Source organism: Vombatus ursinus, unplaced genomic scaffold (genome assembly GCF_900497805.2).
Source record: "Vombatus ursinus unplaced genomic scaffold, bare-nosed wombat genome assembly UNPS02014159.1, whole genome shotgun sequence".
Taxonomy (NCBI): Eukaryota; Metazoa; Chordata; class Mammalia; order Diprotodontia; family Vombatidae; genus Vombatus; species Vombatus ursinus.
The window spans coordinates 834626-906714 of NW_020953937.1; the positions used below are offsets into that span (position 1 = coordinate 834626).

The 72089-nt window shown below is 41.4% G+C and overlaps 1 long non-coding RNA gene and 1 pseudogene across 1 annotated transcript; one reads left to right on the forward strand and one right to left on the reverse strand.

The window, feature by feature from the left end:
* The first annotated feature begins 17818 nt into the window (after positions 1 to 17818).
* LOC114040949 lies at positions 17819 to 19644 on the forward strand (annotated as a pseudogene).
* A 5513-nt stretch (positions 19645 to 25157) lies between these two features.
* Positions 25158 to 37253, reverse strand: LOC114040937. Its single transcript, XR_003568859.1, has 3 exons — positions 37219 to 37253; positions 28154 to 28248; positions 25158 to 26260 (listed from the first exon to the last, which is right to left on the reverse strand). It is a non-coding gene; the product is annotated as an uncharacterized LOC114040937 (long non-coding RNA).
* Between the last annotated feature and the right edge of the window lie 34836 nt (positions 37254 to 72089).

Sequence of the window (72089 nt, forward strand, 5' to 3'; positions counted from 1 at the left end):
AAGTGGATTTTGTTATTATTTTTTTAATTCAGTAAAAAAATTTTTTTGGGTAATTTAATTGGGCTGGCATTGAATATATAAATTAGTCTGGGTAAAATTGTCATTTTTATTATATTACCCCTGCCTACCCATGAACAATTAATATTTCTCTGATTATTTAAATTTTATTTTATTTATACAATTTTAAAAAATAATTTTGTTTATTTAGTGCCTGGGTTTGTTTTGGCAGGTGTATTCCCAGGTATTTTACACTGTTTAGTTGTTTTAAGTGAGTATATTTTTTACTATCTCTTCTTGTAGGGTTTTGTTTGTGGTATATAGGAATGCTGATGATTTATATGAATTTACTTTACATCCAGCTATTTTGCTGAAATTATTCATTGTTTCAACTTACTTTTTAGTTGATTCTTTGGAATTTTCCAAGTATATGATAATATTGCCTGCAAAAAGAGACAGTTTTATTACCTAATTTCCTATTCTGATTCCTTCTAATTCTTTTTCTTCTCTTAATGCTATTTCTAGGTTTTCCAATACAGTAATGAATTATATTGGTGAAAGGGGGCATCCTTGTTTCACATCTAATCTTACTGGGACTTCTTCCAATTTATTCCTGTAACAAATAATGCTTTCTGATAGTTTTAGATAAATGCTTTTCATCATTTTAAGGAAAAATTTATTTATACTATTACTTTCAAGAGTTTTTAATAAAAATAAGTGTTGACATTTGTCAAAAGCTTTTTCTGCATATATTGATATAATTGTGTGATTTTTTTTTTTTACTTTTATTATTGACTTAATTCATTGTGCTAATAGTTTTCCTTATGCTAAACCATCCCTGCATTCCTGGTACAAAACCCAGTTGACTATAATGTATAATCTTTGTAATCTATTGTAATCTTTGAGTTAGTGTTTTATTTAGGATTTTTCATCCATATTCATCAGTGAAATTGGTCTATAATTTTTTTTTCTGTTTTACTCTTCTTGGTTTAGGTATAAGTATTACATTTGTTTATAAAAGGAATTTGGTAGGATCCCTTCTTTACTTATTATTCCAAATAATTTGTTTAATATTGGAATTAGTCTATCTTTAAATGTTTGATAAAATTCACCTGTAAATCCATCTGGTGCTGGTGCTTTTCTCTCAGGAAGCTCATTTATAGCCTGTTCAATTTCTTTTTCTAAAATAGATTTATTTAGATATTCTATTTCCTTTTCTGCTAATCTAGGCAATTAGTATTGACAAATATTCTTCCATTTAACTTAAATTGTTAAATTTATTGACCTATAAGTGGGCAAAATAATTCCTTATAATTCCTTTAATTTCATCTTTGTTAGTAGTATATTCACTCTTCATTTTTGATACTAGTGATTTGATTTTATTCTCTCTTTTTTTAAATCAAATTAACCAATTGTTTATCTATTTTGTTTTTTCATGGAATCAACGGTTAATTTTATTTATTAATTCAATAGTCTTGTTTATTAATTCAATGGTACTCTTATTTTATCAAACTCACTTTTAACTTCTAAGATTTCCAATTTAGTGTTTAATTGGGGATTTTTAATTTGTTCTTTTTCTGGTTTTTTTAAATTGTGTACCCAATTCATTAGTCTGCTCTTTCTATATTTTATTGATGTAAGCATTCAGAGATATAAATTGTCCCCTAATAACTACTTTTGCTCTATCCCATAGGTTTTGATATGTTGTCTTAATATAATCATTCTCTTTAATGAAATTATTAATTGTTTCTATGATTTGTTGTCTAATCCACTCATTTTTTAAGATTAAGTTGTTTAGTCTACAATTAGTTTTTAATATGTTTCCTTGGTCCTTTATTAAACATATTTTTCATTGTATTATGATCTTAAAATGACACTTTTTATATTTCTGCTTTTCTACTTTTAACTATAAAATTTTTATGTATTAATATATGATCAATTTTTGTATAGGTACCGTGATCTGCTGAGAAAAAGATATTCCTTTCTATTTCCACACAATTCTCTCCAGATATCTATCATACCTAGTTTATCTAAAATTCTATTCATTTCCTTAACTTCTTTCTTATTGATTTTTTGGTTAGATTTATCAAGTTCTGAGAGGAAAAGATTAAAGTCCCTTACTATTATAGTACTACTGTTTATCTCCACTTCTAATTCATTTAACTTAAAAAAATTAGATGCCATAGTATTTGGTACACATACGTTCAACATTGATATTGCTTCATTGTCTATGGTACATTTCATCAAAATGTAATTACCTTGTTTATCTCTTTTAATTAAATCTACTTTAGCCATAGCTTTGTCTGAGATCATAATTGCTACCCTTGCCCTTTTTGCAACAGCCGAAGTATAATAAATTCTACTCCAACTTCCTATTTTAACTCTGAATTTATCTTTCATTTTTAAATGTGTTTCTTGTAATCAACATGGTTTTAGATTTTGATTTTTTAATCCGTTCTGCTGTCTCCATTTTATGTGTATATTCATTCCATTCACAGTCACAGTTATAATTACTATTTGTGAATTTCCAGGGGCAGCGAGGTGGTGCAGTGGATAAAGCACCGACCCTGGAGTCAGGATGGACCTGAGTTCAAATCCGGCCTCAGACACATAACACTCACTAGCTGTGTGGCCCTGGGCAAGTCGCTGAACCCCATTGCCTAGCCTCCCAAAAAAATCATCTAGTGAATTTCCCTCCGTTTTTTACTCACTATTTTTCTTCTCAGCCTCTCTTTTTACACTATCTCTATTACTTTATCTTCTGCCCTTACCATCTTATTCTTTATTCTATTTATTCTAAAATTCCCTCCCTTATTTATTCAGCACACCCTCCTAGTCTTAATCTATACCGCCTTTTAAAAGGCCCTCTCTCATTTTATCCCTCAGTTCTCTCACCTCTCTAGTAGGTCAAAAGACTTCTAAACATCTTCAGATGCACATGTCGTTTCCTCTTCAACTCGGATGAGAATAATGTTCCAATATTACCAGCTCTCCACCTCCACCTGCTTCCTCTGCATTGGTTTTTCCTTTCACAACCCATTCTTATAATTGCTCCTTTTTAACTTTTTCTACCCAATTTTGTTTCTGTTTTTAGAATCACGTAATCATACGTAACTCTGTCCCAACCTTTTTTTCAAACTAAATGATCACAGTTTTAAGAATATTATTACTAATAATAACTATTAATTACTAATATTAATAACATTTTCATATTTAATAAACAGTTTGACCTTAATAAGTGCCTTATACTTAGTCTGTAATGATCTCCTTATATTTCTTCTGGATCTTTTATATCAATTTTTTTTATTGAGTTCTGGTCTTTTTGTTACAAATACCAGAAAGTCTTTCAGTTCTTCAAATTCCATTTTTTTCCATTCAGGATGATACTCAACTTTGCTGGATAATTTATTCTTGGATGCAATCCCAGCTCCTTTCCTCTTCAAAATCTGATATTCCAAGACCTACAGGTTTTTAGTGTAGAAGCTACTCGGTCTTGTGAAATCCTGATTGCTTTTCTGCAGTGTTTAAATTGGTTTTTTTTTTCTTGTTGCTTACAATATTTTCTTTTTAGCCTGTGGATTTTGGAACTTGGCTATGACATTCCTGTAAGTTTTCTTCCTAGGATCTTTTTCAGATGGTGATCAGTGTATTCTTTCTATTTCTACTTTACCTTCTTATTCTAGAACTTCAGGGCAATTTTCCTTAATAATTTCCTGTAATATTGAACCCAGATTCTTTTTTTTTTTTTACCATAACTTTCAGGTAGTCTGATCATTCTTATGTTATCTCTCCTTGATCTGTTCTCCACATCAGTTGTTTTCCTAATGTGATGTTTCAGATTCTCTTCTGTTTTTTCTAGTTTTATTAAATCTTGGTATCTTATAATGTCATTCAATTCCACTCGCCCAAGTCTAGTTTTCAAGGAATTATTTTCTTCTTTAAGATTTTGTATCTCTTTTTCTAATTGGTTAACTTTTTTTTCATAATTTTTTGGATTGTTTGTATTTTTTTAACTTTTTCTTAATCTCTCTTATTTGATTTTTAAATTCATTTACAAGTTCTTCCAAGGTTTGTTTTTTTTGGGGGGGGGGGCTTGTGACCAATTGATGTTCTTTAGGCTAGGAGTGGCTTTTTTTTAAACCTCTCTATCTTCCTCTGAATGTGAACCCAGATCTTCTTTTACACTAATGTAGCTATCAATGGTCACGTTCTTTTTTCCTATGCTTACTCCTTTTTTTTTAATTTGACTTATTTTATTTTTAGTAGCTTATTATTATTATAATAAAGATTTAATCCCAAGTTGTAGGTAATGGTTCCCTAGACCTCAGGTCCTTTTCACTGTTGTTTTCTGAACTCTGTCCAGGGGCTCAACCTCAGGGACTCCTCTCTTCCCGCCCTAAGCCCCAGACATGCTGTCCTGACCATGTTTTTGCTTTCTGTGGTAACCACACTCACCCAGTATGTACTCGCTCCTTCTCACATACAGCAAAAGCCCAGGATCATACCAGGTCAGCACCATCGGCCTGACTTCCAGAAAGAGCAGGGGGTCCTTCAATCTTCCCTCACTCAATGTCTGCTACTCTTTAGATGAAAGTTTGTGAGGTGAAAGTTTGTGAGGCTTAGTCTGCTTCTCTTGGGGCCTCCAATTTGTTGATTCAATGAAGTTGGGGGGGGGAGGTTTATACTTCATTCAGACCAAACCTCAGTCCCTGGAGTATTCTCTGAGGTCCTCTCAAGATGCCTTAGGAGGACATCTGCTTTATCCCTCTATTTTTGCTGCTCTATGTTCATTTTGTGGCAATTTTCTGTCTGTAGGGGAAATCTGGAGAGCCTGGAAATTTCTAATCTACTCCACCATCTTTCCAGAATGCATGCAGGCCTCCTCTATCAGGTCATTGGCACTGATAAAATCCCAGCAAACCATTGGATAGGGCAAAGGATGTAGGTGGCAAAAACCACTTCTTTCCTGGGTCTTCAGTAACCACAGGAGGAGCGCTCAGGCTGACTTCTCCTTCTTTGTCTCTCTCCTTCGGTCCGTCTTCCTCCAGGTCACACCCGAGGCTCTGGCCTGGCCCTTCTTCTGTCCTTCCTCTAACCTACTTCACTTGGGAATCTCATCAGCCCCCATGGATGCCATTATCATCTCTCTGTTAATGATTGTCAAATCTACCTTTTCTGCCCCAATCTGTCTGCTATTCTCTCATCTCCAAATGTCTTTTAGATGCCAAATTGGATGTCTATTAAACATCTCAAAATTCACACATCCAAAACTGAACTCATTATCTTTTCCCCAAAGCCATCTCTTCTCTTTTAAAAAAATATTTTATTTTATTAAATATTTCACTTTTATATATATAAAAAATTTAACATTCCTTTTTTAAAATTTGGAGTTTCAGATTTTCACCCTCTCCCCCCAGAGAATGCAAGCAATATGATATCAATGATATCATGCAAAATATATTTCCATATTAGCCACATTGCAATAAAACACACACTCACACACACACACACACACACCAAAGAGAATAAAAAGTCTGCTTCTGTCTGTACTCAGAGCTCATCAGTTCTCTCTCTGGGGGTAGATAGCATTTTTTATCATGGGTCTTTGAGAATTGCCTTAGATCACTGTCTTGATCAGAGTAGCTAAGTCTTTCACAACTCTCCCTTCTTCTAAAGTTTTCTATTACTGTCCAGGGCAGCGCCATCCTCCCAGACCCTCAGGCTCGTAACCCAGATGTCCTGCTGGGCTTCTCAGTCACTCTTACCCCCCAGATCCAATCATGGACAAGGCTTTTCAATTTTCCCTTCCTAAAATTTCTCATGTGTATCCCACCCCTTTCTCTCCAATAACATTGCCTCCACCCTAGTGCCTCATCACCTCCAGCCTGGATTATTGCAATAACCTGCTGATTGTTCTCCCTGCCTCAAGTCTCTCTGCCCTCCAGTCCATCCTCCACTGAGCTGCCAAAGTAAGCTTCCTAAACCTCAGGTCTGACCATGCCATCTGCCTATGTCAACCTCACCTGATGAACTCCAATGGATCCCTATTGCCTCCAGGATCAAATAGTAGATCGTCAGGTGACCTGTCTGTCTCTATCTCTCGGTTTATTCTCTATCTCTCTATTTTTCCATTCCCCTCTCTCTGTCTCTTTCAGTTTCTGTCTCTCCCTGTCTCTGCTCAAAGCCCTTTCTAACTTGTGCCCCTTAATACCTTTCCAGTCTTCTTACACCTTACCCAGCCCTCTAATACCCTCAATTCAGTGACTCTGGCTTCCTTGTTGTCCCTCACACAAGAGGCTCTATCTCCCAATTCCAGGGATTTCCCCACATGCATGGAATGTTCTCTCTCCTCATCCTCACCTCCTGTCTTCCTTCAAGTCCCAGAAAAAATTTCTACCTTCTTCATGAGGGCTTTCTCCACCTCCCTTAATGCTAGTGCTTTCCCTCTGAGATGCTTTCCAATTTACCATTTGTACATAATTGTTTACGTGTTATCTCCCCCATTAAAATATGAGCTCCTTAAGAGGAAGGACTGTCATTGGCCTTTCTTTGTATTCGTAGTACTTAGCATAAGGGGCAGCTAGGTGGCGCAGTGTATAGAGCACTGGCCCTGAAATCAGGAGGACCTGAGTTCAAATGCGGCCTCAAACTAAACACTTGACACTTACTAGCCGTGTGACTCTGGGCAAGTCACTTAACCCCAATTGCCTAAAACAAAAAGTTTAAAAATTAAAAAAAAAAGAAATTACCTAGTACTTAACATACTGCCTGGCACATAGCAGGTGCTTAATAAATGTTTGTTAACTATCAGACTAAACTCACAATGTGGGATGGAAAAAGGCTAAAAAGGAATGATGCCCACTGTCACCAATATTCTCAATATTGTATTGGAAATCCTAGAAATATCAACAACAGAAGAAAAAGAAGTAGAAGGCACAAGAATAGGGAACGAGGTAATAAAATGATCTTTTTGCAGATAATATGATGATATACTTGGAAAATCCCAGATACTCAACTAAAAAGTGAGTTGAAACAATCAATAATTTTAACAAAGTAGTAAGATATAAAGTAAATCCACATAAAATCATAAGCATTCCTATATGGCACAAACAAAACTCTGCAAGGAGATAGCAGAAATTACCTCATTTAAAATAACTCTGGACAGTATAAAATACCTGGGGATACACCTGGAAGTACACCTGACAAACAAACCCAGGAACTATATAAGCAAAATTATTTTTAAAAATCCCTTTTTTGTACAAATAAAATCAGATTTAAATAATTGGAGAAATATTAATTGTTCCTGGGTAGGTAGAGACAAATGATAAAAATGACAATTTTACCCAAACTAATTTATATATTCAATACCTTCCAATTACATTACAAATCTTTTTTTACTGAAATAGAAAAAAATAATAAAGTTCACTCTAAAAAGCAAAAGGTCAAGAATATCAAAGGAAAAATAAAAAAATGTAAAGAAAGAATGTTCAGTAGTATCAGATCTTAAACTGTATTATAAGGCTGTAATTATCAAAACCATCTGGTACTGGCTGAGAAATAGAAAGGTAGATAAAATAGAATTGAGTAGATAAGCAACTAAAAGCAGCAAATAAAAATAATACCCTTATATTTGACAAGTGAAAAGACTTAAGATTTTGGAATAAGAATTCATTATTTGGTAAAAAAAAAAATTGTTGGAAAAACTAGAAAGCAGTAGGCAGAAACTGGGCATAGGCCAATATCTTATACCACTTACCAAGATAAGGTCAAAATGGCTACATGACCTAGATATAAAGAGAGATTTTACAAAAAAATTAGAAGAACATGAAACATATTACCTATCAGACTTATGGTCAGGTAACAAGTTATGAATAAGCAAGAAATAGAGGGTAATTTTAGGTGTAAAATGGATAATTTAGATCACATTAAATTTTAAAAGTTATTATACAACTAAAAAATGTAGCCAAGATTAAAAGGAAAGCAGAAAATTGGGGGGGAAATTGTATAGAAAGCTTATAAAGATCTCATATCTACAATACATAAAGAACATTGTCAAATGCATAAGTGTGTTGGTCATTCCCCAATTAATAAATGGTTAAAGAATATGAACAAACAGTTTTCCACTGAAGAAATCAAACTATTTATAGTCACATAAAATGATCTAAATAATTATTGATTAGAGAAGTGCAAATTAAAATAACCTTGAGATATCTTTTTACACGTACTAGATTGGCTAAAATGATAGAAGGGGAAAGTGGACAGGATGTACTTTCAGCCGTTTTGGAAAGCAATCTAAAATTATGCCCAAAGAGTTACAAAACTACCTATACTCTTTGACCCAGCACTACCACTACTTGGTCTATTTCCAAAGAGAATTAAGGCAAAAGGAAAAGAACCTCTATGTTCTAAAATGTTTATAGCAGCTCTCTTTGTGGTGGCAAAGAACTGGAAATTGAGGGGATGCCTATAAGTTGGGGAATAGCTGAATAGATTATGGTATGTGCTTGTGATGGAATACTACTGTGCTATAAGAAATGATGAGCTGAATGATTTTAGGAAAATATGGATAGACTTGCACAAAATAATGAAGAGTGAGTGCACATTTAGAGTGAGCAGAACCAAGAGAACATTGTATACAATAACAACAATATTGTTTTAAGAATGATTTTGAATGGATGTTATTTTGACTTTTACAAATATTAAAATTAACTCTAATGGACATATACAGAGAGATACTATCCACATCCAGAGAAAGAACTGATAAATAGAAGTATGGATAGCACAATTTTACCTCTCTCCCTCTTTCTCTCTCTTTCTGTATGTGTGTGTGTGTGTGTGTGTGTGTGTGTGTGTGTGTGTGTCTAATGGTAACCATCTCTAGGGCAAGGGAGGGTGAGGGGAAAAAAAAGAAAATAAAGAAATTTACATGGTAATTTGTTGCATATTTGAAAGGAACAGCAAGTTTGCATAGATTTGCATTTTCATAAGCAATCATCTTTTTTATTTTACATGTTATGGAAATGCTCCTTTTTCCACAAATTAAAAAGATTAAAAAGGAACGAGGGAGGAGGGAGCACCAGGGGTTTTCAGGGATGGGCATCCCAAGTTCTCCACTGTTCTTGGGGGGTGGGGGCAGAGGAAAGGAGCAAAGGGATCTGCTCACCCCTCTTACATCAGGCAAAGAATGGGTCATCTTCATCTTTCTGCCTGCCAATTGAGTGGGCTGGACTCAGCCATCTCACAGTCCCCCTCCTCCAAGCCCCCAGCTACTGAAGTGCCCTGGTTCTGTGACTCAGCCTTCCCCCCCTTCTTCCCCCTCTTGCTTCCATAAAAGCAAGTCTCCTGGCACCCATGATCCAGGAGCCATATCCTCTGAGGTGTAGAGGTGAGAGTTTGCTTCTGGCTGGCTGGGCCAGGGGAGGAAGGTGGGGTAAGAGGATTTCAGGTCTCTTTCTCTGGGGCTCACTCTGTCCAAACTGCTCTCTCTTCCTCGTTCACTGGATCTCTGTCTCTTTCGCTCAACCACCCTTGGGTTTGTCCCTCAACTTGTGAACCTCCAAAGCTCTTTGTTTCTGTGTCTTTGCCTGCGTCTCTCACCCTCTCTCTTTTCCCCTCCTCCTTTCCCCTTCCTCTGCTCCCTCTCCTCTCTGTCTCTCTTTTGTTGTCTCCCTCCCTCAGTTTCTCCTTTCCCCTCTCCTTCTTGGTTTCCCCTCTTCTCTCTCTGTCTGATTATCTTAGCCTATCTCTGTCTCTGTCCTTATCCCTTCCCCCACTTCCTTTTACCCCATCTCCCTCTACCTCATCCCATCTCTCTGTCTCTTCTGTCTCTCTCCCTGACTCTCTGCATCTCTCTCTCTGTCTCTGACTCTGTCTCCACTGCCCTTTGTCCACTCTCTGTCTGTCTCTTTTTCTCTGACTGTCTCTTCCCCCTGTGTCTCTGTCCCTGTTTTTCTCTGTCTCTGTCTGTCGCTCTCTATCTCTGCTTATCTCCGTCTTTCTGCCCGTCTCTCTCTTCCTACTCTTCATCATCCTCCCTCCCCCACTGCCTCTGTGTCTCTTCCTTGGTATCCAAGCCATTGGCTTTGGATTTCCCTTCCTCAGATGGCAACTCTAGCTCCGCCCATTGTTTTCCTCTTCATTCTCCTGAGCCTACCTTGGGTTCCAGAGGCTGCCCCAGGACACCGGGTAAGAGATGTCTAGCTCTGTCCTTGTCCTTGTCCATGGTGCTAGTCCTTGCCCCAGCCATTGCCTCTGCCCTGTCACTGTCCATGGTACTGTCCTTTCCCCACCCCTGACCTTCTTTTTGGTCCTGTCCTTTTTCTTCTTTTAGTTCTTACTCCTCCCTGATACCTCTTCTTTCCCAGTCCCTGCCCCCAGTCCTACACTTTCCCCCTCCATGTCTCTGCCCCTTCCCTAGCCCCTGCTCCTGACCTTGTCCCTGCCCTAGTCTTTACCCCTACCACTGCTCCTTGTCTCATGATGCTTGGATTCCAATAGTGGGTTGGGAGGTGGCAAATTTGGGATCTGATCCAGCCTGTCCTTGGCAGTGCTTTGCCAATTCCAGGGCCTCATTTTCTCTAATAGAATAATGGGTGTTAGGACAAAACCACATCGAAATCATTTCCCCCTCTAATCACTTATAATTTATAAGTTCTGGGGGACTGATGGTTGGGATGGGGTGGAGAAACTATCTAAGTTCCCCATTTGTGTCTCATTAGGGTGAGGCAAACTTGAGAGGAGGGGAGGAACTCAGACCCCTTCCTACATTACAGATGTGGAGGCCAGGGCCGAGGACTTGCCAGACACCTTCCCCCCTTGCTGTGCAGGGTTCTAATGGGCTCTTTGGGAGTCTGACTTTGTTTCCTTGTCTCTGTCTGGATCTAGATACGTGGAGGGTGGACACTAAACAGTGCTGGCTACTTGCTGGGCCCTGGTAGGTACCTTTTTCTGCAGTGGCCTTCTGGGGAGCCTCCTACTGCCTCCAAAGCCTGCCAATCCCTAGGTCCCTGCTATAATAAGTTTTCTTTTTTTTTAATTTATGGAATAAAACATGTATTTCCATAATATGGTACAATTAAAAATATGATTGTACATGAAACTGCAAATCTACTTTGCACTAGTTGCTACTCCTTTAAAATATACAACAAAATTATCATTTAAATTTCTCTTTTTTCTTCCCTCCCCACCACCCTAGAGATGATTACCATTAGACACTAAGAGATGTATATATGTAAAATTATTCTATGCATCTATTTATCATTTCTTTCTCTGGATGCAGATAATGTCTTTCTTCATATGTGCTTTAGAGTTAATTTGGGCACTTGTAATAGTCAAAATAACTTATTCATTCAAAGTCACACTTTTTTATTTTTATTTTATTTCATTTCTTTGTTTTTGGGTAACAAAGTCATTCTTAAAACAATATCGCTATTATAATATACAATATTCTCTTGGTTCTGCTCACTCCGCTCTTCATTATTTCATGCAAATGTTTTTTTCTCTTCATGATTTTCTAAGCTGATCAAGCTCATGATTTTTCATAGCACAGTAGAATTCCATCACAGTCATATATCAACTTGTTCAGGCATCCCCAATTCATTTCCCATTCTCATTCAAAGTTACAATTGCTATTTGTGAATTCCCCTCCATCTTATTTTTACTCACTATTTTCCTTCTCAGCCTCTTTTCACCTTATCCCTGTTACCTTATCTTCTCCCCTGACCATCTTATTCCTTATTTTAGCCTCCCTCTAAAAGTCCCTCCCTTATCTACTCACCCTACCCTCCTGATCTTAATCTATACTCCCTTTTCTGAAAGTCCCTCCCCCACCCTATTCCCCAGTTTTCTCACTTCTCTAGAAGTGCAAAAGAATTCTAAACCTCTTCAGATGTGTATGTTGTTTCCTCTTCAACCCAGATGAGAGTAAGGTTCCAAGACTGCCATCCCTCACCACCCTCTGCTTCCTCTGTATTAGTTCTTCCTTTCACACCCCATTTTTATGAGATACTTTCTCCTTTTAATCTTTTCCTGCCAAATTTTGTTTTTTTGAATCACCTCCTCATACATGCCTTAGCCCCAGCCTCTCTTTCAAATTACCTTAGTAGTGATAACAGTTTGAAGAATATTATTACTCCTAATAACAACTAATAATTACTAATATTCATAACATTTTCACATACCATAAGTAAACGATTTATCCTTAATCAGTGCCTTATAATTAGTCTTCAATTATGTCCTTGAATTTTTTCTGGATCTTCTATATTGAACTTTCCACCGAGGTCTAGTCAGCAGTTTTTCTGTAGGAAAGCTGGGCCAGCCTTAGATCCTGGGGCATCAGTGTTCTGGGCTCCAGGTCTGGAGAACTCCAGCTAATGCTACCCTCTCTTGTCTTGCAGTCATTCGCCTCCCCCAAGGAGGCCATCAGACTCCTCAGAGGGAAGTCCTGGAGCCTGAGCTTGCAGCCCCATGGGAAGCCAAGGGTGAGTAATAAGGCCCCAGGTGCCCTGCCTGTGCCCGCTTCAGTGGGCTGCACGATAAGAAGAAGCTTCCTAGAGGCTCGGTGTTGAGGAAGGCATTTAGGTTGCAAGGGAGGGGCATTTGGGGGGTAGGTGTCAGTTGGATGTGAAGCTCCGCCTACCTGGAGGGCTTTAGGCAAAGGCTACCTGGCCACTTGTTAGGTGTGGCATATCCGAGATCCTTGTTCAGGCAGGGATGGGACTGAACGTCCTCAGAGCCTCTTCCCAGGCCTAAGGTTCTGTGCTTCCGGGACTCCCCTTTCTGCCCGGACCCCCTTACCTGCCTCATGGTCCCTGCCCACCCTTTACCCCTCTCACTTCATCATTGTGCCACCCACCTGATCCCCAGGGTGTCGGCAGGCCGGATGCATCTGAGGGCAGAGCCAGGGCCAGGCCAGGAGAATTGGGTTTTAGTCACAGCTCAGACCCAGACTTTCCATGTGTCCTGGGGCAAGTCATTTCCCTCCTCTGGGCCCAGGGTGACAACTGCTCCATTGACACTGGGTGGTGCGGAGGAGGGTACATAGATGAAAGCTCTTTGGAGATTATAAGTGGGCACTGACTGCACTTTGGGAGGCCATGGTGCTTCACAATCTAGACCTTTTGTGCTAATTGGGTGACAGGGTAATTGTGAAGTACTCAAGAAATTCTCAGTGTTTCATCAGTGGTCACTGACATCTTTGACCTGTACAGGGCCTTGTAAATGACCAATTAGCTCATAGTGATAGGACTTTACAAACTGTGAAGCGCTTTGTAAATGGTCATGGAGCTGGGCCCTCAGTGACAGGAGTCTGCCCAGGAGAGCCCTGGGCAGGCAGTATTTGGATGTTGTAGATTATAAAGTGCTTTGTAGGTGAGTGTAAATGACCTCTGTCGATGATACTGGTCTTTGGAGCACATGGCTGAAGCAGTTTGCAGAAGGTTAACAGGGTAACTTCAGAAACAGGAAAGGGGGTTGGCAAATGCTGGAGATCTAGCTGGGTTTGTAGATGACATTGCACCATCGCAAACTCCAAAGTGCTGCACTTCATGTGGCCTGAACTTCATTAGATAGGCTGTTCCTGTCCCAGCCCCCTGAGGATGCCCCCAGGAGAAGCCTAGGAAAGCTCCTGTCCCAGGCAGAGATAAGTGGTAAGTGGATGGTGGCAGGTGGGAGGGGAAAGCAGGGGAAGGGTTTGGGCAGGAGGAGCCCCTGCATCAGGCCTGGGAATGTTTCTCTTCCATCCTTGACTTTGCTCTCACCCCAGCTTGGCCCAGCTGAGACCAGGGATGAGGAGGGAGAGTTAAAGGGAGAAGCCTGGAGCAGGAGGAGTGTGGCTGCTCACAGCTCTCCCTGCCTTGCCAGACCTGGATGCCTTTGGCTGGAGAGACCCAGAAGAGGAGGGCCCACGGCTTCCGTAGCTGCCCCTGGGATCCTGCCCAACCTCCCTGTTCCCTCCTTGCTCAGCCTGCTGACACGTCACAACCCCATGCATCCCCCCCGATCACTATGACCTTGGCTCGATCATCCCCATCTCCAGCATCCTCTCTCGTTCTCATAGTCTTCTGGCTCCATCATTTCCCATTCCCTCTTTAGTCACCAGTAAAGATGGTATACTGATGCATCCCTGTGTGGCTGACTCAAGCTCACCCAGTCGGGGTCACTGAAATACAACTGATGAGGGACAGGGGGAAGTGCTTTCCTGGTGGCCATGGGGTTCACACCAAGATTTTGATTGGCTAAATCACAACTGATCACACCCATGGACAGGAGAGGCAGCTTGGTGTCCCAGTGGATGGACTTAGAGGCAATCAATCAGTCAATCGATTAATAAACATTTATTAAGTGGCTGCTATGGGCCAGACACTGTGCTAATCTGGAAAGACTTGAGTTCAAATCTTGCCTCAGATTCTAGATGTGTGTCCCTGAGGAAGTCATTCAACTTCTGTTTGCCTTAGTTTCTTCTACTATAAAATGAAGATAATAATCACATTGAGCTCACAAGGTTGTTATGAGGAGAAAATGCCATGTATGTAAAGTGCTCTGCAACCCTTAGATTGCCACATAAAAGCCTGTTATCATTATTATTTTTATGAGGCCAATAGCTGCCCCCAATAAAGTGCAGAAGGAGAGGGGGGAGGGGAGAAGAAGTCCCTCATGAAAATGATGGAGATAGACATTCTCCCCAAGTGTCCCTGGTGTGGTCAGACAACCTATCCTCAAACATGGAACAGTCACCTCCTTTTAACCCACAAGGTTCCCTCCATTTTCACCCCAGGAGCCACTCTTTACCTATTGATCAGAGTCACATCTAGAATGAAATGTCCCATTTTGATTTCTCCACCCATTGAAGGAGAAAGCCGTAACTAAGGAAATGGAAAGAATCTTCATCAGCCCTTCCATCCTGGGCAGCAAACACGAGAACTCCAGGGTACGTCTGGATAATTCTCCTCCCTCGCCCCTGCTCCATCCTGCCTTGGGGCCAGGCTTGGGGTGCTTCCCAAGCTACTCATTCATCTCCCCTTTCTGTCCAAGTGGGTGCTTGTGTGCTGTCTGCCGCCTTTGGTGTTCACCCCAATGATCGCCACCATGTTTTCACCCACTGGCTCTGTGTTTCTACACAGAGTATCTAATGATAACACCTAGTATTTGTATTGTGCTTTAAGGTTTGCAAAGCATTTCAAATACATTATTTCATCTGATCTTTGCAATAACCCCATGAGATAAGGAAACAGAGGGAGATAGAGGTGAAGTGACCTTACCCAGGCTCACACAATTAGGATGCCTTTGAAGCTGGATTTAAACTCAGGTCTTCCTGACTCCAGACCAAGTGCTCTGTGTATTGTGGCACCCTCCTAGTGGCCTCATGTACCACATAGTTTTTTTGCTTCTTCAGAATAGGCCTACTCATTCTGAGTCATTTAACAATAAAGTGTTCATTCCACAAAGTAATTCTCCATGATAGCTCTACTCTGGGGCCTAGGTTACTGATTGGTGAGCTTTCACCCTAACCAACCCTACCAAGATTCACCACACTGCTGCTTCTCTCCAATCATTCTCATGGCACACTAATGTACCAGCACTGCATTCACCCATCCCCTCTGTTAGGGTGAAAGTTGTTGTCTTGAAAGAATTCAGACTCAGACTGTCTCCAAACCAAGTAAAAGTGTTTATTTAGTGTAAGGCACCCAGCAGGCTCTTCTTCTTATGGGAGGCAGCAGCCCAGCCAGGCAAAGTTAGGGGTTTATAAAGAGGAAAAGTGTCACGTTGGAATGAAGATCAAATAATCAGGGACAGGCAGGCCAAGAGGCTGTAGCTCAGAGTTCCAAGCATGTGATTTCCCAGCATGCAGTTCAATCTCCCTCAAAGTGGGGGGGAGGCTGCTAAGTGCAATTTAAATGAGATACTAATGAGCCTAGGGTCACTGAAGGGTTATTAAAGAGGGATAGTGAACAGGGGCCAAAATGGGCAAAGTGCCTTCTTTGGTTTCATGGCCAACATCCTTTCAGACTATGTGTGGGACATGCAGGCTTATTGCCTATCTTGTGCCTGCAGGCAGAATTTACTGTGTTACTTGGTTGGGACCCACTCAGATCAGGGACATGGTCCTTTGCTGAGGTCCAGATACATTGCCCTCCACCTTTGGCTTTGGAAGAGTAACCAAATTTACCTTAACTTTCCTGGAAGGCAAGCATCCACCAATTGCTTTGTGGTATATGGGCAATGTCTTATCCCCTGTCCCCATACAAGTTAGGTTAGCTTTTCCTTAAAATGTCTTGAGACTATCTTTGCAACTTGGTTGGCTCTGGTACTTGGTATCACTTCCTGCTCACTGGAGTAATAGCCAGAAGGAGCTCCAGGTACGTGTGGCCACTGTGCTGCAGACCATGATGGGCAGCTGGAAAAAGGACACATCACTCAGTTGGATCAACTCTGTGAGTCCTCAGTACCTATGCTTGTTGAATATCCTGCTGTGTAAAGTTTTACTTATGGCTAAGTAAACCTCCTTTTCTTACCTGTTGAATGCTCTAGCAGTATGCCAATTCATTCTGACCCAGAACCTAAGAAACGAAGATAACAGCCTGTGTTGGCCTGCTTCAAACACCTTGTGACCCCACTCCCCCGCCTCCCCCCCAACCCCCCACCCCTACCCCCGGTGTGGCTTCCCTGGCCACCACTGTCCTATAACTATGTCTTCCCCTTTTGGAATGTAAACTCTTTCAGTACAGGGACTGACTTTCTATAGTTACAGCTCCAGCATTTGGCATGTTGCCTTACACATAATAAGCATTCAAATTCTCATTCATCCATTCATTTGGTCTTCAATCTTTTTTATTTAAGTTTAATTCCTTGTTTTGGACTCTGGTTCATCTTCTCACAACCCATACTTTAAAATTTATCTCCAGACATCTGAGGGTATAGGTTTTACAACTTTCTTGGATTGGGTTTCCTTTGAACTCCAGAGTGTCTCCCCTCCTCTTATTCTTTCCACATTGGAGCTATAAATAGATCCCAATTAGTGTAAATCATAAGTGCCATAAACTGGCCACAAACTACTCAATGTTATAATTTTGTAAAATATAGTCTTTGGTTCCAGCCCAGTAGAAATATTCAACATGAACTTGAATCATATGACTCCTTTATAAAATTAATTTTTCACACCAACCAGGATTTGACTTTTATATTCTGTCATCTCTACTCTGACCAATATATGTAGTTTTCTCTTTTGCCCTTTCTTTCCAATTTAAAGCTCCTTGGATTATATTTGCAACACTCCCGAACCAACATTCTTAAAAGCCTTCTTTAGGTGTAATCTGTCCCTTGCTGAGAATTTTGATGTTTTGCTATTTTAAGACAGAAAGAGACCAGAAACCAATGGATCAACTCAGTTGTATCAAGTTCTTCATGACCCTATTTGGGGTTTTCTTTTTTCCCCATTTATTTATTTTACTTTTAATTTATAAAACAAAACAAGTATTCTGTAACACTTTATAATGAAAAAGATGATTGTACCGGAAACTGTAAATCTATTATATACAACCTGCTATTCCTTTTGAATAGATAACAAAATCATCACGTAAATTTCTTTTTCTTCTTCCTTCCCCCCACTGCCCTAGAGATGGCCACCATTAGACACAAATAGGTATGTACATGTAAAATCATGTAGGTACATGCAAAATACATCCTTCTTTTGATCAGTTCTTTCTCTGGGTGCAGATAGCGTCTCTTATCCTATGTCCTTTGTACTTAATTTATAAATAATAGTCAAGATGACTTAGTCACTCCAAGTTGTGACTAAGACAATACTGCCGAGGCTAGGAGCTCCATGCGGCGCCAGCGGCTTCGAGCCTGGCCCATAACGGGCACCATCTGGGATGTCCACCTCAGCAACGGCTGTGCGTGCAAGGCCCGGCTGCCAGGGGAGAGGCCCAGCTGCTCACGGGGCCCCCAGCCCTGGGCCCGGCCCGGCCGGAGGTGCGGGCGGCTGGAGCGCTGGCTGTCGCGCTTCCTGGGCTGGGCCAGCCTGGCGCTTCTGCTCGTCTTCCCGGGCATCCTGGGTGAAGACGGGGAGGCCCGCCGGGGCGCAAGGGGCGGAGGAGAACTTGAAGTTGTTTCCACTGGCCTGTGAGAGGATAACAGGTGCGTTCTGCCAAGTCGAGCAGAAGAAAGTTTTGCTAGAGGTGCTGCATGCGTTATATAGCTTCTTGGCCACCCAAGCGAGCAAATTTAGATGTGGGAATCCAGAGAGTCTAAAGGGTAAAGGCATTCCTGCTTCTGCAGCACAGGGATACATTGCAAATGTAGGTGGCGGTTCACCAGCAAGGTTTGAAGCGGCATTGACCCGGATACTGAACACTGACAAGGATGGAGGAATCTGGTTGAAAGGCGAAGGCCTGTCTGAGTCAGAGAGAACCGTGGCCGAGGTGGTTCGCCTGGAATCTGCCCATCCCTGGATGGCCTTGCGCTGTCCACTCAGTCGGGCCCTGCTGATAGCCTTTGCCGCTGTGCTCCTTTTTTTTTTTTTCTGGGGTCCGGCCTTTTTGTGGGGACTTCTGATTCTTCTGAAATGTCGCTGGCGGAAATTAGAGGTTAAGACCAAGCCATGGATGAGATGGTGATAGCTGCAGTTCAGGACCATTATGTTGGCTGGGAGCTGGAGGTGGACCTCTATCCATAGGTGGGCATCCCTGGCGTGCGGGACACCCTGAATCCACCTCAGAGCCCGAGGCTCAGGTCTGGGACAGAGCAGTGGAATGAACTCCTGGCATCCAATGAATCCCGAATTCAGAGTCCCGCAGGGCGGCTGCAGAAGACATGCTGGTGTGGACATGGACTGAGTCTTATTTCTCTGACTGAACGTTAGACTCCCCAGGGCAGGGTCAGACATTCCTGTTGACCTGTCCTTGGGGACAGTTTCCCTAGGCCCAACGGAGATCTGCTGGTGCTGAATTCACACTCATGCCTTCACCTCCCGACTTCTCCTACCCACGCATTGCTCCCATTTCTGAAGGTCATATCAAGAAATTTTTGAATAGTTTAGCTTGTGAGGACTATTGAGATTTACCTTGAGGATTGGGGAGGAAACAATTGGGTCATGTAGCTCATCCTTGCTTTTTTTTTTTTCCCAGCAAGTAGACTCTGCCTGCCTTTCCTGTTCAGCACCCCTCTTTTCTAATAGGAAGTGAAAAGGGCTTGGCTTCTCACAAAAAGATGGAGGCCCAGTAGCCATATATGCTGCTTGTGATTCAGTGAAAGGCAGTCAGCGCCTTCCCCCTGCAGCCTGGCCGGCATCCACTGTTGCTGATTGTTTGTACAGCCTTGGAGAAGGGCCTACTGGGGTTGGGGCATAGGGTGGCAGCTTATGGGGGTTGCACTGGGGCCTTAGGGACTGTAGGCAGCTGGGCTAGGTGCCTGGAGAGGCTGCACAGGTGTGCTGATGAGAAAAGAGAGAAAAAGACTCTGCTTCCTTTAGGAGTCTGACCTTCCTTTTCAAACAAGGGGAAGGAAGAAAAGAGAGGCCAGGAAAACTGACGTAGGTGTGGGAAGACCCGTTGTGGTGATAAACAGTCTGCCCTGCCTAGACCAGGGCATCTGTGAGGTCGGTGGATCTCTGGGACCTAGTGTGTGGTGCGTCAATGAGGGTGCAAGGGTGGGGTGCCAGCCATTGCCCCCTGGTTCTGCAACAGATCTGTAGGAAATTAACTTGGGCAGCAGATGCTTAGGCAATGGAATTCAACAGATTTTAATTTTTATACCTTTTTCATCACAAAGTCAGCCTTCCTAAAGTGTCTCCTGGTGGTGGTTCTCATTAGAAATAGTCATTTTGGGTTGGATGGGCAACCTCACCAGCATCATCTGCGTATTGTAGAGGGAATCCTCATTCTGAGGGATGACTGTGGCCATACCGAGGGTGTTTCCTGTGTTTTAAGAACACCATATTCATCCTCCAGGGCTCTGTGTCATAGACTGACTCCTTCCACATACTTTGCGCATTCTCTCAACAACCTAAAATTATCTTCCAGGGAGCTTCAGCACCTCCGCCCCCTGCTGGCCACACAGAAGAGTTGCAGGGGCTCTTGCCTCCCAATTCTGAGACCGCAGAACGTCGTTACCTACCTCCTGCCTACTCGTCAACTCAAATCAGAACAGAAAAGAAAGTCTCCAGAAACAGACCAGTGGGGGGTCTTATTAGTCAGGTAGGAAAGCTCCCACACTAACTTGAATCTTATCGCCACATGTTCTCATCTATGGCAGGAAGGGGGAGTCTGAAAAAAAGCAGGCTCAACGGCTTTCTCAGAAGGACATTAACCATCTCTTTCTGATCCTAGTGATGTTTTTCTTATTAAAATTCCAGTATCCCATATTTTAGCAATATTGTTTCCTCTGATGTTTGTCAAAATGAACTTCGTTGTTGGTGACTAAATTGCTGGAGCACTATTTATTAAAAACCGTTTCTTTAAAAAAAAACAATATTGCTTTTACTATATACAATGTTCGCTTGGTTATAGTCATTTCATTCTTCATTATTTCATGCAAATCTTTCCATGTTTTTCTAAGGTCATTGAGGTTTTCTTGGTAAAGTTACTGGAATGGCTTGCCATTTCCTTCTCCAGGCCATTTTACAAATGAGGAAACTGAGGCAAATGGGTTAAGTGACTTGCCCAGGGTCACCCAACTAGTAAGTGTCTGAGGCCAGATTTGAACTCCAGTCTTCCTGACTTGAGGCCTGGCACTCTATCCACCACACCATCTAGCTGCCCCTGTAGATCAATGGATCAATAGTGATACAGAAATAGGGCATTTTGAAAACTGTTCTCCATGGCCTGGTTGGAGTTATTGCAGTTATTTCAGGGATGCAAAAATTGTTTCACATTATACAATTTTTATCATAATAAATTTAATGAAAAATGATTACAATCATCATTACACCAATAGGCAGAAAAAGCCTACAACATCCAGCATTCATCTATGTTTCAAATACTCAAAACCATAGGATTAAAAGGACCGTTCTCATCAGGAAAGGACCCCCATTGGAAGCTTTCCTCTGGGAAGAAACATGGGTGCCCCAAGTCTCTCCCATTACTATTTCCACGTGTGAGCTATACTAAGAAGAGAAGAGAAGAGAAGAGGAGAGGAGAGGAGAGGAGAGGAGAGGAGAGGGGAAGGGAAGGGAAGGGAAGGGAAGGGAAGGGAAGGGAAGGGAAGGGAAGGGGAGAGGAGAGGAGAGGAGAGGAGAGGAGAGGAGAGGAGAGGAGAGAAGGGAAGAGAAGAGAAAGTAGGGGAACAGGGATAGGGAAGGGGAGGCAGAATTAGTTCTATCTGCACATATATATGGGTGAACCTTTAGTGACTTATATGTATGGGGTTAGGATTAGGTGACCTTCCCCTGCAACCAGTGAGCTCTTCTGTTCCTCATTCATCATTCAGAGAATGTGGACATTGAGTCTGCCTGATCTTACCCTTTCCTCTTCCTCCCTCTTCTTGCTTTTCCTCTAACACATGAAAACCTAAGGGAGGTTTCCTTCACTGGGCATCCTATCTCTGAGTGGGTCATTGCACAGGCATCTGGTAATGTCTATGGTGAAGATGGAGCAAATTCTTTGGCTGCCTTCTATCTGCTTTGTGATTTACACCTTCTCTGATCCTGTTTTGGGCTGCCTCGATCTCATTTAGACAGGAGGGAACCCACCTATATAAGCCTCTAGTGGCCCTAGACCATTCCTCCTCACCTTTTCTCATTGTGATCATTTTGAGAGTCTCCATATTTTCTATTGGTACGGGTTCCTTGTTTTCCAGGATGTGTTTTTTCATGACTTGGAAGGAGGCATTCTCCAGGACTGAGTTGATTTCTTCCTCACTCATCTCCTTGCCCAGGAATTGGCAAATATTCTCCACACTGGCCTTAAGATTCTAGGGAAAAAATACCATGCCCCACAATGCTGGAAGCATGGGGAGGTCAGGTGGAAATAACAGCAGGAAAAGAGAGAGGCCAAAAGTGAGAAGAACAAAGAAGAGGGATAGGATAGGGAAGAGGCAGATAAGTAGCAGAAGAGGGATAGGAGAAAGAGTTTGAAATTAAAGTGCAAGAAAAAGAGAAGCAGGAACAAAGGATTTAGGAGGAGAGAAAAGAGAGTCTGAGGGGAAAGATCCATAGGGTAGAGAGAAAGGACTGAGTGCAGAGGGGAGAGGAATTAGAGGGGAAGCAGGGGGTCGGGTGGGGAGAGAATTAGATCTGAAGCAAGATCGGGAAGCGAATCAAACCAGGAAATAGAGTCAGGTGAGGATTTGGGGGGACACAAGAAAACTACTTAACAAGAGGTGAAAGTAGAGGTTATGGTGAGTGAATGAAGAGCTGGTGGGGGAGATGGAGATAAAGAAAAGAAGATAAAACAAAGAAAAAAACAAAGTGAGAAATAAAGAGAAAACAGGAAAATGGCATGGACTCATTCTATTGGCAGGCCAGCAGATGGACCAGGGCTAGAGTTGGCAATGACTGTAGAAAGAGCTTCCTATTTTTTGGAATGAGAAAGGGGAAAAATAGGAAGAAGAGTTGGAAGGAAAGAAAGAAAAGAAGAGAAAACATAAAGAAGAGTTGGAGGGGGGATTTAGGTTTTAGTGAGTGAATGGAAAAGGGAGAAAGGTGTACAATTAATAGCAGAGGAAGTGACTGAGAGGAAAGAGAGAGGGGAAAGGAATTAGAGAAAACAGGGAAAGGAAGAGCAATCAGAGGCATGTAGAGGGGAAGCCGAGAGGAGTCCACGGGGCCTAAAAAGAAATGAAGAGGGAGAAAAGCCCGAGGAGAAGACGGGAAGGAGGAGAGCCAAAAGAAGACAGAGAAAAGGGAGGCACAAAATCAGAGAGACAGAAGAGAAGAAGAAAAACACAAGACAAGAGGGAAAGTAGACATGGGGGATGGATAAGGGAAGGCCCAAGAGATTCCTGGGGAGGAGAAAGGAAGTTCTTCTCCCTCAGGATTGTGGGAGCTGCTCCCACCAGCTTGCAACAGAGGAAATCAGCCTCATGCGGCTGGCACAGGCAGAAGCTTCTGACAGATCTGGAAATGCCCTTGAAAGAGCTTTTCTTTTTCTCTTCATGGAGACCTTTTTTTTTGTTTTTGAAGAGTATTTTATTTTTTCCAAATATATCTGAAGATGGTAAGCAATTTGATATGATTTATATATGTGCAATCATGTAAAACATATTTCCATATTAGTCATTTTGTGAAAGAAGAAACAGACCAAAAGAACACACACACACACACACACAAATAAAGAAAGTGAAAACAGTGTGCTTTGACCTGCATTCAGACTCTATCACATCTTTCTCTGGATGTGGATAATATTTTCTATCATGAATCTTTTAGAATTATCTTGGATCATTGTATAGCTGAGAAGAGCTAAGTATTCATAATTGATCATTGCACAATGTTGTTTCTGCGTACAATGTTACCCTGGTTCTGTTCTCCTTATTTTGTATCAGTTCTTGTAAGTCTTTCTAGATTTTTCTGAAATCTGCCTGCTCATAATTTCTTATAGCACAATAGTATCTTTTTCCTTAATTTTCAATACTATTATATTTATTTAAATTACATATGCAGATAGTTTTCCACATTCATTTTTTATAAGATTTTGAGTCCCAAATTTTTCTTCCTCCTTTTCTCCCTTCCCACCTCCCAAAGATGACAAGCAATCTGATATAGGTTATACATGTGCAATCATGTCAAACATATTTCCACATTGGTCATGCTGTGAAAGAAGAAATAGAACAAAAGGGAAAAACCATGAAAAAAAAGTGAAAACAATATGCTTTGATCTGCATTAGGGCACCACGTTTCTTTCTCTGGATGTGGATCCAATAGCATCTTGAAAGAGCTCTTGACAAACCCCAGGATCGCTCTATGGAAGAGAGGTTCTGAGTGAAGGGGCCCGACTGAACCAGCGGATGGACCAGGCCTAGAGTTAGCAATGACTGCAGAAAGAGCTTCCTATTTTTTGGAAGGTACCATTCTTCCTTGCTCTTCATCGGCCCCTCTCTTGATGGATATGCTGGCAAGCTGGGTTGATATCCGAGCTTTGCCCTTGTGACATTTGGCCTCTTCTCCTTTGCTTCTGTCTGATTTTCCCTCATTCTTTGACTCCAGTTCCCCTGGGATTTCTTTAGCTTGACTTGTTCAGTCACTTTTCAGTCATATTTAACTCTTTATGAGATTTTTCTTAGCAAAGATACTAGATTGGTTTGCCATTTCTTTCTCCAACCCATTTTTACAGATGAGAAAAACTGAAGTAAACAAGGTTAAGTGACTTGCCCAGGGTCACACAGCTGGTAAATGTCTGAGACCAGATTTGAATTTAGAAAGAGGAGTCTTCCTGACTCCAGGCCCAGCAATCTATCCACTGAGCCACCTAACTGCCCCCAAGGGCTCCTAATCACCTACATTTAGACATCTTGAATCTCTACACACTGGTTGTTATGGGGACCCAGGCTCTTTCCCTAAGCAGAGCAACGTCTGGGGTGGAAAGGATCAATCTCAACTGGGTTTCCAGTCCCTTTCCATTAATCGCTGAAATGCTTTCTTCTCTTGCTCATTTTGTCCAGCCTGTTCCAATTTCTTTCCATCTCCTTCACATGGCTGGGAAGAATCAATATCTGTCGCTTCCCATAGGGTTATGGCATGTACAAAGTAATCACTGTGTTGGGGAGACCTGGTACAGACTTCCGTGGCTTGAGTTGAAGACCAAGCCTTCCAGATTGCTTGCATTTCCTGCTCCTGGCTGCCAGTTTGCTTTGGGAAGTGGAGTTTCTGAGGGGCAGCACCAAGGGTTTCCTTTCCTCAATGTTATTCCATGTTTTGTAAACCTTGTACAGTGTTTTCTATATTCTCTCTAGTTTTAGTGCCTATCTGGAATATCAGGAACAGAATTCCTTTTTCTGAGGTTTTGGATTAGAGAAATGTGTGGAAAACAGATTTCATCATCATGTTCATCACATGATCCTTAAAAAAGGTGAGGAAGTAGCAACGTTGTTGTTGTTTTTTTTTTTTAGGTGAGGCAATTGGGGTTAAGTAACTTGCCCAGAGTCACACAGCTAGTAAGTGTTATGTGTCTGAGGCCGGATTTGAACTCAGGTCCTCCTGATTCCAAGGCCGGTACTCTATCTATGTGCCACCTAGCTGCCCCAGGGAGTAGCAGTGGAAGCTACTCTTCCAGATCAGATTTTGACCAATAATCTTAAGGACCTGGTCACTGAAATAAAAATAGTGGGAAGTAGGGAGTGGCCATTTGGTCTGAAGATCGATGGTAGAAGAGAGGAATGCCATTAAAAGTCTGACATGAACCTAAGGTTCTGACAGGGAAGATTCCAAAGAGTCTGAAATGGGAGACGATGGCCTAACATGGAACTGGGGACAACAGTCTCCATTGGGTAGAAAGTTCTTGGCCATGAAATTCAGAAGACAAAAGAGAAATCATCCCAATGAGCAAGATAATGGGGTTTTCTCTAAAGAGAATGGCTTTGATCTAAAAGGGACAGTTTGTTCAGCAACTTCTACTTTGAGAAGCCTTGTACAGGAGATGGACGTGAGAAGATTTCAAGTGTAATGTGTTCTTGTAATTTGTCAGGAACACTAAAGGTCACCTTGAGCTGAGGCTCACCCTTAATGCTGAAGATAACAAAGAATGATTTTGTGTGGTGAATGGGGTGAGAAGCAGACTGAAGGACCTTTGCTTGGAGTGGCTGGGATCATCACAATGACCTGCAGGGAGCAAGGAAACCTGGCTACTCCGATCTTACTTCCTTTCTCTTTCTTCTTTCTGCCACACAGAATGGTCTTTGTGACTGGAATTTGAAAAGCAACTCAGATGAGAAATAATGCAAGTGTCTCCTACTGGCCTTGTGTACCGAGAGCACACACTTTAAAAGGTTTGCAGAGCTGCGAGCGAGTGGTGAGGATGTGAATCGAAGGCTAATGTAAGGGACGTTGTGTGGCCATGAGAACTATTCCAAATCGGAACTGCCAACCTTGGAGGGCAATCAGCTTCCTCTTCCCAGAGGCCTTCCAGGCTTGCCTGGTTGAGTACATGGTCATGGGCTTGCTTTTTTCACTCCATGCTGGGATAGATGGCCACAGAGGTCCTTTTCACTGACATTTAGGGATTCTGCGCATTGCCGTCTGGGGGAGAGAGTATGGACCACCTCTCGGTGAGGTCAAGTCACCAAGCCAAAGAAAGCCCCAGCTCAAGGGCCGCAGAAAGAAGGACCCAAGAGGAACCTGCGGATCACAATAGGTATGCATGATATGAATAGCATTCAGGTTACGGCATGGAATGGGAGCCCCTCGAGGTTAGGCGCTGTCATTTACCTTTGTGTCCTCCACGCCTGACACACAGTAGGTTCTTAGTGCCGACTGACTGAGTTGACTGAGAATGAACTGGAGGTCGTCTCCGAGGGCCGGCACCAGGACTAAATAGGCCTAGCTAAGGCTTTTTTTTTTTTTTTTTTTTTTTTTACAGAAAGTGAAATTTGAGCTGAGACTTCAGGAAAACCAGGAGGCAAAAGGGAAGAGGGGAATGATTCCACACGTGGAGGGGCAGCCAGTGAAAGGGGACAGACTTAGGAGATAGAGTCATGTGTATAAAGAACACTAAATGGGGTGGGGGGAATGGAGGTGGACAGGAATTTATTAAGAACCTACTGTGTGCCAAGCACAGGATCAGTGGTTTACAAATACTAACTCATTTGATCTCCATGACAACCCTATGAGGTGGGTGCTATTATCCCTATTTTACAGCATTGGAAAATGAGGCAGACAGAGGTGAAATGAGTTGTCTAGGGTCACGCAGCTAGTAAGGATCTGAGGCCAAACCTGTCTCCAGGTTCAGTACTCTGTGCCACTAGCTTCCTGAAAGGCCAGTATCCCCAGAGGAAATATGACATGGGCAGGAGTGAGAGGTTGGAAGACTGGAAAGGGAGTAAGGGGCTGGGTTTTAAAGGGCTTGGATGCCGAACTGAGTATTTTGTATTTGCTCTGGGAGGCAGTAGGGAGCCACTGGAGGTTATTGGGTAAGGAGGAGACATGGTCAGATCTGGCTTTTAGGAAAATCATTTTAGTGGCTAAATGGAGTGGAGAGACTTGAGGCATCCACTCCCCTCGCCCCCTCCAGGAGCCTATTGGAATATTCCAGGTGTGAGGTGATGTGAAGTTTGATCATGTCACCCTACTACTCACTAAACTCCAACGGCTCCCTGTCACCTCCAGGATCCAGGACAAACTCATCTGCCATTCAAAGCCATTTCTGTCGGACGCCTTCCTGCCATGCACGTCTTCTTGCGCTTGCCTCACCAACAGTAACCCTTCATCCAGTGACACGGCCCTCCTGCCTGTTCCCCAAGCGAGATCCTCCATCTTTTGGCTCTGGGCTTTGTCTCTGACTGTCCCTCACATAGAGAATGCTCTCCCTCCACGCTCTGACTACTGACCTTCCCAGCTTCCTTGAGGGGGCAGCCAGGTGGCATAGTGGATAGAGTGCTGGGCCTGAATTCAGGGAGATTCATCATCATCAGTTCAAATCAGGCCTCACACACTTACTGCCTTTGTGACCCTGGGCAAGTCCCTTGACCCTGCTTGCCTCAGTTCCTCATCTGTAAAATGAGTTGGAGAAGAAAACGGAAAACTTCTCCAGTACCTTTCCCAAGAAAACCCCAAATTGGGCCATGAACAGACAGACATGACTGAAATGACTGAACTACAAAACTCCAATTCCTACAGGAAGCCTTCCCCAACTTCTGTTCATTCCGGTGCCTTCCCTCTGTAGAATGTCTCTAATCTATCATGTACAAACTGCGCACATGCACGTGTCTACATATATGTAGATATGTCTGTGGATATACACACATACATTGTTTGCGTGTTGTCTCCACGTTAGACTGTGAGCTCCTGAAGGGCTGGGAGGGTTTTTTGGCTTTCTTTGTATTCCAAGTGCTTAGCTCAGTACCTGGCACACAGTATGTGCTTAATAAATGTTTATTGACTGAGATAACATGCAAACAACTACATAAAAACAGAATACATACAAGATAATTGGAGATAACTGAGAGAGGGAAGCGATTAGTATTAATGAGGACCCCTGGGAAAGATGAAAAAGGAAACACTCAGGAAACTCACCTGATGAAGTTCCTTACAGGTGAGGAGCAAGAACTTCTCTGAATCTGCCACGCGCAGACATCCTTTGGTGTGGTCCAACCAGGATCCAAAGTTCACTGGAAGGGAATTGGGAAGGACAGATAGGACCCAATCATTTCTTTTTCACACATTCATAAAGTGCTTACTCAGCCTCAGATGCTGGCCAGAATGGGAGTCCTGGACAGTGAAGTAAGTTCTGCCCTCACATAACTTAGTCTGGGGTAGGAGGGCATGATTCCCTGACACAGAGAAATTTCACCCAAGAGAAGGCTAGCTGGGAGAAGGGCCATGAGGAAGTCACAGGGCAATCTTGGGCCAGGTGCTAGCCTCAACCTGAGGGATCTTAGCAAGAATGGTGGAACTGGAAGGAGATGTCTGGTTGGGTTCCCTGGAGGAGGTGGCATTAGGGGCAGCTAGGTGATGCAGTGGATAGAGCACCAGCCCTGAAGTCAGGAGGACCTGAGTTCAAATCCAGCCTCAGACCAAACACTTGACACTTACTAGCTGTGTGACCCTGGGCAAGTCACTTAACCCCAATTGCCTAAAAAAAAAAAAAGAAAAGAAAAGGAGGTGGAATTAAAACTTTATCATGGAGGAGGTAGGAGAACTTGAATGACCTGTATTTCAATCCAGGCCCTGAGCTGGTCTCTTGAGACTTTGTTCCTCAGAAAGTACACTGGTGTTCTATTCAGAAGACCTAGGCTCAAATGTAGGGGGTCAGCCCTGGAAATTTCTTGGTCAGGTAAGCTTGGAAATGTTACTTCCCCCAGTATGGGCCCCCCATCCCTCTTCTCTAACATGGGGGTCACAGCCCTTTCATGGTCTTTATCCCTGGACTGCTAAGAGAAATGTGCCTTCCAGAAAATGGAAGGGCACTTTCAAAACAGGTGCTTTCATTACGATGCCGGGGAGTATGAGGAAGAAAAAGAGAAAGGGGAGTAGCATCTGATTCCACCATTCTCCCCTCACTCACCATTTCCTTACAGTAAGTCGTCAAAAAATTGCTCAAAATTTGGCCACGACAGGTAAAATGGTAGCTGACTGTGGTAATGGTAAAAAAAAAAAAGATACAAGGATATCCCTTGGATTCCTGGCAACATATATCAAATGAAGCAAAAATGGAACAGGGAGACATCAGCACATCCATTTTTCTTTCTCATGAAGCTTCTCTGGTAGGGAGCTCTTGGATCTGCTGTCCTACCCACTCCTTACATCCTCACGCTCAGCTCCGTGGCTGGCATTTAGTAGATGCTTAATAAATGTTTATTGATTGATTGGCTAGTGAGAAGAAAAGGGGATAATTATCAAAATAAGCAGATGAAGATGCTTTGGAACCCACTGAATAACACACTTCTTATAAATGCACAGATGATGGAAGAGGACACAGAGATTTACACTAAAGCACAGGATGAGCCCAGGTAGCATGTTCAAGAAAAATGGAGAGGACAGGACTAGTCATGGGGAACCCAAACACGCTAAGACCTGCAGTCTCCCAAAAGAACTGGTTCAGAGATGGCTCAATGAGTCAGGTGTCCCATACAGATACAGGCATCAGCATCTTCTCAGATACTCCAGATATCAAGGGTACCCTGCAGGAGCGAGTGGACACAACGTGTGAGATCTTTGACCTGCTTCTTTTGCCCCTTCAATCTGAGTCCTTATGCTCAGAGAAGGAGTAGAAAGCTTGCTTAAAGAACAAGTATTCTGAAAAGAATCTGGGAGGTCAGAGTGGGCCACAAGCTCACTGAGTCAGCAGTGGAATGTGGAAATGAAAAACACTCAATGGATCCTGGGTTGCATACAGGGAGACAGAACTTCTAGGAAGAAGGAGGTGATGAGCCTTTTGTCTTCTGCCCTGCTCAGACCTAATCTGAAGGGTCATGTCTAGGTCTAGGCACCACGGTTTGAGAAAGAGTTTAATAAACTGGAGAGTATCCAGAGGAGGGACACCAGGATGGTGACAGATGAGTCTGTGATGTATGAAGATCATTTGAAGAAACTAGACATATTTTGGCTGAAAGAAAGAAGAGTGGGGTGAGAGGGTGTGTGTGGGGGGGAGGAATGATAGATGTGTTCAGGTATTTCAAGAGGTTTAATGTGAAGAAAGGAAAGAAATGAGCACTTATTTAGCAGCTATTCTGCACCAGGCACTGTGCTAAACATTTTTAAAATATTTATCTCCCTGTTCTGGGAACCAAGATGGCAGAGTAAGCAGTAAATTGCTGTAGCTCTCCCATATTCATCTCCAAACAACCATGAAATGGTGCCCCAGAACAGATCCTGGAACAGCAGAGTCTGGAACAGATAGGGTGGAGCACTTATTTTAGCCCAGGAAACTTGAAGGATTGGCAAGACAGGTCACTTGGGTAAAAGGGGAGCACAACCCAGGACAGGAAGCATCCCAGCAAGCCAACATTAAGCCCCACCTCAGCAAACCAGTGGAAGATCCTGAGGCCCAATGTAGTGGAGTAGGCAAACACCAACACCAAGACCATGTACCTTAGCATAGCCAGGGGAATTGGCAGATCCCAGCTCTGAGAACCACCATGTCCTCCAGTGGCCAGACCTCCATGTGCTTCAGTGCAGCCCAGAGCAAACAGATATCTTCCAGGGGCCAAACCTCAATGTGCATTACTGTAGTCCCTAGGAAACTCAGAAAAAACCCCATCTGGCCTCAGCACGTGCCAGACACTACCACTAGGACCCCAGCTCAGGACCAGGTAAACTGCCAGACCTCTTCAGCTTCCAGCTGCCAGCACCTGAGGCCCCAGCATACAAAGCCAGTGACCGGGCCCCCAGCCCCCAGAACAAGAAGCTTGGGAAGGTGCCCCCTGTGCTCCCATAGGAGAGCTCAACTTTAAGATCTAGGAAATAGGTGAAAAAAATGAACAAGAAGCAAAAACTAATATTGACCATAGAAAGTTACCATGGTGACAAGGAAGATCAAAATAAAAACTCAGGATACCATGGTCTGAAACTTCAAAGAGGAATATGAATTGGTCTCAAGCCCAAAAAGCCTTCATGAAATAGCTTAAGAAGGATTTTAAAAGTCAAATAAGAAAGGTAGAAGAAAAATTGGGAAAAGAAATGAGAGGTATGCAAGAGAAAGTCAACAGCTTGGAAAAGGAAGGACAAAAACTGACTGAAGAAAACAATTCCTTAAAAAATTTGACTGGATTCATAGCAGCTCTTTTTGTGGTGGCAAAGAATTGGAAATTGAGGGGATGCCCATCAATTGGGGAATGGCTGAACAACTTGTGGTATATGAATGTAATGGAATACTGTTGTGCTATAAGAAATGATGAACAAGCTGACTTCAGAAAAACCTGGAAAGACTTGTATGGTCTGATGCTGATTGAAGTGAGCAGAACCAAGAGAATGTTGTACACGGTAACAGCCACGTTGTGCGATGACTAATATTGATAAGCTTAACCCTTCTCGGCAATACAAGGATCTAAAACATCTCCAAAGGTCTCATGATGGAAAATGCTATCCACATCCAAAGAAAGAACTAGGGAAGTTGAATTGTTATTTTTTTTCTCTTCTGTTGAGTTTTGTTTCCTCTTTCTGGTGGTTCCTCCTATTGGCTCTAATTTTTACTTACAACATCACTAATGTGAAAATATGTTTAATAGGAATGTATATGTATAGTCTATATCAGATTGTGCACTGTCTTGGGGAGGGTGGTGGGGAGGAAGGGGGAGAAAAATGTTAAACTCAAAAGCATATGGAAGTGATTGTTGATAAATCAAAATAAATTAATAAAAAATTTAAAAAAATAAAAAAATTTAACAAAAAAAAATTTGGTTGGCCAGGGTAGCTAGGTGGCACAGTGGATAAAGCAATGGCCTTGAAGTCAGGAGGACCTGAGTTCAAATCCGGCCTCAGACCAAACACTTGACACTTACTAGCTGTGTGACTCTGGGCAAGTCACTTAATCCCAATTGCCTAAAAAAATTTTTTTTTTGATTGGCCAGATGGAAAAAGTACACTGAAGGAAACAACTTCTTAAAAAGTAGAATTGGCCAAATGGAAAAAGAAGTACAAAAGCTCACTGAAGAAAATAATTCCTTAAAAATTAGAATTGGGCAAGTGGAAAGTAATGACTCTATGAAACATCAAGAATTGGTCAAACAAAATTTAGAGAATGAAAAAATAGAAGAAAATGTAAACAACTGACCTGGAAAATCCATCCAGGAGAGATAATTTAAGAATTATTGGACTACCTGAAAACCATGATCAAACAATAGTCTGGACCACATTTTCCAAGAAATTATCAAGGAAAACTGCCCCGATGTCCTGAAACCAGAGGGTAAAATAGTCATTGAAAGAATCCATTGATCACCTCCTGAAAGAGATCTTAAAATGAAACCTCCAAGGAATATTGTGGCCAAATTCCAGAATTCTCAGGTCAAGGAGAAAATACTGCAAGTGATCAGAAAGAAACAATTCAAATTTCATGGAGCTACAGTCAGGATTACACAGGGCTTAGCAGCTTCTACATCAAAGGATCAGAAGGCTCAGAATATGACATTCTGCAAGGCAAAGAAGCTTGGATGACAACCAAGAATCAGTTACAGGGCAAAATTGAGCATAATCTTTCAGGGGAAAAGATGGACATTCAATGAAATAGGGGACTTGCAATAATTCCTGATGAAATACTTCTTAATCAAAATACATCAATCTTCAAGTACAAGATGCAAGAAAAGTATAAAAAAGGTAAACATGTTATTCAATAATGTTAAATGGTTTACATCCCTACACGTTAAGACGATACTTGTCACTCTTGAGAACTAAATTTTTATTGGGGAAGTTAGAAGGGGTATACATAGACAAAAGGTGTGGGTATAAGTTGACTTTGATGTGATGATAAAAAATTAATTAATTAAGGGGTAAAAAAAGGATAGTGTTGGAGAAGAGGGAAAAGAGGTGACAGAAGAGGGTAAATTATATCACATGAAGAAATGCAAAGACCTATTACAGTAGAGGAAAAGAAGGGAGGGAGACGAGCATTGTTTGAACCTTATTCTCATCAGATTTGCCCCAAAGAGGGAATAACATACACAATCAGTTATAGAAATCTATCTTACCCTATAGGGAAGTAGGAGGAGAAAGGGGGAAGAACAGGGAGGGGAGTGAATAGAAGGGAGGGTAGAAGTAGCAAGGGACAGGGGAAAGAAAAGGGAGTGGGCTGATAGGAGGCAGGGCAGATTAAGGGAAGTAGTGATCAGAAGCAAAACACTGGTGAGGAGAGAAAGGGTGAAAGGAGAGAGAAAAGTATAAACAGGGTGGGCGGGGAACAGGTTGGAGAGACAGACACAGTTAGTAATCATAACTGAATGTGAATTGGATGAACTCTCACATAAAATGGAAATGGATAGTAGAGTGGATGAAAAAACATAATCCTACAATATACTGCTTACAAGAAATACATTTGAAGCAGAGAAATACACAAAGAGTAAAGGTAAAAAGCTGGGGCAGAATAAATTATGCTTCAGCTGAAGTAAAGCAAACCAAAAAAAAAAAAAAAAGCAGAAGTAGCAATCCTGATCTCAGACAAAGCAAAAGTAAAAAATAGATCTAATTAGAAGGGATAAGGAAGGAAACTACATCTTGCTAAAAGGTACCATAGACAACAAAGAAATATCAATACTAAACATATATGCACCAAGTGGTATAGCATCCAAATTCTTAGAGGAGAAGTTAAGTGAGTTACAGGAAGAAATAGACAGCAAAACTATACTATTGGAGTCCTTAATCTCCCCCTCCCAAAACTATATAAATCTAACCACAAAATAAACAAGAAAGAAGTTAAGGAGGTAAATAGAATTTTAGAAAAGTTAAACATGATAGACCTCTGGAGAAAACTGAATGCAGGTAGAAAGAAATATACCTTTTTCTCAGTGGTATATGACACCTACATAAAAATTGAACATGTATTAGGGGATGAAACCTCACAATCCAATACAGAAAGGCAGAAATATTAAATGCATCTTTTTCAGATCATGCTGAAGTACAAATTACATGTAATAAAGGGCCATGGAAAGCTAGACAAAAATTAATTGGAAATTAAATAATCTAAAGAATGAGTGGGTCAAGCAACAAATTGTAGAAATGATCAGTAATTTCATCAAAGAGAATGACAATATTGAGACAATATACCAAAATTATGGGATGCACCCAAAGCAGTTCTTAGAAGAAATTTTATATCTCTAAATGCTTACATGAATAAAATAGAGAAAGAGCAGATCAATGAATTTGGCATGCAACTAAAAAAACTAGACAAAGAACAAATTTAAAATCCCCAATTAAATACCAAATTAGAAATTCTGAAAATCAAAGAAGAGATTGATAAAATTGAAAGTAAGAAAACTATTTGATTAATAAATAAAACTAAGGTTTTATGAAAAAAACAACAAAATAATAAACCTTTGGTTATTTTGATTTTTTAAAAAAGAAAGAAGAAAATCAAACTACCAGTATCAAAAATGAAAAGGGTGTATTCATCACCAATGAAGATGAAATTAAAACAATAATTAGGAGTTATTTTGCCCAAATGTATGCCAATAAATCTGACAATCTAAGTGAAATGGATGAATATGTGTGTGTGTGTGTGTGTGTGTGTGTGTGTACCAGATGAACAGAAGAGGAAATAAAATAAATAACCGTATTTCAGAAAAAGAAATTGAACAAGCCATCAATGAACTCCTAAGAAAAAATCTGCAGGGCCAGATGGATTTACAAGTGAATTCTAGCAAACATTTAAAGAACAATTAATTCCAATAGTATATAAACTATTTAGGAAAATAGGTGAAGAAGGAGTCCTACCAAATTCTATTTATGATACAAATATGGTGCCGATACCTACACCAAGAAGAACCAAAACAGAGAAAGAGAATTATAGATCAATTTCCCTAATGAATATTGATGCAAAAATTTCAAATAAAATATTGGCAAAGAGATTACAGCAACTTATCATGAGGATAATACACTATTGACCAGGTGAGATTGATACCATGAATGCAGGGGTGGTTCATTTAGGAAAACTATCAGCATACCTGACCATATCAATAATAAAATTAATAGAAGTCATATGATTATCTCATTAGATGCAGAAAAGGCTTTTGGCAAAATACAGTGCCCATTCCTATTAAAAAATACTAGAGGCTCGGAATAAATGGAGTTTTCCTTAAAATGATAAGTAGCATCTATCTAAAACCATCAGCAAGCATTGTACATAATAGGGATAAGCAAAAAACATTCCTAGTAAGATCAGGGGTGAAACAACGATGTCCATTATCACCATTGTTATTCAATATTGTGCTAGAAATGTTAACTTTAGTAATAAGAGAAGAAAAAGAAATTGAAGGAATTAGAATAGACAATAAGAGAACAAAAGTATCACTCTTTGCAGGTGACATGATGGTATAAATAGAGAATCAACTAAAAAATTACTTGACATGATTAACAACTTTAGCAAAGTTGCAGTATATAAAATAAACCCACATAAATTATCAACATTTCTAGGTATTACTAACGAAGCTCAACACCAAGAGATAGAAAGAGAAATTCCATTTAAAGTTACTATAGACATTATAAAATATTTGGGAGTCTACATGCCAAAACAAATCCAGAAATTCTATGAACACAATTACAAAACACCTTTTCACACAAATAAAGTTATATCTAAATAACAAGAAAAACATCAGTTGTCCATGGGTAGGCTGAGCTAATATAATAAAAATGGCAATTCTACCTAAATTAATTTACTTATTCAGTGACATACCAATCAAACTACCAAAAATTATTTTATAAAGCTGGAAAAAAAACAATAACAAAATTCATCTGGAAGAACAAAAGTTCCAGAATATCAAGGGAACTAATGAAAAGAAATGCTAGGGAAGGTGGCCTAGCTGAACCTGATCTTGAATTGTATTATAAAGCTGAAATCATCAAAACTGCTTGACACTGGCTAAGAAATAGAGTGGTGGATCAGTGGAATAGGTTAGGTATGCAAGACATAATAGTCAATGACTATGGTAATCTACTATTTGATAAATCCAAAAACTACAGCTTCTGGGATAAGAACTCACTATTTAACAAAAACTGCTGGGAAAACTGGAAAAGAGTATGGCAGAAACTAGGCATAGACCAACATCTTACACCATATACCAAGATAAAGTCAAAATGGGTACATGATTTAGATATAAAGACTGATACTATAAGCAAACTAGGAGAGCAAGGAATAATCTATCTATCAGATCCATGGAGAAGGGAAGAATTTATGACCAAACAAGAGATAGAGGACATTATTAGATACAAAATGGTTGATTTTGATTACATTAAATTGAAATTTTTTTTGCACAAACAAAGCCAACACAACTAAGATTAGAAGGGAAGCAGAAAGCTGGCAAACAATTTTTACAGCCACTGTCTCTGATAAAGGCCTCATTTCAAAAATATGTAGAGAACTGAGGCAAATTGATAAGAATACAAGTCATTCCCCAATTGATGAGCGGTCAAAGGATATGAACAGGCAGTTCTCAGATGAAGAAATTAAAGCCATCTATAGTCATATGAAAAAATGCTCTAAATCACTATTGATTAGAGCGCGTTGTACATAGTAACAGCCATGTTGTATGATGACTAACTTTGATAGATTTAGCCTCTCTCAGCAACGTGAGGATCTAAGACATCCCCAAAGGCCTCGTGATGGAAAATGCTATCCACATCCAAAGAAAGAAATATGGAGTTTGAATGCAGATCAAAGCATACTATTTGCTATTTTTTTCTGCTGTTTTGTTTTGTTTCCTCTTTCTTGTGGTTCCTCCTATTGGTTCTAATTCTTCCTTACAACATGACTAATGTGAAAATATGTTCAATAGGAAGGTATACGGATAGCCTATGTCAGATTGTGCACCGTCTTGGGGAAGGAGGTGGGAAGGAAGGGAGGGGGAGAGGAATTTGGAACTCAGAAGCTTATGGAAGTGATTGTTGATAAATCAAAACAAATTTTTTTTTTAGGCAATTGGGGTTAAGTGACTTACCCAGGGTCACACAGCTAGTAAGTGTCAAGTGTTTGGTCTGAGGCTGGATTTGAAGTCCTCCTGACTTCAGGACCAGTGCTGTATCCATTACACCACCAAGCTGCCCCTAGAACAAATTTTAAAAAAATAAAATATATGGAGAACTGAGTCAAATTTATAAGAATGCAAGTCATTCCCCAACTGATAAAAGATCAAAGGATATGAACAGGTAGTTGTCAGATGAAGAAATTAAAGCTATGTATACTCATATTTAAAAAGCTCTAAATCACTATTGATTAGAGAAAGGTGAATTAAAACGACTCTGAAGCACCACCTCACACCTGTCAGATTGGCTAATATGACAAAAAGGGAAAATGGTAAATGTTGGAGAACATGTGGGAAAATTGGAACACTAATGCATTGTTGATGGAGTTGTGAACTGATCCAACCATTCTGGAGAGCAATTTGGAACTATGCCCAAAGGACTATAAAACTGTGCATACCCTTTGATCTGGCAAAATTACTAGGTCTGTACCCCAAAGAGATTATGAAAAAGGGAAAAGGACTCACATGTACAAAAATATTTATAACAGCTCTTTTTGAGGTGGCCAAGAATTGGAAATTGAGGGTATGCCCATCAATTGGAGGTGGGAAAGGAGGAAAATACTATTAAGTGGGGGAGGGAGAGAATACAAAAGAAAAGAAAATATTTACGTCATTTAATCCTCACAGCATCCCTGGGAATTAGGTGCAATTGTTATCTCAGTTTGATAGTTGAGGAAATGAGGCAGACAGAGTAAATAAATACCCCAGGGTCACCCAGTTAAAAATTGTCTGGGGTCAGATTTAAATTCAGTTGTTCCTGACTCGGGGCTCTGTGGCCTAGAAAGGCCTCAGGTCCTCCCAACCTGAGGCCCACATGCGACTGGCATTCCTGAGTCTCTGTTCTCCTTTTTGCATTTTTTCTTTCTTATTTTAGTTGAAAGCATACTGGAAACAGTGATGACCTTAGGAGTTCCAGAAGACTGAGTCAACATTTGCCTGAAGTCTGGGAGCTGGGCTCCCATCTGTGCAGAATTTTCTGGAAGCCAGACGGTGAGGAGGGAGGTTCTGAGCAACCCGCCTTACCCAGAGCAGTGGAAGGAGTCCAGAAGGAGATTCCTCTGTTTGGTCCAGGTGGACAAAGCCAAGAGTCGAGGGGATGTTGCAGAGAAGAAAATCTAGGCTGGATATCAGTAAAACCTTCCTGACAACTTGCTTGGTCCCTAAGCAGGATGGCTGCCTAGACAGGGGTACGCTCCTGTCCTTGGAGGTCTTCAGGCAGCCTCAAGGCTCCCTTGTTGGCTTGGGTAGAGTTGGCATGCCTTTCCTGTAGAAGTTCGATTCATGGGCTGGTAAGGCCTTTTCTAACTCTCACATTTGCTGGTTCTGGTTTTGCTCCTTTGGGGAGTATCTAGGGGCTGTCCAGTGTTATCACTGCTGGGAAAAGCTATATGAGATAAACTCAAGACTGTCCCGTGTCACCCAAGAGCTTTGTTCCTAGTTGTTTTCTGAGTAAACTCTACATCAGCATCTAATGAGTCAGAGAATGATTTTAGGGGCAACTTCCTGGGGGCAGGGAGGGATCCTGTCTGAGAAAGGCCAGAGAGTCCTCTGGGAGGACTCAGAGGGCTGAGTCCTGGGCTGGGCTGAGTCCTGGGCTAGGCTGAGAGGAGGCATTGGTCCACAGCGCAGCAGGTGGCCTTGACAAGGCTTGAGTTCCCCATTACTGGAGGAGATAAAGATCTGGCCAAAGCACTGACTTTGGGGGCTCTGGTTTGTTCTCAGGAATTCCCGTTCATGTAGGGACTGTCTTGAGTGACCCCCAAGTTGCTTCTAACTTAGAGAGTCTGTGATCCTCCATGCCCTCCATACTCCCAGCACCCCCCGAGGAGAGAAGGGAGGTGAAGAGTTGGGACAAAGAGGCACAGGAAAACAAGGGGGATAAAGGGGTGTGTGGGGATGGAAGGAGAAATGATGGGGCAGCCCTGTGCCCTGGACGCAGGGCCCTGGCTTGGAACCCTTTCTGAGGCTCTCACAGTGCCTTCAGCTCCCTGGGGCGGTCTCCTCACTTCTCAGTTGGAGGTCATCCTTACAGTGTGCATTGCACAGGCTGGTTAGGAGAGCAGAAGGAACTTGGTGATCTTTAAACAGACAGAAAAATGAGATTGTCCTGAGATTGAGAATTGCTGTATTTGGAAAACTCCTGTTTCTCCTATAGCTCATGTCTCTGGCTCTCTCTTGTTCCTAATCCTGGTCTATTACCTGCCTAACTAACGCCATCCCTGGGACACACCCATCGTTGTTCTGAAGCTCAGTGCTGCCCTTTCTTCTAATGCTTTCCCTGTGGTACAGCTCATTGTTCACCTGGCAGAGCACCACAAATTTAGCCTGGCCCCACAGGAGCATCCTGAACACTTCTTCCTTTAAAGACCATGGTGTCTGGATTGCAGGTCTGGTCCATCTGGCTTTGGGAGCCTTATGGCTCTGGCTAGTTCCTTCGCTTCTGGGGCCCCAGGTATTCGTTTAAACCTGGGATTCTTATTTAAAAATTTGTTTCGTTTTTAATTTCTGGAATAAAACAAGCATTTCCATGACATAATACAGTAAAAAAGATGATTGTACATGAAATTGCAAATCTACTATGCACAACTTGCTATTCCTTTCAAATATACAACACAATTATCACATAAATATCTTTTTTTTTCTTCCCTTTCCCACCCTAGAGATGGTTACCATTAGATACAAATAGGTATATATGTAGGTATATAGGTGTGTGTATATTATATATATATACAAGTATGTATAGAATAATTTTACATATATGTGTTCACATATATCCATATATTTATAATATTCATATATGTGTATATAATTTTACATATATGTTTACATATACATATATAACATATATATAAACATACATATATAAAATTATTCTATACGTACTTCTATTCATCGGTTCTTTCTCTGGATGCAGATAGTCTTTCTTATATGTCCTTTATAGTTAATTCAGGTATTTATAATAGGCACAAGGACTTATTCACTCAAAGCCATGCTTAGAACTGTGTTGCTATTGCTGCGTACAACTCTCTCTTGGTTCTGCTCACTTTGCTCTTCATTATTCCACGCAAGCCTTTCCCTGTTTTTCTGAGATCATTGAGCTCATCAGTTCTTAGAGCACAGTGGCATTCCATCACAATCATATACTCCAACTGTCCAGCCATTCCCCACTTGATGGGGATCCCTGCAATTTCCAGTTCTTTGCCACTGCAAAGGGAGCTGCTATAAATATTTTAGGGTCTATACCCAAAGAGCTTTATCTGGGGTCCATGGACTTCCCGGGGGTTTTGTGGAGAGGATCAGAGGATCCGTGAATTTGAAGGGGAAAGAGAATTACATCTTTGTTTTCACTAAGCTCTTACTGAAATTTAGCACTTTCAATTATTTCAAAATCTTGTGGGATAAGAGGTTTAAGGGCTTCAGTAAACTGTCCACCAGAGGGAGCCATGACACACCAAAACTTCAGGATCTTCTCTCTTCCATGAGTCTGAGGCCTAGGATGTTGAGGAAAAGCAGAAAGCTTGGCTCTTCTAGATTCCCTCCCCCTCTCTTGGTTCCCAGCCCTTCTCCTGACCTGACCTGGGGTGTAATGACATCTTTGTCCCAAGACTGAAACTCATCCCGCATTCTTTCAATTGCCTCCACATCATGGATTCTGGGAATGAGAGGGATCCTCTTCACCAACATGGATTTATTGGGATTCTCCAGGCAGACGGGCCTCTCCTGGCTCAGTGAGTGCTCTCTCCCGCATCCCTCTCACTGACTCTCGTGCTCCTGCTTCCTTGGAGCTGTCTGAGGTCCAGTAAGCCACAGACCTGTTCAGTGTCCAGAGTTTGGAGGAAAATCATTAGGAAAGTCTGGAAGCTGGGATGTCTGGGATAAGGATCATCAAGGCCAAGGAAGCTCGCTCCTTGAGCTCTTCCAGCAAGAACACACAGGACAAGAACACTCAGTCTTACTTGAATGAGACCAAATATTTAAGGCAGCTTCCATGGCAAACATGTATCTTCAAGACTGCTGAAGGACTGTCATGGAAAACAAAGATTAGGCCTGGTCATTTTGGCTCCCAGAGACAGAGTGGGAGGGGACTGACTATAAAATCTTATTGGCCACAGATTCTTCCCTTATCCACAGATCTGACAGATCAAGTATTCCTTGCTCCCTTAATTTGATTATGACATTACCATTTATGTCTAAAACATGTGCCCATTTTCACTGTAATTTCATATACTATGTGACATGTTGTTCTATACCCAGTTTCTGCCAAACTGCTTTCTAGTTTTCCCAGCAGTTTTTTGTCAAATAGTGAATTCTTGTCCCAAAATCTTGGATCATTGGGTTTATCAAACACTGAAATTACTGTGGTCAGTATTACAAATGAAAAAAAAATCCCCAGAGACAGTTTCTGGGTAATTAATAATCTATTGATTAATTAGACTAATAATCAATAAATTGATGGTTAGAGGCTTTTCCAGGTAACCAAAGACAAGCTATGGAAAGCCTGAGAGCTACAAATAATCCTTGAAAGGGAATTCCATTGACAACTGAAAATCAACCCTGATTGGTGGACATTTAACGAGGAGATGGGCTGAAAGTCCTCAGCTCCTCCTGCTGAGAATGTGGTTTGATCACGAGACTCAGCCTCCTCCAGCAGTCTGAACAGGGGGCTCCATCTCCATCAAAACCACTTTGGTTGGTTTTCTTCTTCATGATGTGGGTCACCCTAAGCTCCAATGGAGGGGCCCAAGGACAGGGGCTCCTAATCCAGGGGTAAGAACTCTTACCTTGCCCAAACTGAATTCTGTCTATGCTATAAACAAAAGTTAGGTCTCCTAATTGTGTGGGGTCCTGCCCGAGATTGAAGAGCATCTTCTTTGAGGGTTAGAGGTGATCTCTGCAATCAGTCATATCCTTCAGAGGCTGACTTTTTTAAGGAGCTGGGCCTTAATGAGAAAATTGAGGAGAAAAGCCTGGGTCTCAATCTAATAATTTGTTATCAACATAACAGTAAAATAGCAATTTCTCTCATCAGTTACTTCTGTGTCTTGTGGACCTAATCTAGCCCACTGATCCACCACTCCACTTCTTGGCCAATACTAGATTGCTTCCAGATTACTGCTTTGTAATACAGTTTAAATTCTGATACTGCTGTGGCTGGCCAGTGCCTGCATACACCACTCAGAGAAAGTCAATGCCCGTCCAAAGGGTTTGTGCCTCTCATCAGGAGCTGCCCTGGCTACAGCTCTGGGCAGGCCTCTGTTGTTTTTCACTTAGCAGCAAAAGCAGTAAGTTCATAGCCAGTAACAATTAGTACCCAAAGGTTTCACCGGGTGATTTTTGTTCCTCATTAGCACATTATGAATTCAACATCCATCACCAGGCATGGAGGAAATAGTCACGTCCTGGTGACTTTCACATAAAGTGAATCAATGCATGAGAGTTTACCCACAACCCAGAAGGGCACAGGTTACAGTCAGCCTGGAGAGCTTAATGTGCTGCTTAATATCAACGCCTGGAGCCCACTGAACCAAAGTGGAATCACAGACCTAACTCAGACATCCTCCAGGGGGAGAAATTGAACCAGAAAGTTTCTATAGATTCCACAATCAATAGTCAGACAACGCACCATATAAAACATTTCACTCCCTATAGACAAACGTTGAAGCCTCTGTGTGTGTGTGTGTTTGTGTGCCTAGTCTTGGGTAGAGCTGACCAGTTCTCATCATCCATGCTCACATTCCTGCAGCTGTTTCTGTCCCAGAGCTGAGAGGGCTTTATGCTCTCACCAAGATAGAACATTCATTCTCACCATTCTTTTCTGACGCTGAGACTTCCCCAAGGTCTCTTGTACCTTTCTCCAATCACTGAGTTACCTTTTTTTGGCAAACCAGAATGTATCCATTTGAATACTCAAGATTATTTTTAACTATGGGACACTCTATCTTCTAAAACAAATCTATAATAAGTAATACCTCAACATTATAAAATCACAGCATTCAGATTAAAAGAAGAGCTTACCACCTCCTCTTATAAAAGTAATAATAATAATATCTAGGATATATATACACGTACAATACATATATGTATATGTGTGAGTGTGTACACATATACGTACATTTGCAAGGTGTTACACAATTATCTTCTCATTTTATCTTCACAAGAACCTGAGAGTAGGTGCTTTTATGACCACCACCTTACAAATAAGGAAACTGAGGCAGACTGAGGTTAAATGAACTGTGGTTGCACAGTTAGTAAGTACCTTCTGAAGCAGTCATTTAATCCAGGTCTTCCTGCTTCCAGGACCAGCCCTCTAGCCAACGATTGTACAAAGTTCTCATGCTCTGGGAGTCATCCCATAAATCAAAGCACTTCTATATACATTGATTTCTTCAAATCAGGATGCAAGAAACAACTGTAGACTTAACATTACCAAAAAAGGAGACAGATCATGGACTTGAAAAATAAAATCTGAAGTGCCTATGAAATGACAGCAGTCCAGTTGAGGTCATGTCCAAATCAGAGGGCCACCCAAGGAACAAGCGCTTCCCTTGGCCTATATCCCTGCTGCCATTTTGGACTGGTCACCTTCGGGGCCCAGTAGAGGGCAGCGTCCCTTGTGCTCTCCTGGCTCCAAAGGTTTGACACCAACAGTTAGCACTCAGAGCACAGATTAACTAGGCTGTGAGTCAGCATGTTCCTTAATTAAGTTGTCCAACCTAAGGGAAATCTAACATTTTAAATGGCTTAATTTGAAAGCCTGTTATATGATTCCAGCTACCTATCCAAACCTGAGCTAATATCCGTATCTAGGCAGCCAGCTGGTGCAGTAGATAGAGCAGTGGGCCAGAAGTCAGCAAGACCTAAATGCAAATCTGACCTCAGACACTTACTAGCTGTGTGACCTTGAGCAAATCATTTTGCTGCTATCTGCCTCAGTTTCCCCAGTTGTAAAATAGGAACAAAAGAACCGACTAATTCATAGGGTTGTTGTGAGGATCCAATCAGATAACATTTGTAAAGCACCTGGCACACAGTAGGTATTAGATAAATGCTAGCTTTCATTATTGATCTGGAAATCAATTTTGGAAATCATGACAAATCCCCAGACTAACTCTGGCTTTGTGAAAGAGAAACAAGAGTTTCTCCAAGTGGAGTCCGCAGCCTGTCAGGCTTGGCCATGCCCACAGGCCCCTTCTCTCTCAGGGATCCAGGAACTCCCTTCATCTTTCTGCAACGCTTCCCTAAATCCTGGCTTGTCTTTTGTCCCATGCTGGGGACTGTGGTGGCCGGCAAAGGTGAGGCCTGGACGCTGCCCAGCTTGGATGACAAATCACCACTGTTACTTTCCTCCTTTTGGGGACTCAAAATGGAGGCCCATGTTTACATTTCTGATACTTTGGGGAGCACCTTTATATCCTTTTCTTTGCCTTTTAATTGGGTTTCACGTCTACACTGTAACAGTATAAAGTATCTCTAATTTCATTTAATTCTCTTTCTCCTTCTCCGTCTCTGTCTGTCTGTCTGTCTGTCTCTCTCTCCCTTCTTCCCTGCCTTCTCTCTGTCTCTATATCTCTCACAGTCTTAACCTCTCTGTCTCTGTGCATCTGTCTGTCTCTGTTTCTGTTTCTGACTCTATTTCTAGCTCTCTGTCTCTGTTACTCTTTTTTCTCTATCTCTGTCTCTGTGTCTCTCTGTCTCTATTTCTCTCTGCCTATCTCTGTCTGTCTATCTCCCTCCTGATTCTGTTTACCTTAGACAGCCTTGCAAACTCCAGAATTGGCCTTCTCTTTACATACCTGTTCAGTTTCCAGGTGTCTTTCTTGGGGTGAGAGCAGGCCTCTGTCCTCCTGAAGGCTGAGGGGAGTTACTGTCCCATTTTCAGGCTTCCGGATCCTGCTGATGTTTCTCAACTGGGTCTGGGAGCCAATAGGCTTTTGATACAAAGATGACAGTGTGAAGGGGAAAGGTCCAGTCACTGCCACTTGCTCATTGCTTCTGTTCCCTGACCTCCCTGCCCTGGAGCAGTGCCCAAAACTGGCTCCTGGGCAAAGGTCCTACCCAGCAGAAGCCACCTGGGCCTGAGCCCAAAGCTGGCATGCAAGTGCCTTGGGCTCTGTCTCACGCTTAGCATTCCTGGTGCATTGCCTGATGCTGCTCGAAGACAGGGGCTGTAGCAGGGCCAGGAGTGTCTCCAGTCTGCCTGCTCAGTGTGCGCTGACTTCTCCCTTTCTCCCCCCTTCTAAGACACTCTGGGCTGGGGGACATTCCATCAGTCCCCAGGCTCAGAAATTGATAGAACTAGCCAAGGCAGCTGGTTGTGGCGGAGGTGGTTGTCCTTTCTTCTTGGAGAGAGCCAAATGCCATCACTATGTTGGGGTCAAGGCACGGTGTGTGCCACTGTGGCTGATCAGACCAGTGAGAGCTCAGAGGGCTCTACCACAGGTGGGCACGAATAGTCCACGTGAACACTGGGGGTGGCTCCTCTAAATCTGCACATCTCACGTTTCTTTTGAGCTGCTGCAATTCCGCTTCACCCATAGAGTACAGCGCCTTCTTTGATGAGGGCACGCCACGCTGGGCAGTCCTGTGCCGTTGCCTACCATTTTTCACAAGAGATTCCAAAGATCTTCAGAGAGACCTTGAGAATGTCCTCGTACTGCTTCCTCTGACCACCATGTGAGCACTTGCCCTGGGTGAGTTCCCCATAAAATAATGTTTTTGGCAAGTGTACATTTGACATTTGAACAATGTGGCTGGCCCATTGGAGTTGCCCTCTCTGCAGTAGAGTTTGAACGCTTGGCAGTTCAGCTCAAGAGAGGACCTCAGCATCTGTTATCTCATGCCAGGTGATCTTCTGAATCCTCCTAAGACAATTCAAACGGAAGCGATTCCGGGTCCTGGCATGGCGCTGGTAGGCTCTGCAGGTTTCGCAGGCATGCAGCAGTGAGGTCAGCACAACGGCTCTGTAGACCTAGTCTAATACCTCTCCTCTCCCACACTTTCCTCCAGAGCCTCCCACACACTCAGCTAGCTCTGGCAATGCGTGGGTCACCTTCCTCATCAATGTGCGCATCCCTGGAGAGTACACTACAAAGACAAGTGAACTGATCCCCAGCATCCAAAGCTTCTCCATTGGCTGTAACTGATCGTTCCACGTTTGCATGGTGTGGTGGTGGCTGATGGAGCACCTGTGTTCTCCTGGTGTTCATCGTTAGGCCAAAATTAGCAAAGCACAGAGAGTTGATCCATACTATCTCTCGCCACCACCAGCCCCCATATCCAAACTGCTGCTGACGCCGTTGATTTCACCTTTGCAACACCTCTGGAATATGCCCCATTCTGTCCTTGGACATTGTCCTCACCCTCGTACAAGCCCTCATTACCTCACACCTGGGTTACTGCCACAGCCCTCTGGGAAGGCAGCCCACTTCAAGTCTCTCCCCACTCCCATCTATCCTCCATTCAGCCACTAAAGTGATTTTTCCTAAAAGGCAGGCCCGAACATTTCAGCACCTCCTACTCAATCGTCTCCAGTGGCTTCCTATTGCCTCCAGGATCAGATACAAAACGTTGTTTGGCATTCAAAGCCCCTCATAACCCAGCCTCATCCCCTCTTTCCAGGCTTCTCCCTCCTCCCTCCCTCCCTTACTCTTCAATCCAGTGACACTGGCCTCTGGCTGTGCCATGAACAAGAGACTCCAACTCTTGGTTCTGGGCTTTTTTTCTGGCCATCCCTTGAGCCTGGAATGCTCTCCCTCTCCTCTCTACCTACTGAGCTCCCTGGCTTCCTTCAAGCTCCCACTGAAATCCCACTTTCTACAAGAAGCCTTTCCCAATCCCTCTTTAATTCCAACACCTCCCTTTTGGTGGTTATTTCCTAATTACCCTGTCTAAAGTTTGCTTTGTGTCCATTTGTTTGTGTGTTTTCTCCCCCATTAGACTGTAGGCTCCTTGAGGGCAGGCTCTGTCTTTTGACCTTTTTTCTATCCCCAGTAGTTAGTACCGTGTCTGACACAAGAAAGCACTTAATGGATGGTTATTGATTGAGGAGCAGATTTAGAGTTTGAGGTGGCCCTGTTGCTCGGGTTAGGATCGTGACTAGGGATCAGGAGTGAGTCGGAGTTAGCACTGGTCAGGGGGAAGTGCCAACAGTAGACTGGCAGCGGGGATACAAAGCCAACACAAAATACTCTGTGCCCTCCAGGACCTTTGATTCTCCTAGGCAGACACTACATCTCAGATAAGATGGGACAAAAGTGATTGAATCTCCATGAACCTTCATCTGATAGTCCCTTTAAAAATCAAGTCATTTTCACTTAGAGATGACTCACTCTCTGACTGGCGCCTCACCCCACCAGCTGCCTAGCTGCCTCAGGATGATGACGCTCTTAGACCTGCTCTCCTCACGGCTGAGTGCCTGGCCAGGATCCCCATTTCTGGAGAGGTGTCATCCATGCTGCTCACTTCACTGCCAATTCAGCTCCATCTCTAGCCTTCCATCTTCCTGTTAGCTGCCTTACCCTACATGAGTACTGCCTCCACTCCAAACCGTACAAAAAGTCAACCCAAGGACAAGGAAAGCCCCTCACCCCCAGCAAAGGGACACATGTGGCCTGAACCCCTAGAGCAGAGAACTCCTGAGAAACCAGCGAGGTCATCAGAAATCCCCAGAGGGGGGACCTTGGAAGCTTTGGGGAGTGGTGACAACCAGCAGGTCTGCCACTGCAAGGAGATGCCCGGGCCTGGGGCTCCAGGGTCCCTAACATGCTGTCCTGAGATACCAGAGGGAACAATAAAGATCTAGCATTCTGAACCTCAAAGATCCAGAGGGTCTGAACCCCAGGAAGTAGAGGCCAACACAAGAGCCGGGGACCCAGGCTGAGACAGACAAAGGCCAGACACCCAGGCTCAGAGCTCGGTGAGGATGGAGCTGGCCCCAGCAAAAGGCCCTACGTTAGGCACTAGTACCTAGGTAGATGGATTGATCGATCAATAGATAGATAGGTGACATGTAGACAGAAGAGCAGGTAGATAAATGTGTAGGGAGACAGAACATGCATTAAGCACTCCCTATGTGCCAGGTACTGGGAACACAAATGCAAGAAAACGATGATTCCCTACTCTAATGCAGGCTCTCATCACCTCACACCTGGCTTATTGCAGTGGGTGTGGGGGGTGGAGTCTGCCTGCCTCAGGTCTCTCCCCTCCAGTCCATCCTTCATTCAGCCATCAAAGGGATTTTCCTAAAGCTTAGGTCCAACCCCCCACCCCCACCCCCAGTAACCTCCAGTGGCTCCCTATTGCATCCAGGATCAGATAACAATGCTCTGTTTGGCATTCAAAGCCCTTCCTAACCTGCCCCCTCCTACCTTTCCAGTCTCTTTATTACCTCAGTCCCCAGTACATAGTCTTCCATCCACTGATACTGCCTTCCTGGCTGTTCCTCAAATGAGACCTTCCATCTCTTGGCATTTTCTCTGGCTGCCCCCATGCCTGGAAGACTCTCCCTCCTCTTCTCCAACTACTGACATCCTTGACCTCCAAGTCCCAACTCCAACCTTCTGAGTCCTACCAAATTCCTTCTACGACAAAATATGGTTTTGATAACTAAACCAGGGAGAGCAAACTCAGAGAAGGAAAACAATAAGCCAATTTCTCTAATGAATATTGATGCAAACATTTTAAAGAAATGCTAGGAAGGAAACTACAGTAATATGTCCCAATGATCATGCACTGTGACCACATGAAGTTCATACCAGGAATGCAGGGCTGGTTCAATGTTAGGAAAACTATCAGCATCACTGATCATATCAATAACAAAAAACACAAATCATATGATTATCTCAAGAGATGCAGGGAAAGCTTTTGAGAAAATACAACACCCATTCCTGTTTAAAACACTGGAAAACAGGAATAAATGGAGCCCTTCTTAAAATGACAAGTAGTCCTTATCTGAAACCAGGAGTAACCATTATCTGTAATGGAATAAACTAGAAACCTTCCCAATAAGATTAGAAGTGAAACAAAGATTTCCATTATTGTCCCTGTTATTCAATATTTCATTAGACATGCTAGCTCACAGGACTTCCAGTGTCAAGATGGCAGAGTGAGGCAGGAACTTGCCTGAGCCCTCCCAAATTCTCCTCCAAACAACCTTATAATAATGCCTTAGAACTATTTTTGGAGATATGAAGCAGCTTACCAGTGTAGAACAGCTGGAACGGTCGGCAGGAAAAGTCTGCCTCACTAGAATGGGAGGGGAGTACAGTGGGTGAACAATCCAGTGGCAGGTCACACCCCGGGGGTCTACAGCGAGACACTGAGCAAGGCCTCACCCATAGTTCAGGCCACCAGGAAGGTCCCATACCCAGTGCTAGCCGGCAGTAAGACCTTGCCCCTGGAGCAGGCCAGCAGTGAAGCACCACCACGGAGCAAACAAGAACTCAGGCCCCAACACTTGAGTAACCCAGCAGAGAGACCCTATCCCTGGGACAGGGCAGCAGAGAGACCCCACCCCAAGGCACACCAACAGGGAGCCATAACACCTAATATAAGCCAACAGAGAGACCATGCAAGCTAACAGCTAGGCACTGAATCCCAGCAAAAGAAGCTTGGGTCAGCGCCCTCTTCACTCCAGGAGCAGAACCCAAGTTTTACACAAAGTACAAAGTCATAAAAGTCAGAAAAAATGAGCAAAAAGCCAAAGAAATAACATGACCATGGAAAGTAACTACGGTGACAGAGAGGATTGAGACAAACTTAGAAGACAACAATGTAAAAACAGCTACAAATGAAGCCATAATGAAAAATGTGATTTGATCTCAAGCCCAAAATAGGATTCATGGAAGAGCTCAAAAAGGAATTTGAAAAGCAAATAAGAGAAGTAGAAGAAATATTGGTAAAAGAATGAAAGTAATGCAAGAGAATCATGAAAAAAGAGTCAATATCTTGATAAAGAAAGCACCAAAAATGGAAAAAGATATACAAAGATTTACAGAAGAAAATAACTCCTTAAAAATAAAATTGGCTGGAAGGAAAAGGAGGTACAAAAATTCCCTGAAGAAAATAATTCCTTAAAAATTAGAAATGCGCAAGTGGAAACTAATGACTCCATTAGACATCAAGTAGTGATAAAACAAAATCAAAAGAATAAAAGAACAGAAGAAAATGAGAAATATCTCTTCAGAAAAACAGCTGACTTGGAAGATAGATCAAGGAAAGATAATTTAAGAATTTTAGACTTCCTGGAAGCCATTTTGAAAGAAAGCATAGATGTCCCATTTTATAAAATTATAAAGGAGAATTTCCCTGATAACTTAGAACCAGAGGGTAAAATAAAAATTGATAGAATCCACTGATCACCACCTGAAAGAGATCCCAAAATGAAAATTTCCAAGAATAGTATAGTTAAATTTCTGAGCTCCCGGGTCAAAGAGAAAATACTAAAAGCAGCCAGAAAAACACACACACATTCAAATACTATGGAGCCACAGTCAAGATTACAAAAGATTTAGATCCTTCCTCGTGAAAGGAGTGGACAGCCTGGAATTTGATATTCTGGAAGGCAAAGGAGCTAGGATTACAACCAAGAATAGCCACCCAGACAAACTGAGTATAATCTTTCAGGAGGTGGGGAGGGAGGGGATTGATACTTAATGAAATAGAGGACTTTGAAAAAATTCCTGATGAAAAGATCAGAGATGAATAGAAAATTTGACTTTTAAATACAGACTCAAGAAAATAATGAAAAGGTAAAGAGAAATCATAATAAACTCAATGAGGTTAAACTGTTTACATGCTTACATAGGAAGATTATATATGTAATTCCTAAGAACTTTATCATTATTAGGGCAGTTAGAAGGAGTACATATAGGGGCAGTTAAGTGGCATAGTGGATAGAGCACCAGCCCTGAAGTCAGGAGGACCTGAGTTCAAATCCGGCCTCAGATCAAACACTTGTCACTAACTAGCTGTGTGACCCTGGGCAAGTCACTTAATCCCAATTGCCAAAAAAAAAAAAAAAAGGAGTACATATAAATAGAGAGTATGGGAATAAGTTGATTTTGTTGGAATGATCTAAAAAATGCATTAGTGAGAAAGAGGTTTGCCCTGGAGAAGGGAGAGGAAGAAAGATGAAAATTATCTTACACAAAAGAGGTATGCAAGGAAGAATTTTTGCAGTGGAAGGGAAAATGTGGGGGGGGGAGCGGAATATGCTCAAACCTTATTCTCATCTGAATTGGTTCAAGGACAAAAGAATGCACAGAGAGAGGGAGATACCTGATTGGGTGTACAAATCTATCTTACCCAATAGGTAAGAGGGTAAGAGAAAAGAGGCAGGCTACGTGCAATGCTTTCTCCTTGATCTGTGAGCTCCAGAATTTGGCTCTGATGTTCCTGGTGGTTTTCATTTTGGGATCTCTTTCAGGCAGTGATTGGTAGATTCTTTCCATTTCTATTTGGCCCTCTGGTTCTAATATATCAGGGCAATTTTTTTTGATAATTTCTTGAAAGATATTGTCTAAGCTATTTTTTTAAACATGGCTTTCAGGTAGTCCAATAATTCTTACATTATCTCTCCTGGATCTATTTTCTAGGTCAGTTGTTTTTCTAGTGGGAAATTTCACATTTTATTCTATTTTTTTTTTTTACTTTTTAAAATTTGTTTTATCATATCTTGATGTCACATAGAGTCATTAGTTTTCACTTCTTCAATTTCAGTTTTTAGGGAATTATTTTCTTCACTGTGCATTTGTACTTCCTTTTCTGTTTGGCCAATTCTATTTTTTAGGGAGTTGTTTTCCTTGGTAAATTTTTATATATCTTTTCACATGTTATTAACTCTTTTCATTATTTTCTTGTATTACTCTCATTTCTTTCCCCAATTTTTCTTCTACTCATCTAATTTAATTTTTTTAATCCTTTTTAAGCTCTTTCAACAATTCTTCTTGGGCCTGAGACCAAGTTACACTTTTCTTTGATGCTTCACATATAGCCATTTTGGCACTATGGTTTTCTTCTAAGTTTATGCCTTGAACCTCCCTATCACCATAGTAACTTTATATAGTCAATTCCTTTTTTTGTTTGGGTTTTGCTCATTTTTTTTCTGTCTCTTTTTATGACTTGGTGTTTTTATATAAGAGTTGGACTCTGGTCCTGCATTATCTCAAGCTTTTTGTGCTGGGTCTCTGGGTCTTACTGCTGGCTTTCACTGGGCTTCAGGTCTTTGCTGCTTGCCTAGGTTAACAGAAGAGGAAATAGAATACCTAAATAAACCTATTTAATTTTTTTTTTACTTTTTATTTTGCATTTTATTTTTCTCCAGTTACATGTAAAAACTTGTAACTCATAAGAGCTTTCTCATTATATGGACTTTTCATCAAGAATTCTTGAAAGTCTTCTATTTCACTGAATGTCCATTTTTTATCCCTGAAGGATTATACTCCATTTGTCTGGGGAGGTGATTCTTGGTTGTAATCCTATCTCTTTTGTCCTCCTGAATAACATATTCCAAGCCCTCTGATCCTTTAAGGTAAAAGCTGCTAAATCTTGGGTTATCCTGACTGTGGCTCCATTATACTTGAATTGTTTCTTTCTGGCTGCTTGCAATACTTTCTCCTTGACCTGGGAACTCTGGAATTTGGCTATAATATTCCTGGCAGTTAGCATTTGGGGATCTCTTTCTGGAGGTGGTTGGTAGGTTCTTTGAACTTCTATTTTACCCTCTGGTTCTAGAATATCAGGGCAGTTTTCTTGATAATTTCTTCAAAGATAGTGTCTAGGCTCTTTTTTTTTTTTTAAATTGTGGCTTTCAGGTAGTCCATGAATTTTAAAATTATCTTTCTTGGATCTATTTTCCAGGTCAGTTGTTTTTCCAATGAGATATTTCACATTGTCTTCCCTTTTTTTTTTTCATTTTTTTGGTTTTGTTTTATTGTTTCTTAATTTCTCATGAAGTCATTAGCTTCAATTTGCTCCATTCACTTTTTAAAGAATTATTTTTTTAGGGGCAGCTAGGTGGCACAGTGGATAGAGCACTGGCCCTGAAGTCAGGAGGACCTGAGTTCAAATCCAACCTCAGACCAAACATTTGACACTTACTAGCTGTGTGACCCTGGGCAAATCACTTAACCTCAATTGCCTAATTAAAAAAAATATTTCTTTCAGTGAGCTTCTGGACCTACTTTTTCATTTGGCCAATTCTTCTTTTTTTAAGACATTCTTCTACTCATTGGCTTTTTGGACTTCTTTTATCATTTGGTCTAGTCTGTTTTTTAAAGTGTTATTTTCTTCAGTATTTTTTTGTATGTCCTTTGTCAAGCTGTTGACTCATTTTTCATGATTTTCTTGCATCTCATTTCTCTTCCCAATTTTTCCTCTACCTCTCTTACTTGATTTTCAAAATCCTTTTTGAGCTCTTCCATGACCTGAGGCCAATTCACATTTTTCTTGGAGGCTTTGGATGGAGGAACTTTGACTTTGTTGTCTTCTTCTTATTGTATGTTTTGATCTTCCTTTTCACCAAAGTAAGTTTCTGTAGTCTGAATTTTTTTTCAACTGTTTGGTCATTTTCCCAGCTGATTACTTGACTTTTAAACTCTTTGTTAAGGTAGAGCTCTGATTCCAGTGTGGAGGACAAACTATCCCAAGCTTCAGGGGTTTTGTGCATCTGTTTTCAGAGATACTTCTGGGGACCTGTAAATTTTCAGTTCTTTCAAGGTGGTATGATCTAAGGAGAGCTGTGTTTACTGCTCTCCTGGACTGTGCCCTGGTCTATGAGAAACCACAAGCACTCTTTTCAGCGCTGGAACTGTGAGGAGGTCCCCCCTCCATTGTAGCTGCAAGCTCTGCTGTGCTAGTACTCCGTCTCGCCCTGAGACTGCTACCCAGGACTGTGATCTGGATATGAGTATGGGCAAAGCACCAGAGAACTGCCTCAATGCTAGCAAAAAGACCCCTGTAATCTCCTTCTGACCAGTTGTTCGACCCCCTTATCCTCTGTGGGCTGAGACCTCTGGAAGCAGCCACTGCCGCCGCCACTACTGCTGCCAGTGATTCAGTTGATCTGAGGCCTACTCTGGGTTTGCCGAGGCAAGGTCCGTACTGGCATGGCCTGTGCTGGACAGCACTCTTTTTTCACCCTGGTGCAATAGACCTTTCCAGCGAATCTTCCAAGATGTCTTTGGCTGGAAATTTGTTTCACTCTGTCTTTTGTGGGTTCTGCAGCTTTAAAATTTGTTTAAAGATATTTTTAAATTTGTTTAAAGATATTTTGATGGGTTTGGGGGAGATCTTAAGTGGGTCGCAGCCTTTACTCCACCATCTTGGTTGTGCCTCCTTAAATAAACTTATTTTAGAAAAAGAAATTAAACATAAATGAGCTTCCTAAAAAGAATGGCATCAGGACCAGATGGATTTACCAGTGAATTCTACCAAACATTTAAAGATTAACTAGTTCCAATATTAAATAAATTATTTGGTATAATAGGCAAAGAAAGAGTCCTACCAGAACTGTTTTATGAAACAAATATGGTGCTGATACCTAAACCAGGAAGAGCCAAAACAGAAAAAGACAATTTTTATTAATGAATATGGATGCAAAAATCTAAATAAAATACTAGCTAGTAGACTACAACAATATACAACAAAGATTACACATTATGACCAAGTGGGATTTATAAGAAGAAAACAAGGATGGTTTAACATAAAGAAAACTATTAACATAATTGATTATATCAACCACAAAAGTAACAAAAATCATGTGGCTATATCAATAGATGAAAAAACTTTTGATAAAATACAGCACTAATTCCTATTAAAAACATTTGAAAGCATAGATATAAATGGATTTTTCCTTAAAGTGATAAAAAGCATCTACCTAAACCATCAGTAAGCATTATTTGTAATGGAGATAAGCTAGAAACTTTCCCAATAAGAGCAGGAGTGAAATAAAGATGCCCATTGTTATGAACACTATTCAACATTATATTATGAATGCTAGCAATAGCAAGAAGACAATATAAGGAAATTGAAGGAATCAGAACGGGCAACAAGGTAGCAAAACTATCTCTTTTGTAGATGATAAAAGAATATACTTGGAAAGTCCTAGAGATTCAGCTAAAAAGCTAGTTGAAACAACTAATAATTTTAGTGAAGTAGCTGGATATAAAATAAACCACAAAATCATCAGCATTTCCTTATATCAGTGACTAAACCCTGCAAGAAAAGATGATAAGTGTTACCCCATTTAAAATAACTTTAGACAGCATAAAATACCTGGGAGCACACCTGCTAAAGCCAGGAACTACTGGAACATAATTGTAAAACACTTTTTACACAAATAAAATTATATTTAAATAATTGGAGAAACATTAATTGTTCCTGAGGGTGCAGAGCCCATATGGTAAAAATGACAATTTCATCTAAAATAATATACTTATTCAATGCCATCTCAATTAAATTAACAATTTTTTTTTTACTGATTAAGAAAAAGTAATAACAACATTCATTTGGAAGAGCAAAAGGTCAAGAATAACAAAGGAATTCATGAAAAAAATGTAAAGGAAAGATGTTTAGCAGTACCAGATCTTAAACTATATTACAACATAGAAATTATCAAAATTATCTGGCACTGGATAAGAAATAGAAAGTGGAACAGAGTAGACTTAAAATACACATTAGTAAATTATTATCATAACCTTGTGTTTGACAAACGTAAATGTTCAAATTTTGGGAAGAAGAATTCACTGCTTGGTAAAAGTTGTTGGGAAAGCTGAAAAGCATCAGGCAAAAACTGGGTATAGGCCAGTATCTTATCCCATCCCCCAAGATAAGGTCAAAATGGATACATGACCTAGATATAAAGGGAGATATTATAAGTAAATTAAAAGAACATGGAACATATTATCTATCAGATGTATGTAGAAGGAGAACAATTTATGAATATACAAGAGATAGCATTGTGAGAAGTGAAATGGATAATTTTGATTGCATTAAAATAAATAGGTTTTGTACAAATAAGACAAACATAGCCAAGATCAGAAGGAAAGCAGAAAATTGGGGAAATTTTTTAGTTTCTTGGATAATGGTCTCATCTCAAAAATATAGAAAACTTTTTCAAATTTATAAGAATATGTGTCATTCTCCAATTGATAAGTGGTCAAAGGATATGAACAGGCAGTCTTTCAATAAAGAAATCAAAACTTTATATAATCATATCAAAAATGCTCTAAATTATTGTTGATTAGAGAAATGCAAATTAAAGCAACTTTGAGATCTCATCACACACCAAACAATTTGGGTAAAATGAGAGAAGGGAGAAATGACAAATATTGAAGGGGCTGTGGAAAAATGGGGACACTAATAAACTGATGGCAGAACTGTGAGCTGACCGAACCATTCTGCACCAAAAGTTGTAAAACTGTTATACTTTGACCTAGCAATTAGGTCTGTTTCCCAAGGTGATCAGGGAAAAAGGAAAACAACCTCTATGTTTTAAAACATTCATAGTAGCTCTCTTTGTGGTGGCAAAGAACTGGAAATTGAGGGAATGCCCATCAATTGGGGAATGGCGGAACAACCTTGCTGAGATATATCGGGCCTAGACCAACACCCAGCCCAAGTTTGCCTTGTTACTTTTTTCCCTTTGCTTTCTAGTGGTTTTGATAGGAATGGGTGTTGTATTTTTTATTTTATTTTTAATTTATGGAATGAAACAAGCATTTTCATTACATAGTACAATAAAAAAGACAATTGTGCATGAAACTGCAAGTCTATTCTGCACAACTTGCAATTCCTTTAGAATATACAAAAAAAAATCATCATGTAAATCTTTTTCTTTTTTTTCTTCCCATCCCCCTCACCCTAGAGATGCTTACCATTAGATACACACACACATACACATACATATATGTATATATGTATGTATGTATACACGCATATACATATATATGTAAAAATTATCCTCTACATACTTCTATTTATTAGTTCTTTCTCTGGATGCAAATAGTATCTTACTTCATATGTCCTTTATAGTTAATTTGAGTAATTATAAGAGGCAAAATAACTTACTAGCTCAAAGACGTTCTTAAAACAATATTGCTGTTACTGTACACAATGTTCTCTTGGTTCTGTTCATTTTGCTTTTCATTATTTAGTGCAAGTCTTTCCATGTTTTTCTAAAATTATTGAGTTCATCATTTATAGCTCAGTAGTATTCCATCACAATCATATATATACCACAACTTGTTTAGCCATTCCCCAACTGATAGGTCTTGATTTTCAGTCTCTGCCACCACAGAGAGAGCTGCTATAAACATTTTAGAACATATAGGTTCTTTTCCTTTTTCTCTAATCATCTTTGGAAATCATAGTGGTATTGCTGGGTCAAAAGGTATAGGTAATTTAATAACTCTTTGGGCATAATTCCAGACTGCTCTCCAAAATGGTTTGATTATTTTACAATTCCACCAACAATAAATTAGTGTCCCAATTTTTCCACATCCTCTTATGGCCTTTCTCCCAACTGGGAAGAGACTTGGGGCAGTCAGGCCCTCCCCCCTAGCCCAACAGCAGGCTATTGAAACAGTCCAGGCACAAGGTAACACGGGCCTTGCCAATAGCTCAGATATAGGGACGAGAGACAGGAAGGAATCCAAAATGACTCCTAGGTTGGGAGTCAGAGGGACTGGGATGGGGTGTGTGTTGCTTTCTACAGTAATAGGGAAGAAGAGGTTTAGTGGGAAAGAGAATGAGTTCAGTTTGGAGCCTATCGAGTTTAAGCTCTCTACGGGACATCCAGTTTGAGGTGTCTGAAAGGCAGCTAAAGACGTCAGATTAGAGGTCAGCAGAGAAATTGAAGTAGAAAAGGTAGATTTAAGAATCGTCAGCATAGAGATGATAATTAAATCCATAGGATGTGACGAAATGAATTTATGTAGAGGGAGAAGAGAAGGGGGCCCAGGATAGAACCCTGAGGGTCCCCTATGATTGGAGGGCATGATCTGGGAGAGGATCCAGCAAAGGAGACTGAGAAGAAACATTCAAGACAGGTGAGAGGAGAACCAGGAGAGAATTGGGTGTCTGATATCAAGGAGAGAGGATCCAACAGTGTCCAAGGCTTCAGAGAAGTCGAGGAGAATGGGGACTGAGAAAAGGCCCGTTGCTCCTTAGGTTAGACTTCGATTCACATCTTCACCACTTTCACCCAGCACTGCAAACCCTTCGAAAGTTTGTGTTCTCTACATGAATAAGCCAGTAAGACATGCATTATTTTCTCATTTGAGTTGCTTTCCAAATTTCAGTCACAAAGTTCATTCTCTGTGGAAGAAAAATGAAGAAATAAAGTCAAACCAGAGTATGTGGGTCTCCTTGTTTCCTGTAGGTCATTATTATAGTCCCAGGTGCTCCTAGCAACAGCCCTCATCTTCCTTTCCTCTGCTTCATGGCCCCTTTCTGTTGTCATCAATATGGGAAGCGGCCTTAGCTCAAGCTGACCTTTAGTGTTCCTGACACTAACATTCATTCATCTTCAAATTTGACAATTTCATCTAAAATAATATACATTCATCTTCAAATTTGCTCTGATTTCCATCTTATGCTGTTCTCAAAGAGAACCAAAATGCCATTACTTTGTTGGAGTCGAGTTACAGTGCATCCAACTGTGGCTGATCAAACCAATCCGAGAGCTCGGAAGGCTCTGACACAGGTCAGGCACAAACAGGCAGTGTGAACTTTTGAGGTGGATTCTCCAAATTTTTGCATTTTGTGTTTCTTTTGAGTTACTTCATGTCTGCTTTGCTCCTAGAACACAGCAGCTTCTCTGATGAGGGCGATGCCAAGTGGTCCTGTGCCAGTGTCTCCCATGTCACATGATCAATTCCAAAGTTCTTAAGAGAGACCTTGAGAAGGTCCTTGTCTTGTGTGAGTTCTCCATAAAATAGTCTTTTAGGTAAACATACATTTTGCATTTGCACAACCTGGCCAACCCATCAGAGTTCCTTTCTCTGCAGCAGAGTTTGAATGCTTGGCAGTTTAGTTCAAGAAAGGACCTCAGTGTCTGGTATCTCATCCTGCCAGGTGATCTTCAGAATCTTCCTAAGACAATTCAAATGGAAGCAATTCAATTTCCTGGCATGGTGCTGACACACTGTCCAGCTTTCACAGGCATACAAAAACTAGGTAAGCCCAACAGCTCTGGAGACCTTCAGTTTGGTACGTAGTCTAATACCTCTTCTCTCCCACACTTTCTTTCGGAGCCTCCCAAACACTGAGCTAGATCTAGCAATGCATGAATCAACCTCATTATCAATGTGTACATTCCAGGAAAATACACTACCAAGGTAAGTGAACTTATCCACAGCATCCAAAGCTTCTCTATTTGCTGTAACTGACGGTTCCACTTATGGATGGTGTGGTGGCGGCTGATGGTTCACCTGTGTTTTCTTGGTGTTCATTGTTAGGCCAAAATTAGCACAAGCAGCAGAGAATTGACCCATTCTTTATTGCATCTCAGCTTCAAAGGCTGCATTGAGTACAGAACCATCTGCAAACAGAAAATCATGACCCAACACTCCCTCCACTTTGGTCTTGGCTTGTAGCCTTTTCAAGCTGAAAATTTTACCATCAGTGTGGTAGCTGACCTTGATGCTGTGTTCATCCTCATTGAAGGCATTTGACAGCATGGCTGAAAACATCATGCCAAAAAGCATGGGAGCAAACACACAGCCTTGTTTCACACCATTGGTGACTATGAAAGCATGGGAGCATTGTCCACCATCCAGAACTCAGGCAAGAATGCTGTCGTGAAATTGACGGGCAATGATGATGAACATCTCTGGGCAACCAAATTCTGACATAATTTTCCACAAGACCTCATGACTGGCACTATCAAAGGTCTTGGTCAGATCTACATATGTTATATACAGACCTCTGTTCTGCTCCTGGCATTTCTTCTAGAGTGTTCAGGCAACAAATGACATATCAACCATTCCTCTTAGCCCTTTCTGAAGCCACACTGGTTGTCAGTAGATGATGATCTTCCAGGTGAAGGACCAACCTATTAAGGAGGACTCTGGCAAGAATCTTGCCATCAATGACTAAGAGAGAGAGAGATCTCCCCCCCAGCATGATTGTCTCTGGACAATCTAGTTCCTTTACTTTCATAGAAATAGACAATGGAGGTATCCTTGAACTCCGGGGGGAATAACCTCCTCTTGCCATATAACCCAGAAAATTTCCGTCAGCTTTTGTATCAGCAATGGACTCCCCACTTTGTAAATCTCACCTGGAATAGAATCAGCACCAGGTACTTTGACACACAAAAGGAGTCTAATGTCACTCCAAAATTTTTCTTCAATTGGAACTTCAGTTAGGGGGGATTAACTTCAAACTGAGGTGAACAGTCAATGGTCTCAGCATTGAATGTTGATGGTCTGTTGTGAATATTATTGAAGTGTTCAGCCCATCTCTCCAGGGTCATGTCCTTGTCACAAATCAATGTGGCTCCATCAGCACTGAGTAGTTAAGATGCACCATAGGTCTTTGGCCCTTAAATAGCCTTTAGGGCATGATAAAAGTGCTTTGGATTGTTACTATCATCATATAACTGAATTTCATCTGCCTTCTTACTGAGCCAACCATCCTGTATTTAAGATTCACTTGTACTTTACTTTTGATGGAATTAAATGCTTCCTGCTTAGAGATAGAGGCACTATCCTGCTGGTAAACCCTATGGAGTTCTCATTTTTCATTTAGCAGCTTCTGAATTTCTCTGTCATTTTCATCAAACCAGTCTTGATGTGCAGAACACTTGTGAGTGTTCTGATCCAAATAAGCCAATGCAGTGCTGTACACCAAATCTCTGAAAGCTGACCACTCCTTTTCTACTCCACTCTTGCCAACTGTGTGTTGGCTCAACTTTCCCTCCAAGTTAACAGCAAACTTCCTGCTCAGAGAAGAGCTCTAATCTGTTGACATTAATTCTTCTGGTAGTCACTTTGCCTTGGGGCTGCTGCTTTGTTGAATGAGAATATTTAGCTTGGAGAGGATAAGTCTATGATCAGTCCAGCATTCTGTGCCCACATTGCCTTCATCGCTCTCACATTCTGTTTGTCTCTTCTCCTTACAATGACATACTCTCTTAAGTGCCAATATTTGCAGTGAAGGTGCATCCACGAAGTTTTATTGCATTTAGGTAAACTGAAGATAGCGTTGGTGATGAGAAGGTCATGAGATGTACAAGTCTTCAGTAGTAAGTGACCATTGCTGTCACCATTTTCAACTCCATTCCTTCCTAGGAGTCCCTGCCAAGTCTACTAGTCTTAGCCTACTCTGGCATTAAAGTCACTTAGAATTATAAGCTTGTCCTCTTTTGGCACATTGATTACAAGGGTCTCCATATCTTTATAAAATGTTTCTTTGACCTCATCAGGGTTCATCATGGTGAGAGCATAGGCACTGATGATGGTGGCATAGCATTTTCCTGCAAATGGCAGACATTGTCATAAGCCTATCATTCACTCCTTTTGGTAGGCATAGAAGTTTGTTGACTAGATTAGTTTTGATTGCAAAACCTACACCAGCTTTATGGCACTCCCCTTCACTGTAGCCACTCCAAAAAATCATGTATCCAGCTCCAACTCTGGTAAGGTAGCCTTTATTTGCCAGCCTTGTTTCACTTAGGGCCGATATTTGGATGTAATACTTGCTGAGTTCTTTCGCAACAAGAGTTATTCATCTTGCAGGTCTACTGGATTTTGTGTTGTCTGTAAGTGTGTGCACATTCCATGTACCTATGGTGAGTGGAAGCATCTTTGCAGAAGTTTTTGAGCATTTTTTTGCATTTCGATAACAGAGTAGAATCCCCTGCTTTGGTAGTCAGGCCAGGGTTGGGTAAGCAGTTTTTAGGTCACCTTTTTCAAGCCCCTTCCTCACACCAGGAAGTGAGCAGCGTGGTCCTTAAAAGGCTGCTCAGACACCCAGGGGGCTGCCAAATTGCTTCCAGTGCTGCTTGTAGTGAGAAGATGACCCCATGATATGAGCTGCCTGTGTGTAGGTGTGTGACTACGGCTCCCAGTGGGTCCACACCTGCTGCTTTGTTTCTTGTTTGTTGTCAAGCACTTTGAGATAGGTCAAAATGGTAAAGTGGTACAGCTGATGTCTTTTGATTCATGTGTAAATTGGATTTAAGTGAGGCAGAGTTGCACAAAGTCATGGGCCTCACCCTTTCTTCCAGAGTCATCACAACAAACTGCTCTCATCTGCCCATTTCACTGGGGGAAGTCTTCATATGCTTGAAGTAGATACCTAGCTCATTGAGGTGTGTGAGACCCCTCAGCTACCCTCAAAATGGTTTAGCCTGTCTGCTGAAATGGTTTGCCAGGGTGTGTTGTCTATGCCTGCTACAGCTTCTTGGAGCCACAGGTGAGAGTTATGCAGAGCAGGTGGACACAAGAGGTGGAAAGCAGCCCTCACACCAGAGGTATTAGTCTTCCCTGAACAGACTCCACACCCCTCCATTTTCTGTACAAGGCTTCTCAAGGTAGACGTTGCTGAACAAACTATACCCTTCAGATCAAAATCATCTTCTTTATTTTTTGCTAATTATTTGCCAATTGGGATGATTTCCCTTTTGTCTTCAGAATTTCATTCCCAAGAATTTCACATCCAATCTAGATTATCTTCCCTAGTTCCATTTTAGACCATGGTCTCCCACTTTGGATTCTGGAATCTTCCTTCTCAAAACCTAAGGTTCAGGGCATAGAATAGCACTGAGGAGCTGAAACCCTTCACGCTGCCCCTCCAGATCTTCACTTCCCAACCCACAAGAGAAGCCAGGAGCAGGAAATGAAAGCAGTCTGGTAGGCTTGAGTCATCAAACCATGAAGGTCCCTCCCAGGTTCCCCCAAGGCACTGATTTACTCTGACCATGCCATAGTCCCATGAGAAGCAGCAGACATTGATTCTTTCTAGCCACATGAAGGAGAGGGAGAGAAATTAGAATATGCAGGACAAAGTGAGCTAAAGAAGAAAGAGCTTTGGGAGCTGATGAAATGGAACTGGAAATCCAGTTAAGGCTGATATTTTCTGCCCCAGAGTTTATTCTGCTCATGGACAGAGCCTGGGCCTCCATAATAACCAACATGCAGAGGCTGAGAATTTCCGAATGCAAAGAAGTAGGAGCCTTGGAGCCAAAGAATGAGTGGAAAGCAGACACAAACAGCTGGTGATAGGATAGAGCACACATGACCCAGGGAGAAAGCTTAGCATCCCAGCTTGCCAGCACATCCATTATCAGAGGGACTGACAAAGAGCAAGGAGGAATGAGTCACAACTTAGAGGTCAGACCCCCATAAGCCAGTGCTTGGCTCTGAAGGCACCAAGGTATAATGTGGCATCTCATTAAAAGTGATTGTTCTTTGCAGTCACTGCTGGCTCTGGCCCTGGGTCCATCCTCTGATCCAGTCAGCTCACCTCACTCTGAACCTCTTTTCCATGGAGAGACCCTGGGGTGTGTCAAGTGTTCTTTCAAGGACATTTTTATATCTGTCAGAAGTTTCTTCTTGTGACAGTCACATGAGGCTGATTTTCTCTGTGTGTGTTGTGAGCTGATGAGAGGAGCTCCCATAATCCTAAGTAAGAAGGATTTTTCCTTCCCAGGAATCTCTTGGATTTTCCCTTGGCCATTCTTCATGTCTACTTTCCCTCCTGTCTGATCTTCTTCTTCTTTTCCTCTGTCTTTCTGGTTTTGTTCCTCCCTTTTCTCTTTTCTCTTTTGACTATCCTCCTGTCTCTCTCCTAATCCTCCTTTCCCTCTTAATTTCTTAGCTCTTTTTTTACTTCCTCAGAGTTCTCTTGCCTTACCTTCTACATCCCTTTATTACTGTTCTTCCTTTTTATTTTCTCTAATTCCTCTTCCCTCTCTCCTTCCTATCCACTGCTATTCCTTTCCTAATTGTATGCCTTTCCTCCTTTCCCATCCACTCAAAATCCCTTAACCTCCCCCTTCCAACTCTTCATGTTTTTTCTTTTTCTTTCTTCCTTCCTTCCTTCCTTCCTTCCTTCCTTCCTTCCTTCCTTCCTTTCTTTCTTTCTTTCTTTCTTTCTTTCTTTCTTTCTTTCTTTCTTTCTTTCTTTCTTTCTTTCTTTCTTTCTTTCTTTCTTTCTTTCCTCCTATCTTTCTTTTCTCATTTCTTTTTTCTTTCTCTCTTTCTTTTCCTTCCTTGCTTTCTCTCTCTCCATTTCTTCCAGATTCCCCTTTCTTTCTTTCCCTCCATTTCCTCTTTCTATTTCTTTCTTTCCTCTATCTCTTTTTCTGGTTTTCTCTTCCTTTCTCTATCCCTCCAGCTCTTCTATCCCTTTTTCTATCTCTCCATTTCTTCTTTCTGTTTTCCCTTCCTTTCTCTTTCCCTCAATTTTTCTTCTTTTCTCCTCCTTTCTCTATTTACTTCCATCTGTTCTTCCTGTTTTCTCATCTCTTTTACTCCAACTCTTCTACTTTGTTTTCCTTTCCTTCTCTCCATCTCTTCTTCATGTTTTCTCTTCCTTTCTCTCATTTCCTCCAATTCTTCTTTCTCTTCTTTCTCTCTTTATCTCCACCTGCCCCATCAACTCTTCATCCAATCACCATAACCTCTACTTTTATCTCCTGGTCTTCTTCCATTATCTCTCCCCAAATCCTCATCCTGCTTTCCTTTCTTTCTTGATTTCCTTTCCCACTCTTGCTTCAGATCTTGTTCTACCTCCCACCCCCAATCCCTTCTGATTCCTCATCTAATTCCTCTTCCTCCTGAACTTAGTTCTTTCTCTCTTCCCCTCAAATCTTTCCCCTCAGGCTCTGCTTTCTCTTTCCTTCTAAAATCCCTGTTTCTGATCCTCTTCTTTTTACACTTTTCTTCCAACTCTTCCTCCTACCCTTCATCCACTTCATATCTGCTTCTATCCTATCCTCTTCCTCTTCTTTCTTCCTCTCACATTTGGTGTATCCTTTTTCCTTCTTTTCTTTCTTCATGACATTTTACCCCCAGAATTGTTAAGTGTGGTATTTTTTCCTAGGATCTTAAGGCCAGTGTGGAGATTTGCCAATTCCTGGGAGAGGAGCAGAGTGAGAAAGAAATCAGCTCAGTGCTAGAGAACGCCTCTTTCCATGTCATGAAAAACCACATTCTGGAAAACAATGAACTTGTTCCAATAGAAGACATCAAACCTGTCAAAATTATGGTGATGAGAAAATGTGAGGAGGAATGATCTAGAACCACAATGGAGTTAAATAAGTGGGTTGTCCACTCAACTAAAATCTAGGCACCCAGAAATAGAATCAGAGAAGGTATGAATCAGAAAGCAGTAGGACATAAAGAAACCAGCCAAAGAATTTCCTCCATGTACACCATACAAGTGTACCAGATGCTTATGCAATGACCCACTCAGAGATAGGATGCATGAGCATCCAAGGAAACCTTCCCCAGGTTTTCCTTTGCCAGAGGAAAAACAAGAAAAGGAGAAGTAAGAGGAAAAGGTCAAGTCAGGCAGACTCATCATCCATACTCCCTGAATGATGAATGATAAAAAGAAAAGCTTGCTGGTTGCAGGGGAAGGTGCTGTCCCATAAATCTGTCACTAAAGGTCCATCCAGTGTCTCCTTCTTGGGTCAAGGAGGGAGGGAAAATGAGATGGAAAGGTTTGAACATAAAGGACCTGTCACCAGCACCTGCTGCCCTCATTCCACATGTGGCAGGAATCTACGGAGACTGCAAAAACTACTTCACAGTGACCCAAATAGAAGCATCCAACAAGCTGTACCAACCAAGAGCAAATGGAGGGGCTGGGCCATTATCTGTTCCCATGGGATCAATGCTGAGGTGGGCTGTGGAAGATCTGGTGTTCTCAAATTCACCTGTATATGATCTGCAGATAGAGATAATTGTGCCTCCCCTTCCCTATCCCTGTTCCCCTACTTTCTCTTCTCTTCTCTTCTCTTCTCTTCTCTTCTCTTCTCTTCTCTTCTCTTCTCTTCTCTTCTCTTCTTAGTATAGCTCACACATGGAAATAGTAATGGGAGAGACTTGGGGCACTTATGTTTCTTCCCAGAGGAAAGCTTCCAATAGGAGTCCTTTACTGATCACATTAACTCTCCCTTGACCATCGTGCTTTAGATGCTATTGCAGAATGGTCCTTTTAATCCTATGATTTTGAGTATTTGAAACATAAATGAGTGCTGAATATGGTAGGCTTTTTTCTGTCTATTGGTGTAATGGTTATTGTAATCATTTTTCAATAAATTAATTATGCCAAGAGATTATATAATGTTAAACAATGTTTGTATCCCCAAAATAACTTCAATAACTCCAACCAGGTCATAGAGAATAGTTCTCCAAATGCCATATTTTTTGCATCACTATTGATTCATTGGTTTCTGGACCATTTCTGGCTTAAAATAGCAAAACAACAAGCTCCCAACAAAGGATGAATTACACATAAAGAAGGCTGGTAAGAATACATTTTCTGGAGTTTCACAAATGTAATCTGAAGAGCTTTAAATTGGTAAGGAAGGGTGAAAGAGAAGACTGTCTACCTATACTGGCCCAGCAGGAGACTCTAAAGGATTCCAGTCCTGGTTAGTGTGAATAACAAGGCTCGTAAAGGGATCACAGGATTCAAATTCCCATTGAATATTTCCATGAGGCTGGAATCAACGGCTAGAGTTTGCATAATGATAACTTCAAATAGTGAAAGTTAAAATACATGGGACCACTTTGGGGGATTCAATACTTGCACTAATTGTGACCTAGTTGTAGCTCAAATGTAGGAAGAGTAATAGGAGGTGAGACACTCAGGAGTTCACAGGAGACAAAATCCAAGAAAGGGGTGCAACCTATGCCCTCAAATGTCTCTAGATACCATTTTAAAGTACAGGTGTCGAGATAATAAACTAGAGAGCCTAATAAAAGGAATGAAATTGGATGAAAAAAGAATGAAAGAATGAGAATTTAAGTTTTTATTACGTGCCGTACTAAGTGCTGGAGCTACAATTATAAAAAGCAAGAGAGTCCCTGTTCTGAAAGAGTTTACATTACAATGGAGGACACATAGTCATAGGGAGGTAGTGAGGTAGTGCCCAGAGAAGCCACAAGGTATCAGAGTGGAGTTAGAGGGTGTTTGGAACAGACTGATACAAGCTGGTATCTAAGTAGCTTAGGTTTGGGGTTAGAATGCAATGAGACATAAGCAAAGTGTTCAACAGGCAACAAAAAGATTTTTATCAAGACAAATAAAATTTTGTATAGCAGGATATTCAACAAGGATGGGCACTGAGAACATATTGAGTTGAGGCAGCCTAGTGCAGCTTCCTTGCCTCAGGTGCCCACCATGGTCTGCAGCCAAGTGGCCACACACACACCTGGAGCTCCTTTGGGCTGTTTGGTGTTGAGATGCCCAGGAAGTGACGTTAACTGCCTGAGCTAACCAAGTCCCAAGGATAATCTCAAGACTTTTTAAGGAAAAACTCACCTAACTTGCATGGAGACAAGGGATAGGACATTGCTCCTATCACACGAGGCAATTGGCTGGTGCTTGCTTTCCAGGAAATTTGAGGTTAATTTGGTTACTCTTCCAAAGCCAGAGAGAGGGAATATGTTCCTAGCACATTGGTGCACCATGAGAATTAAAAGAGCTGTGTAGTGTGTAAGGCCACTAGGAGGGAGCCACAGTGCACAGAGCACTGGGCCTGGATTCAGGAAGACCTAAATTCAAATCCAGGCTCAGAAGCATCCTAGCTGTGTGACCCTGGGCAGGTCACTTCATCTCATTGTGTTGCAATTTCCTCATCTCGTACGGTTGTTGTGAGGATCAAATGACATAACATATTTAAAGTGTTTGCAAACCCTACAGTGCAATGTAAATGTCAGATATTAGCATTCCTTACTCATGTGTAGAAGCATCCCACGCTTGGCCCAAAGGCAGGCTGGAGCAGGGACGAGGGAGGAGAATTATCCAGACGTACCCTGGAGTTCTCGTGTTTGCTGCCCGGAATGGAAGGGCTGACGGTGATTTCTCCATCTCCTTCGTTATGGCTTTCTCTTTCAAGGGGTGAAGAAACCAACTCTAGACATGACTCTCATTGGCCGGGAAGGGCTGGGTCCCAGGGTGACAATGGTGGGGACTTTGTAGAGTGAAAGAAGTGACTGCTCCATCTTTGAGTTTGGAGAAGAGGGGGGCAAGTTAGATATATGTAGTCTGACATGAACTCTAGGGTGTGAAAGAGCGGATTTCAAAGAACACGGAGGAAAGTTCATTAGAATCTCATGGACTAAAATCCTAGAGAGGAATATAGCCAGGAAAGAATGAAAAAACTCTCAAGAATGAAACATTGAACCCAAAACGAAAGGCATTGCTGATGAGGATGGAAACAGCAGTTGTCTACTTTAAATAGACCGATATTGATACATAGCAAAATCGTTTACCAAATTAGAGTCTTCAAAGACACGTTGAGATGGAAACAAAAGCAGACAGCAAAGGATGTTTCCGGAAGTGTGGCATGTTTCTGTCAAAACAATTTTAAGAGTAGCTAAAACTAAGAATGTGCTGTGTCTAGCAAGGAAGCAGAAAGAGGCTTTTTAGCTGGGATTATGACAAAGAAGACTCAAAGAAGGAGTAGAATCAATGCTTGGAGTGAATTGAATGATCCTAGTATTACAGAACTCAAGCTGAAAGGCACCTGGAAGACCATCTAGTCCATCTCCCTTACTAAAAATGAGGAAACTGTGGCACCAAGAGGTGAAGGGTCTAGTCCAGGGTCATCCAGCTAGAGTCTGAATTTAGATATGAGCCAAGGTCTTTTGGACTCCACAGTCCAACACTCTACATGCTATGCCAACAGAGAGATAGAAGGCAGAAACTTTCATTTCTTATATTGCTTTTTTCTCTTTCAAAAAAAATAGTTTTTAGACTAGAACGAATGGAACAAAGGTGATGAGCAAATAACTGAAGTCCAAGGTAGGTAATGGGTTAGATAGTGAGAGGATAATGAGTTACCCTTGGTGACATCAAGTGCCCTGGCCCAGACAAAATACATCTTTGGCTCCTGAAAGACCTGGCAACTGGGATGACTGAGACCCCCTAAGTGCTGTTTGGAAGCATATTAATCATTGACAGAGGCACTTTAGCATTGCCAATGGGCACATTTTGTCCTGATGTCCAAAAGCAGGAAGAAAATGGAGTCTTCAGACTGTAGGCCAGTGATTTCAGTTTTAGTTTTCTGGATCATTTTTCAGAGTCTGGTGGACATGGCTCCTGACTTCACAGCCTTCCACCTCATTTCTCTCTGGGCTGAAGTTGGCACAATCACCCAGACTCGTGATGACAACCCAGAGGTATGGTTATGATGCCCTCTCATGGTGGTACCTACCTACTCTGGTGACTTTTCCTATTCAGGGTTGTCAAGTTGAGTCCCAATGCTGTATTTCCCATTTAATGAATCAGCCAAGATGACCATTAGTCTTTAATATGGACATTAATAACTGGCAAGTAATCTTCTGAAAGTTGTTCATATGCTTTGAACCACTTACCTATTGAGGAATGGTATTTAGTGAGATACACACACATATATATGCATATATGTTTATGCACATATGTGTGTATATATATATACACATATCTTTTAATTGCTCATATGTCTTAGATAGCAAATTCTTATCAAAGAAATTGGTTACAAATTTTCTTTCTGCTCAACCACTTCCCTTCATCTCCTTGGTCTATTTATTTTGTTTGTGCAGTTTTTCAGTTCATTGCTTCTATCTTTGGTTTGCTTAAGAATCCATCTCCTACCCACAGCTGCAAAAGGTATATTATCTACTTTTCTAGTAATTTTATAACATTATCTTTATTATTAAGGTCATGTATCCTCTTATAATGTGCTGTGGAATAATTGGTCTAAATCTAATTTCTGTCAGACTGCTTCTCAGTTTTGCCAGCACTTTTGATCAAACAGGGAATTATTTCCTAAGTAATTTATGTTCTCTCTTTTATCAGACTTCCGTTGTTTCTGATTCTTCTTTGTTTTCCTACTCTGTTCCACTGACCTATTTATTTTTTAGCCAATAGCAAACAGGATTGATGATTGTTGCTTTATAATATAGTCTGAGGTCCGGATGTACTGTTTCTCCCTTCAGTCTCACCTTTTTTCATTATTTCTCCTAGTAAATTGTGTTTAAATGTATTTTTATTTATTTTGTTAAATATTCTCAATTACAGGTAAAAAAAAAATTTAACATTCATTTTTAAAAAATTTGATTTCCAAATTCTCTCCTTCCCTTCTGCCCTTCTCACACCACTTGATACTGATTATACATGTGCAGTTATAAAAAAAATTTCCATTTTAGCCATGTTGCAAAAGAAAATGCACAAAGAAACTCCAAGAAAAATAAAGAAGGTTTCAAAAAATCCATTTTGATCTCTATTCAGAGTTCATCAGTGCTCTCTCTGGAAGTGGACAGAATTTTCCATGATGGGTCCTTCAGAATGGTGTTGGGTCATTGTTTTAATCTGAGTAGCTAAGTCTTTTAAAGTTGAGTGTCCTTACAATATTACTGTTACTGTGTAAAATGTTCTCCTGATTCTGCTAATCTAGTAAACCCAGAGCTCTAGAGCCGGCCAGGCTCCTTTCGGACTTTAACTCTGCCATTTGCTGGTACATCAAAGGAAAACCTGCCGAGCAATAGCCATCAAGTGTGGTATCCCAGCTTTTTTGATCAGTAAAAAAATTTTGAGCATTCACTCCTAATTACGTGTGTTTATTCATGTGTCCCGATATAAGGATATTTATGCATTTATTATTCGTGTTCATTTACTATTATACTGTTGTTTGTCTTTTGTTTTCGAAAAGAACCAATGACATCATGAGGAGATGTCTTGACTTGTGTGTGAATTCGATTTAAGTGAGGCAGAGTGGCACGAAGTTGTCAGCCTCATTCTCTCTTCCACAGTCATCAAAGTCCAGTGGCAGGACAAAACTCAAGATAACCACAGATGGCCCAGGATGCAGTGGATGACCCTGATGTCTTCCATGTCTGGCGAAGCCCTAAGTGCTGCATAGCACCTGCTTCAGCCACCGTCACGGATGTTGGAACAAACTGTTCCCATCCCCCCATCCCACCAGGGAAAGTCTTCACATGATTGGGGTAGACACCCCCCCCAACTCACCAGGGTGGGGGGAGCTTGTCTGCTGAAATGGTTTACCAAGGTATAGTCATTATGCATGCTACAGCTTCCTGAAGCCCCAGGTGAGAACTTAGTGCCAGGTAGACACCAAAAGTGGATGAGCTCCCCTTAGAAGGTCTCGACAAGCCCTCACACCAGAGGTGCTAGTCTTCCCTGAACACCCATAAACCCCTATTGTACTTGCACTATTGGACTAGTAGACGGTAGAATATATATGAAAAAAAGTTTTTAAAGGCATAAGATAAAGAGAAAATGAACAATATTTGAAAATATTTTATTTTACTTGTTAATAATACAAAACCCTTTTTATTCTCACTAAAACATTTTAGTAATGTAGTTCTGAATGAGAACAATATAATTAAATATGCTTCATCATTTTTTAAATGAACGTATTGTAATATGATGATTACAAAGTCTGAGTCTGAGTTCAGATCATTTAAACATTTGGTTTCAATAGTTATCATCTATTTTTTAATTTAATATTTCCCCCCAATAACATGTAAAACCAATTATCATCTATTTCTTTAAAACCACTTTACAATGTCATGTAGATGCAGTTCTTTTTGAGCTTTATCTTC